The sequence below is a fragment of the Lithobates pipiens genome, unplaced genomic scaffold (genome assembly GCF_037356315.1).
Source record: "Lithobates pipiens isolate NorthernLeopardFrog02 unplaced genomic scaffold, aLitPip1_a1.2 Scaffold_25, whole genome shotgun sequence".
Classification (NCBI taxonomy): domain Eukaryota; kingdom Metazoa; phylum Chordata; class Amphibia; order Anura; family Ranidae; genus Lithobates; species Lithobates pipiens.
In genome coordinates, this window is record NW_027507787.1 from 184,993,565 (window position 1) to 185,065,653 (window position 72,089).

At 45.3% G+C, this 72,089-nt stretch overlaps 1 protein-coding gene across 1 annotated transcript; it reads left to right on the forward strand.

Moving 5' to 3' along the window:
- The first annotated feature begins 23,845 nt into the window (after positions 1 to 23,845).
- Positions 23,846 to 53,668, forward strand: CALHM2 (calcium homeostasis modulator family member 2). The gene is made up of 3 exons (XM_077455273.1): positions 23,846 to 23,965; positions 44,007 to 44,602; positions 48,317 to 53,668. The coding sequence occupies exons 2-3, from the start codon at positions 44,060 to 44,062 to the stop codon at positions 48,731 to 48,733; spliced, it is 960 nt and encodes a 319-aa protein (XP_077311399.1). The 5' UTR covers positions 23,846 to 23,965; positions 44,007 to 44,059; the 3' UTR covers positions 48,734 to 53,668.
- The last annotated feature ends 18,421 nt before the right edge of the window (positions 53,669 to 72,089 follow it).

Sequence of the window (72,089 nt, forward strand, 5' to 3'; positions counted from 1 at the left end):
GGAGCTCTAGATGCCGGCGGCCATCTTGGGAAACCCCGCGCATGCGCTGGGCTAAAACATTATAAATACATTTATCTAAATATGACAGTGAAATAAATAAAAAAATAATTGAAAAAGTACCAAAGAAATGTCAAAGATTTTGAAGAAAATAAAGTATATAAGTGGCAGGAAACTCTATTAACCGCCTCTTCTCCTGAAACATCTGTAGAGCAGGAAGGGGGAATTTCTGGGAATAAGGCACAGACAGCTAAAATAGTAAAAAAAATTCTAACACCCCCCAAAAAATTAACCCTAAAATACCTAGTACCCAAAAAAATTATTATCCCCAAGGGAACACCTACACCTATCCAATGCCATATCCAGTACCTACTTACAATAGGTTTGGACCTTTAGACAACAGGCCCCAGATTATTCATATTATCATCAACATCGTAACCAGTATCCACCAAGGCCACCTCCGGGAAGGTTTAGAGGTAATTTTAGAGGGAGACCAGTAATGCATCAGAACCCCTACCAAGGGGGGAATGGAGAGGCTGGAAAGAGCCATACCGTATCCCACAGAATTCTCCTCAATACCCCAAAGACCGTATAGAAAAAGAGGAAAGAGAAGAAGAGGGAGAAAGGAAAAGAAAGAGAGACAAGTAAACCAGGGTATCTACAACTTGGCAGGTGTTAAATTTTCAGACAATGAATTGAATGTTCTCAATTAAGGTCTAAAGTTCGCACCTGACAAAGATATGGATAAATTTGAATTATTCATGGACATTGAAAAATATATAAGAAAATTAAATATCAAAAAACACTTTGCTATTGAAGAGGCACGGTTGAGTCTGTGCCAACTAAGAAAGAAACTAAATTTGTACATAGTGAGTTAAAAAAAAATCAGTGTTCAACCCTAAAAAAGGAGCCAATCACAGTGTGGAAGTGTTTAGATCTATGGTACAGGATGAAGTCAGAGATTTAAAAATAAAAAATGTCATTCCAGTAAAAATATCCAGGAAGGAATAAAAGCAATTGAAGAAAATAAATAAATAGTTGTGAGACCAGCAGATAAAGGGGGAGGGTTGGTGATTCTCACCAGAGAATATTATTATTAGGAAATGCAGAGACTATTGGGAGACCAAGATACATATAAAAAATTGAAAGGAGACCCTACAGGAAAATTAAAGATAGAACTGTCATGTTCGATAACAGAAGGAGTACAGAAGCGAATTCTTAACCAGAAGGAAGCAGATTATTTGATGATTAATGCCCCAAAAATTCCAGTACTCTATCTAGTGCCAAAAGTACATAAAAATAGTGAAAAACCGCCCGCCCGACCTATAATCAGTGGGATAGATTCCCTGTTTTCCCGGGTTGGAGAATTCCTTGATGGGTTCTTCAAACCATTAGTAACAATGGGTCCATCTTATCTCAAAGACAGTAGGGATTTGATAGTATTGTTACAAAAACTAAGAGCCACAAAAAACACACTCATGTTTACAGTAGATATAGAATCTCTTTATACCAATATTCAACACAAAGATGCTCTGGATGCTCTCCAGTGGGCATTTGAAATGAAGTACAAACTCAAAAAAGCCCAGATCAGGTACCTATTAAAGGGACTTGAATTAGCAATGGGGAACAACTATTTTTGGGCACAAAATGAGTACTATAACCAGATAGGAGGCATGGCCATGGGGGCACGCTATGCCCCCAGTGTAGCAAACATAGTGCTCATTGAAAAAAGTACTTTGACAGGGATCTGTTCAAATAATATACAATACTGGTACCAGCATCCCAAAAGGAAATATAAACACAAAAAGTTTGGCGGTAAGGGACTTTTGCGGCACCAAATATTGAAAGAAAGATAAGAAAAGGTGTTCTAAAAAAATATACAAATTTATTTGATATACATTACGCAAAATATTAAAAATAGTCAAACATTTAATACAATTCCCTATGGTCTATAATTGACACCTATTGCCTAAACGCAGGTGACATTTTCTTTAAAGACCAAAAGAGGTTCCATCCCAGTACGTTCAACATGTTTCGCCATGATCGGCTTCTTCAGGAACAAGGGAGTAGAGATATTCATATCACAGAACAGCAAATATGTTACTCTTTAAACTATACATAAAAAGAAAAAAGAAAAATCAATGCACAAGAAAAAACACATCAAAGTTACAAATTATTAATAAATAACAAAACAACAACCATGAAAAACAATGATATAGTGTCAAAAAGTGCAAATGCATGAAGTGGGGGAGAGAGAAAAAAAATCAATAAAAAAATCAATAAAATATATATATAAAAAAAAAAAAAACCCATCCCTCCCAAGGCCCAGATATTAAAACCTCCCCTTACCTCCAAAAAAGGGGAAAAAAGAAACATCTACACCAAATGAGATTGATCTTCCTCACACAATGTTTTCCATTGATCCACATCGCAGACAATGAAGGTCTGCCCTCATATATGGCCAGGGAGACCCGCAGAGAGGGTAATAATTATTACAACTGTCTCTGAAAGATATACATAAAATGGTACTTGAGTAAACTGTGAAATAAAGCTACTTTCCAGATCATTAAGACATAAGGATGCAAGCAGGTGAAGGTCCCACCCAGGTCATCATTAAAGGGAACACACCTACCCACCTTATGGATCAGTTACATAGAGTGGCTGTATATCAGGGAGCTCGGGAAAAGGGCAAAAGATCCTCAAAGGGTTAATATCCACCGGATCTAATAGGAAACAAATAGCAAACAAATATATAATCCAAAACGTGACATGTGACATCACATCGTCATGGTGCCAAGCGGACACAGTCGGGGGGACTTCCTGGGTCATCAAACTACCGCGGGAACCAGAAATGAACAGCACTTCCAGTGCAGCTAGGTGTCAGCAGGAAGGGAGAAAGACTACCTCTGCTGACACTTCCTGGACACAGTTAGAAATGGCCAAGAGAGCTCCGGAGAGAGATGACCCTTAAAGGGAAATCCACAGCGGGTCTTAAAAGGGCTCATGCGCCCCCACAAAAAAGAAGAGAAGGGGAGCACATTCCCCCATAAATCAGGGCCCTTGGGTGTCCATACGGGCCCCCAGTGGCCAAAAAGTAGAAGGTATCACGAACCAAGATCTGCAATAGAAGATCAATGAAGAGAAAAAAAAAATATAATTATAAAGTAAATTCCCTTTCTCTCAATAGTTATGCAAGTATATATGTGACCCGACATTCGACAACCAAGGAGTGGCCCTAACAACAAGGCCAAACCCTAAAAGCAAATAACAGATGACATAAATACACCTACAGTAATCATACATTAAGCTAAAGGCACCAAACGTTCGAGTTTTACCCTCTAAGTGGACCCACCCCTACAGAGCGATGATCTCTAAACGAGATGGAAGATGAAAATGAATAGAATATACCTAAATAAAACCAAAGCCACCTCTTTACAAGAATGGCTTATAACTAATGCCCTCATTGAGGCCAGGGAAGCGAGTCACCTGCAAGGAATAAATGCATCTTATTTCAAGTTGTAATAATTTTTTATCAAGATCGCCCACCCGACCCTGTGAAGGGAGGTGCTCCAGGCTAAAGAAGCCAATAGACTTGAGATCGAAATTATGATACAGCCCCACATGGCGACTTATAGGGGTTTCCATTTTTCGTTTCGATATTAGAGAGACATGGTCCCTTATGCGGCAAAACAGAGGGTGCTTCGTTTTACCCACATAGAAAGCTCCACATAGGCATTTCATGAGGTAAACTGATCCAACTGACTGATAATTAGTCCTTTGTTTAGGTGTCCAAATGTTGCCATTTGGGAGCACTACACTTTTCCCCTCTAGAATGAAAGGACAAAAGTCACACTTACTGCACCGATAGGTGCCAGGTATGGTGACCTTTGTGGTTCCCTCCACCCTGTAATGGCTTGTAACCAAACTGTCTCTCAATGATCGTGACCTTTTGTAGGTAATTTCCGGGTAGGGTTGCACAAATTTTGAAATCCTCTCATCTGCTGTGAGAAGGTGCCAACATTTTTCATAGATTTTACGAATCTGCTTGTGTTGCTTGTTAAATTTAGTAATGACCCGTGTTGACGTTGACACTTTCTTTTGTCTAGGTTGATACAGCAAGGATTGCTGATCCAACTGATTAACCCTATTGTAAGCTCTCCTCAAACCAGTTCTACTGTAACCGCCTGTCTCTTAAGGATAAATCATAAATTTTCTATAAAAGGTACATTGATGACGTGATTTTGTTGTGGCAAGGGTCTAGCTTTGAGAAGTTTTTGTTTCAGATGAATATCAACCAGTATGGCCTAACATTCACGGCTTAATTTAGTTATGAAACTGTGAACTATTTGGACCTCACAATTACTAAAAAGCAAAGGAAATATGAAACAAAAACTTTTTTCCAAAAAACTGACAGATATGGCTATGTGCCCACACCCAGTTGCCATCATCCTCAATGGATAGGGGCAGTCCCAAAAGGACAGTATATGAGACTCAGACAAAATTGCCCAAATACTGATGAGTTCAAAAAACAGGCTGAAATACTTACCGATAGGTTGGTAGATAAAGGATATCCATTGGACACACTTGCCAAGACATTGGGGGCAAGTGTCTTCAATGGATAGACAATCCCTTCTGGAAAAAAAAAACTAAATCAGAATTTAAAGGAGGTATGGCCTTTATTAATGGGTTTAATAGACAATAAAAACAAATTGAAGCCATTTTTAAAAAATATTGGCCAATTTTATTAAAAGACAAAGATCTAGCAGTTTCCCTCCCCCTAGACCTAAATTCCTATATAGAAGGGATCCAGGGTTGAGAAATAGAATAGCCCGGGAACGTACCTGATCCGCCAGAGAAAAAGTTAACTTTCTTGGACGGCTCAGGATTTTATTATTGCACACGATGCAAAGCATGCAAAGTGACTAGAAGATCAGGAGGACACAAAAAAATGACAGAATTTCAATCAGTGACTACTGGACAAAATTCACCCCCTTATAACATGCCACTCGGAGTATGTGACCTACGTGCTGGAGTGCCCTTGTTCACTCCAATATGTGGGTCGCACGATGAGAGGATTGAGGGTGAGAATAAATGAACACTTAATGAATATAAAAAAAGGGTTTCCAAACCATAGTGTGTCCAGACACTTCAAAATGTACCACAATAGTGACCCCTCATTATGCAAATTTTATGGTATAGATAGAATTTCAAAACATTGGAGGGGCACACACATGAAAAGGGAAATTTCTAAAAATGAAACCAAATGGCTATATAAATTAAGAACAATGCAACACTACGGTATGAAAATTAAAATGGGGTGAATAAAAACTAAAAAGAGGAGTATTTCCTAACCATTTCAGCCCCGGACCATTTTGCTGGTCAAAGACCAGACCACTTTTTTTTTTTAACTGACAATTGCGCGGACGGGCTACGTGGCTCCCAAACCAAATTGACGTCCTTTTTCTCCCAAAAATAGAGCTTTCTTTTGGTGGTATTTGATCACCCCTGCGGTTTTTATTTTTTGCGCTATAAACAAAAATAGGGCGACAATTTTTTAAAATTTTTTTTACTTTTTGTTATAATAAATATCCCCCAAAAATATATAAAAAAAAATCAGTTTAGGCCGATACGTATTCTTCTACATATTTTTGGTAAAAAAAGTGTTTACAAAATAGGGGATAGTTTTATGGCATTTTTATAAAAAAATTTTTTTTACTAGTAATGGCGGCGATCAGCGATTTTAATTGTGACTGCGACATTATCGGACGCATCGGACATTTTTGACACATTTTTGGGACCATTGTCATATATACAGCAATCACTGCTATATAAATGCAGTGATTCCTGTGTAAATGACACTGGCAGTGAAGGGGTTAACCAGTGGGTGGCAGTGTAGGGGTTAAGTGTTCCTAGGGGTGTGTTACTAACTGTTGGGGGCTGGGCTTTAATTTAGTGAACACTGATCTCTGCTCCAATCACATGGAGCAGAGATTAGCGTCACTAGTTGCTAGGCAGAACAGGGAATGCTGTTTACAACGGCATTTCCTCATTCAGCCGTCCCGTGAGACGATCGCGGGTATGCCCGCGGTGATCGAGTCCGCGGGACCCGTGACCGGACTCACAGGGGTCCCGACCAGCACGTGAGTTCTCCACTGGCGATGACAGGGTGGCAAATTTAAAGGGACGTACAGGTACTCCCATTTGCCTGCCTGTGCCATTCTGCTGACGTACATCGGCGTGCGCTGGTCGGGAACTGGTTAATAAATAATTAACACTTAAAAGTAGCAAAACTACATAAAAGGTCGCTCAACCTTGTATATGGTGAAAGGTTTATTTGTACGAAAATCTCTGCTAAAGAGCTTAGCCATGTGAATGGGAGGGCTACAATCCGTTCACATGAGCGTTAGAGAGCGTCAAAGCATCTAGTCACCAAACAGGGTCGAACTAAGTTAACCACCAAGGACCGCCGTATTGCCAATGTACGTCATTACAATGGCACAGGCAGGCACAAGCACGTACATGTACGTGCCTGCCTTCCAGCGGGTGGGGGGTCCGATCGGACCCCCTCCCGCTGGATACAGCGGTCCGTTTCCCTCCAGCAGCGATCCGTGATGAGGGGATGGCCGTTGGTTTCTGGCCACCCCCTCTCGATCGCTCCTGGCCAATGACAAACTTCCTCCCACTGTGTATTGTTTACACAGGAAGGAGGAAGTGGTGTCATTCTCCTCGGGGCGGTCTTTTTGACCGGACTACGAGGAGAAGACTAAAAGTAAGTGCACCAAAACACTACACTGACACATAGGTACACATAGGTACACAAACCCCCCCCCCGATCCCCCCCCGATCGCCCCCCCCCCCCCCCCAGTCACAGTGTCACTGATTGCATTGAACATTTCTTTACCGATCAATGCATTCAGTGTCAGTTGTAAAAGTAAAAACTGTCAGGGCAGTTAGTGTTAGGTCCAGGGTAGTCCCCTATCACCCCCCAATAAAGATTTAACCCCCTGATTGCCCCTAGAGTTAACCCTTTCACCCCCTTTTGCCAGTGTCACTAAGCAATAATTTTTCTGATCGCTGCATCAGTGTCGCTAGTGTCGCTAGGTAGCTAGTTATTTTTTTAGGTTCACCGCCAGGTTTTTATATCGCTAGGTACCCCGATATACTACCCAATAATGGTTTTAACATCCTGATTGCCCCTAGTTAACCCTTTCACCCCCTTTTGCCACTGTCACTAAGCGATCATTTTTCTGATCGCTGCATCAGTGTCGCTACTGTCGCTAGGTAGCTAGTTCTTTTTTTAGGTTCACTGCCAGGTTTTTATAGCGCTAGGTACCCCGATATACTACCCAATAATGGTTTTAACATCCTGATTGCCCCTAGTTAACCCTTTCACCCCCTTTTGCCACTGTCACTAAGCGATAATTTTTCTGATCGCTGCATTAGTGTCGCTACTGTCGCTAGGTAGCTATTTATTTTTTTAGGTTCACCGCCAGGTTTTTATATCGCTAGGTACCCCGATATACTACCCAATAATGGTTTTAACATCCTGATTGCCCCTAGTTAACCCTTTCACCCCCTTTTGCCAGTGTCACTAAGCGATCATTTTTCTGATCGCTGCATCAGTGTCGCTACTGTCGCTAGGTAGCTAGTTATTTTTTTAGGTTCACCGCCAGGTTTTTATAACGCTAGGTACCCCAATATACTACCCAATAATGGTTTTAACATCCTGATTGCCCCTAGTTAACCCTTTCACCCCCTTTTGCCAGTGTCACTAAGCGATCATTTTTCTGATCGCTGCATCAGTGTCGCTACTGTCGCTAGGTAGCTAGTTATTTTTTTAGGTTCACCGCCAGGTTTTTATATCGCTAGGTACCCCGATATACTACCCAATAATGGTTTTAACATCCTGATTGCCCCTAGTTAACCCTTTCACCCCGTTTTGCCAGTGTCACTAAGCGATAATTTTTCTGATCGCTGCATCAGTGTCGCTACTGTAGCTAGGTACCTAGTTATTTTTTTAGGTTCACCGCCAGGTTTTTATAGCGCTAGGTACCCCGATATACTACCCAATAATGGTTTTAACCCCCTGATTGCATCTAGTTAACCCTTTCACCAGCGATCACAGTATAAGTGTCACTGGTGACGCTGGTTAGCCAGTTAGTTATTTAGGTTCCCCGTCAGGTTTTTATATAGCGCCAGGGACCCCCATATACTACCTAATAAAAATTTGAACCCCCTGATTGCCCCTAGTTAACCCTTTCACCACTGATCACCGTATAAGTGTTACAGGTGACTCTGGTTAGTTTGCTTTTTATAGCATCAGGGCACCCACCATTTATTACCCAATAAAGGTTTAACCCCCTGATCACCCGGCGGGTGATATCAATTAGGTTTTAGGGTCAGGGTCTGCGTCGCCCCAGGCAGCGCTAGGTTAGTGCCAGTACCGCTAACACCCACGTGCAAAGCATACACCTCCCGTAGTGGTATAGAATCTGAACAGATCAATATCTGATCTGATCAGATCTATACTAGCGTCCCCAGCAGTTCAGGGTTCCAAAAAAACGCATTGTTAGCGGGATCAGCCCAGATACCTGCTAGCACCTGCGTTTTGCCCCTCTGCCCAGCCCACCCAAGTGCAGTATCGATCGATCACTGTCACTTACAAAACACTAAACACATAACTGCAGCGATCGCAGAGTCAGGCCTGATCCCTGCGATCGCTAACAGTTTTTTGGTAGCATTTTATATTTAAATCTGGAAGGCAGTGCTTGGTTTTCGGGGTCCCGTACGTGCCTAGGCTCCCAAAAAGTCCCCCACATGTGGTATCCCCGTACTCGGGAGAAGCAGCAGAATTTATTTTGGGGTGTAATTTGACTTCTGCCCATAGCATGTGTGAGCAATATATCATTTAGTGACAACTTTGTGCAAAAAAAAAAAGTTTGTAATATTCATGCAACTTTTGGCAAAATATAAAATATTCCATGGACTCAACATGCCTCTCAGTAAATAGCTTGGGGTGTCTACTTTCCAAAATAGGGTCATTTTGGGGGATTTTGTGCTATTTTGGCATTTTATGGCCTTCAAAACTGTGATAGGTAGTGAGGAGTTAAATCAAAAATTTGCACCCTTAGAAATCCTGAAGGTGGTGATTGGTTTCGGGGTGCCGTGCGCGACTAGACTCCCAAAAAGTCCCACACATGTGGTATCCCCATACTCGGGAGAAGTAGCGGAATATATTTTGGGGTGCAATTCCACATATAACCATGGCATGTGTGAGCAATATATCATTTAGTGACAACTTTTTGTAAAAAAAAAAAAAAAAAAATATTTTTTGTCATTATTCAATCCCTTGGGACAAAAAAAAAATATTCAATGGTCTCAACATGGCCCTCAGCAAATAGCTTGGGGTGTCTACTTTCCAAAATGGGGTCATTTGGGGGGGTTTTGTGCCATCTTGGCATTTTATGGCCTTCAAAACTGTGATAGGTAGTGATAGGTAGTGAGGAGTAAAATAAAAAATGTATGCCCTTAGAAATCCTGAAGGCGGTGCTTGGATTTCGGGGTCCCGTACGCGGCTAGGCTCCCAAAAAGTCCCACACATGTGGTATCCCCGTACTCAGGAGAAGCAGCAGAATGTATTTTGGGGTGTCATTTCACATATGCCCATAGCATGTGTGAGCAATATATCATTTAGTGACAACTTTGTGCAAAAAAAAAAAAAGTTTGTAATATTCCCGCAACTTGTGGCAAAATATAAAATATTCCATGGACTCAACATGCCTCTCAGTAAATAGCTTGGGGTGTCTTCTTTCCAAAATGGGGTCATTTTGGGGGGTTTTGTGCTATTTTGGCATTTTATGGCCTTCGAAACTGTGATAGGTAGTGAGGAGTTAAATCAAAAATTTGCACCCTTAGAAATCCTGAAGGTGGTGATTGGTTTTCGGGGTGCCGTGCGCGACTAGACTCCCAAAAAGTCCCACACATGTGGTATCCCCATACTCGGGAGAAGTAGCGGAATATATTTTGGGGTGCAATTCCACATATAACCATGGCATGTGTGAGCAATATATCATTTAGTGACAACTTTTTGTAAAAAAAAAATTTTTTTTATTTTTTGTCATTATTCAATCCCTTGGGACAAAAAAAAATATTCAATGGTCTCAACATGGCCCTCAGCAAATAACTTGGGGTGTCTACTTTCCAAAATGGGGTCATTTGGGGGGGTTTTGTGCCATCTTGGCATTTTATGGCCTTCAAAACTGTGATAGGTAGTAATAGGTAGTGAGGAGTAAAATAAAAAATGTATGCCCTAAGAAATCCTGAAGGCGGTGCTTGGATTTCGGGGTCCCATACGCGGCTAGGCTCCCAAAAAGTCCCACACATGTGGTATCCCCGTACTCAGGAGAAGCAGCAGAATGTATTTTGGGGTGTCATTTCACATATGCCCATAGCATGTGTGAGCAATATATCATTTAGTGACAACTTTGTGCAAAAAAAAAAAAGTTTGTAATATTCCCGCAACTTGTGGCAAAATATAAAATATTCCATGGACTCAACATGCCTCTCAGTAAATAGCTTGGGGTGTCTTCTTTCCAAAATGGGGTCATTTTGGGGGGTTTTGTGCTATTTTGGCATTTTATGGCCTTCGAAACTGTGATAGGTAGTGAGGAGTTAAATCAAAAATATGCACCCTTAAAAAACCTAAAGGTGGTGATTGGTTTTCGGGGTGCCGTGCGCGACTAGACTCCCAAAAAGTCCCACACATGTGGTATCCCCATACTCGGGAGAAGTAGCGGAATATATTTTGGGGTGCAATTCCACATATAACCATGGCATGTGTGAGCAATCTATCATTTAGTGACAACTTTTTGTAAAAAAAAAAAAATTTTTTTATTTTTTGTCATTATTCAATCCCTTGGGACAAAAAAAAAATATTCAATGGTCTCAACATGGCCCTCAGCAAATAGCTTGGGGTGTCTACTTTCCAAAATGGGGTCATTTGGGGGGTTTTGTGCCATCTTGGCATTTTATGGCCTTCAAAACTGTGATAGGTAGTGATAGGTAGTGAGGAGTAAAATAAAAAATGTATGCCCTTAGAAATCCTGAAGGCGGTGCTTGGATTTCGGGGTCCCGTACGCGGCTAGGCTCCCAAAAAGTCCCACACATGTGGTATCCCCGTACTCAGGAGAAGCAGCAGAATGTATTTTGGGGTGTCATTTCACATATGCCCATAGCATGTGTGAGCAATATATCATTTAGTAACAACTTTGTGCAAAAAAAAAAAAGTTTGTAATATTCCCGCAACTTGTGGCAAAATATAAAATATTCCATGGACTCAACATGCCTCTCAGTAAATAGCTTGGGGTGTCTTCTTTCCAAAATGGGGTCATTTTGGGGGGTTTTGTGCTATTTTGGCATTTTATGGCCTTCGAAACTGTGATAGGTAGTGAGGAGTTAAATCAAAAATTTGCAGCCTTATGCCCCGTACACACGAGAGGACTTATGTCCGACAGACCTCCAAAGGAGTTCCGCCGGAGTTCCGACGGAGTTCCGACGGAGTTCTGGCGGACTTTTCGACCGAACGGACTTGGACACACACCATCACACCAAACTCCGACGGAGTCGAACGTGATGACGTACGACTGGATTTGAATAAGGAAGTTCATAGCCAGTAGCCAATAGCTGCCCTAGCGTCGGTTTTAGTCCGTCGGAGTAGCATACACACGAGCGGATTTTTCGAAGGGGACCGGGTCCGGCGGAGTTCCGTCGGGAAAATTTGAAGCATGCTTCATTTCTAAAGTCTGTCAGACTTTAGCAAAGCTAAAGTCCGTTGCAGCCCACACACGATCGAATAGTCTGACGGACTCAGTCCGTCGGACTTTGGATGTCGAAAAGTCCGCTCGTGTGTACGCGGCCTTAGAAATCCTGAAGGTGGTGATTGGTTTTCGGGGTGCCGTGCGCGACTAGACTCCCAAAAAGTCCCACACATGTGGTATCCCCATACTCGGGAGAAGTAGCGGAATATATTTTGGGGTGCAATTCCACATATAACCATGGCATGTGTGAGCAATATATCATTTAGTGACAACTTTTTGTAAAAAAGAAAATTTTTTTTATTTTTTGTCATTATTCAATCCCTTGGGACAAAAAAAAATATTCAATGGTCTCAACATGGCCCTCAGCAAATAGCTTGGGGTGTCTACTTTCCAAAATGGGGTCATTTGGGGGGGTTTTGTGCCATCTTGGCATTTTATGGCCTTCAAAACTGTGATAGGTAGTGATAGGTAGTGAGGAGTAAAATAAAAAATGTATGCCCTCAGAAATCCTGAAGGCGGTGCTTGGATTTCGGGGTCCCATACGCGGCTAGGCTCCCAAAAAGTCCCACACATGTGGTATCCCCGTACTCAGGAGAAGCAGCAGAATGTATTTTGGGGTGTCATTTCACATATGCCCATAGCATGTGTGAGCAATATATCATTTAGTGACAACTTTGTGCAAAAAAAAAAAAGTTTGTAATATTCCCGCAACTTGTGGCAAAATATAAAATATTCCATGGACTCAACATGCCTCTCAGTAAATAGCTTGGGGTGTCTTCTTTCCAAAATGGGGTCATTTTGGGGGGTTTTGTGCTATTTTGGCATTTTATGGCCTTCGAAACTGTGATAGGTAGTGAGGAGTTAAATCAAAAATATGCACCCTTAGAAATCCTGAAGGTGGTGATTGGTTTTCGGGGTGCCGTGCGCGACTAGACTCCCAAAAAGTCCCACACATGTGGTATCCCCATACTCGGGAGAAGTAGCGGAATATATTTTGGGGTGCAATTCCACATATAACCATGGCATGTGTGAGCAATCTATCATTTAGTGACAACTTTTTGTAAAAAAAAAATATTTTTTTTATTTTTTGTCATTATTCAATCCCTTGGGACAAAAAAAAAATATTCAATGGTCTCAACATGGCCCTCAGCAAATAGCTTGGGGTGTCTACTTTCCAAAATGGGGTCATTTGGGGGGTTTTGCGCCATCTTGGCATTTTATGGCCTTCAAAACTGTGATAGGTAGTGATAGGTAGTGAGGAGTAAAATAAAAAATGTATGCCCTTAGAAATCCTGAAGGCGGTGCTTGGATTTCAGGGTCCCGTACGCGGCTAGGCTCCCAAAAAGTCCCACACATGTGGTATCCCCGTACTCAGGAGAAGCAGCAGAATGTATTTTGGGGTGTCATTTCACATATGCCCATAGCATGTGTGAGCAATATATCATTTAGTGACAACTTTGTGCAAAAAAAAAAAGTTTGTAATATTCCCGCAACTTGTGGCAAAATATAAAATATTCCATGGACTCAACATGCCTCTCAGTAAATAGCTTGGGGTGTCTTCTTTCCAAAATGGGGTCATTTTGTGGGGTTTTGTGCTATTTTGGCATTTTATGGCCTTCGAAACTGTGATAGGTAGTGAGGAGTTAAATCAAAAATTTGCACCCTTAGAAATCCTGAAGGTGGTGATTGGTTTTCGGGGTGCCGTGCGCGACTAGACTCCCAAAAAGTCCCACACATGTGGTATCCCCATACTCGGGAGAAGTAGCGGAATATATTTTGGGGTGCAATTCCACATATAACCATGGCATGTGTGAGCAATATATCATTTAGTGACAACTTTTTTTTTTTTTTTTGTCATTATTCAATCCCTTAGGACAAAAAAAATAAATATTCAATGGGCTCAACATACCCATCAGCAATTTCCTTGGGGTGTCTACTTTCCAAAATGGGGTCATTTGGGGGGGTTTGTACTGCCCTGCCATTTTAGCACCCCAAGAAATGAGATAGGCAGTCATAAATTAAAAGCTGTGTAAATTCCAGAAAATGTACTCTAGTTTGTAGACGCTATAACTTTTGCGCAAACCAAAAAATATACGCTTATTGACATTTTTTTTACTAAAGACATGTGGCTGAATAAATTTTGCCCTCAATGTATGACTAAAATTTAGTTTATTCGATTTTTTTTATAACAAAAAGAAGAAAATATCTTTTTTTGTCAAAATTTTCGCTCTTTTTCCATTTATATCGCAAAAAAAAAAATCGCAGAGGCAATCAAATACCATCAAAAGAAAGCTCTATTTGTGGGAAGAAAAGGACGCAAATTTCGTTTGGGTGCAATATTGCATGACCGCGCAATTACCAGTTAAAGCAGCGCAGTGCGAAATTCGAAAAAGACCTCTGATCCTTAAGGTGTTTATTGGTCCGGGGCTGAAGTGGTTAAAGATGTTCTCATTGCCATTTAGGCTGCTTTCACACTGGGGCGGTATTCAGGCGTTACAGCGCTAAAAATAGCGCCTGTGTAACGCCTGAAAAAAACCGGCCCCTTTAACTCCAGTGTGAAAGCCGGAGGGCTTTCACACTGGAGCGATGCGCTGGCAGGACGGTGAAAAAAGTCCTGCTAGCCGCATCTTTGCAGCGGTGAAGGAGCGGTGTATTCACCGCTCCTATACCGCTCCTACCCATTGAAATCAATGGGACACCGTGGCAATACCGCCGGCAAAGCGCCGCTACAGCGGCGCTTTGCGGGCGGGTTTAACCCCTTTTCGGCCGTTAGCGGGGGTTAAAACCACCCTGCTAGCGCCCGCACACCGCCGCTAAAACGGCGGTAAAGCGCCGCTAAAAATAGCGGCGCTTTACCGCCGACGCTGCTCCCGCCCCAGTGTGAAAGCAGCCTTAGTGATTAATGGGGTAGAATTTTTCAATGGGTGCACACAAGTATTGTAAAATGTATGAATTAGAAGTAGGAATGAGATAGAAGCGCGTTCGTAAGAGTTTTACAAATGTAACTGCTGTTTGTTAGGAAAAAAGTAGAATGCAGCAAAAAACTATCTGAACTTTAAGGCCGCGTACACACGCGCGGACTGTTCGCCCAACCTTGTTCGTCAAACAGTTTCGGCAAACAGTCCGCTCAAAATTAGCATGGACGGACATGGCCACACACGAACGAACAGTTTGCTGAAACCGTGCGCGATGACGTGAACGGCACGTACGACGGGACGAAAAATACGACGTCCTATACACTGCATTATAACTTTCGGCGTGTAAATCCTTTCTGAGCATGCGCGGAACTTAGTTTGACGAACAAGCCTACACACGGGCGGACTGTTCGCTGAAACAAGGTTTCAGCGGACAGTTTTTCGGAAATTCCGGAAATTCCGTAAAACCTTGTTCGCCAAACTGTCCGCTGAAACTGTCCGCTGAAAGCCCACACACGAGCGGACTGTCCGCCCAAACACTGTTCAGCGGACAAAGTTGGGCGAACAGTCCGCCCGTGTGTACGCGGCCTAAGAAATCGTGTAACCTATTTTTATTTATTTTTTACGAGAATGTGTATAATGTATTATTTTGTTTGTTGTAAAATGATAAAGTAGGAACGTAGCACTAAGTGTCATTCGAACGGCACTGAGGCTGTGCAAAAAAATGAGAGGCGGATCTATCCAAGTATAAAACGTAGTACGAAGAGTGACCAGCCACGCCACCCTGAAGACGTTATTTTAACGAAACGTACGTCGGAGGCAGTGCAAGGTCACGCAGGACTTCCGGTCGTTCTGGCTAACAACACAAGTGTGTGGAATGCACGCCATCTATAGCGGATAGCGTGGATACCTTCGGTATCGCTAGAGATTAATGCCAGCAGCACCAGTGCTGGGAGAAAAGCACTTTTCCAAGTAAGGTGCCATTTGGCTGTACATATATATATTATATTTTTAATAAAACTGTATTACGCTATGGAGGCTTCCATCTGTTTTTTATATACCGCACCTACCGTACTTGTCTGTGAGGAGGAAGGCTGAATCTCTCTACAGGTCAGGGGCATGTGAGCAGGCACAATCCTGCAGAAGCGAACGTTGACTTACTTTTTCAGTAAAGTGGTCAATAAAATCTGGTAAGCTGAACCATATACTATCACTTAATTGATGTGGATGATCAAGGCTGTGGTGAAGGATCACATACAAAGTTGAGACCACATTTTTCTATACGAGAGATTTAACATATATACATTATTTTTTTTTGTGTAGACTATCACATCATGTGTATGGAAGAACTTTTTTTGATATAGTTCAAATTGAAGGACTTTCTCATTGTAGTTATTGCAGCAAATGCTGTGACCTCAGGTGTTATCACACAAATGTGATTTTTTATTGTGTTGTATTCATGATGGTGAATGCACTTTAACTAGTTGCACATATTTAATGTATTATCAATTGGCCAAATTATTGATTATCAATGAGAAAGTATTGTTCACATTGGTGATTTATAATTTTGTGTTAATTTAGTGCCCCCTACATGCTATTGATTTTTATTTCTAGGTCCATCAGACTTTTTTTTTTTTTAAAGTCAGCTGACACCCACACACGATCGGAATATCCGATGAAATGATTTTGTCAGACCTTTTCTGCGGTAATGTGTACGCGGCATCAGAATCTCAACTCTCAACCATCCTTGGGGCCTTTATTAGTCTGGTGATGTGGAGGGTCCACAAATACTATGCTAGATGATTGCAGATTAAAAACTCATGCATGGGTGTTGGCAAGCCCCTATTGTGAAAAACAAATTTACTGTTGGGGAACTACAAACCCCAGAATCAGTTTACAATAAAAATAATAAGACTAAAAAAAAATGTAAACCATAAAAACTCTGTCTAGAACTAAAAGGCTGTATAAATCGAAGAGGGACAATGTTAGTGGCAGCCCATCCATAGGTGGTGCACAGGCGCCCCCTACCTCCTCCCCCACCTAGCAGTCACACAAAAAAAAAATAGGCCCCTTTAAAAGAAAAAAAAATATTTAAAGTGCACTGTGTTCGGCGCCACATCACGAGATTGCAGACCCTTTTCTTCATTTGCAGGCTTTTGACCTGCTTTGTGGCATATTCCAAAGTGCCGAACAGCTTCCACCCGTAGTCAGGGCCGTCTTTAATATTGATTGGACCCCGGGCAAACATTTTCTTGGGGCCCCCCTCCATGCAATTTCACTCTCCACCTGCTCTGAGACATACAATAAATAGCAACTAGACTCAAAATCAGTTACTGAATCAGATCAGGCAGTGATTACGATTGGTTACCAGAGGTTATAGCATATCATTAGCACTTACTGACTGGTTACAACACATGATTTCTGCTTATTGATTGGTTGCTAGAGATTACTGTACATCAATACTGCTCAATGATTGGTTGCTAGAGGTTGCTGCACATTATCTCCTCACTGCCTGCACACCATAGACTGGGGAGGTGAACAGACCCATCAATAGACAAAAAAAACTCCTAGGAATCCTAGAACTCCTGGGATCAGTGGCAGTGCTGGGGGAGGGGAGGGTGTGATCAATGGCAATGCTGATTTTTTTTTTGCCAACTACCAATATAGATAGGAGTTTCACACTGACCCCCGATGTAATGGGTATTTACACTGACCACTAATGTAATAGGAGCATTCACAGTAACCAACAATGTAAAGAGGTATTTACACTGACCACTAATGTAAGGGGAACATTCACACTGGCCACTAGTGTGAATGAAAGGATAGTATACCAAGCCCCGATGTAATCAGAAGATTTACACTGACCACCATTGTAACTGAGACATTTAGCCTGCGTTCACATTTTCGTGTGTCGAGAACACATGCAAAATTGCTTTCCTGACACCACAGAAACCTGCTGTCCTTTAGCAGATACACAGCAGTGTCATAAATTTTAAATGGCACCTTCACGAATCTGCTGACATGTGCTGTGCAACCGTGTGATTTTTGAAAAAGGGTTAGGGACTTTCTTACGTATTTGTAGTGCATAGATTAGCCCATTGAAATGAATGGGCTACTCTACAGGCGACGTACATCTTTATCTACCTTGTCCCTACACCATTGCATCCTAAAACCCATGCTACCCTCTGCACCCCAAACCTCCCCTATCCTCTCCACTCCAACCCCCCCTTTTAACTCTATCTGCCTCCTCTGCTCATCTTTGCACCCACCTTCCTTACTTTCATACACCCCCTTCCTTGCACAACTGTGCACCCAAACTGTAATTCCTTCTCTGCCTGATATACATATGAATGCCACCTCTATTTACATATCAATGCAGCCGGTCTGCCACTATTTACATATGAATGCAGCTGCTATTTACATATGAAGCCCAGTTATTTACATGTAAACACAGGGTCTGCAGGGGAGTCATCTGTACCCAATAGGGCAGAGTTGAGCAGCATTAGTAGCAGCACTTCACACTGAGATATCGGGGCACGGTACGGGACTAAAACCTCAAGGGACAAGGAAATTTAAACCAGGGTAGTTGGCAAATAAAAGGCAGCAGCTTTGGGTCCCACAACAATGACAGGGCCCAGGGCAGCTGCCCCTTTTGCCCTGCCTTAAAGACAGCCCTGCCCGTAGTATTACTATGGGTGGGAGCTTTGTTCTTTTAGTTAACACAGGCAGCTCCGTGGAATACATGGCCCGAGCGGGCTGCCTGTAAGGTAAGTAAGTAAGGCTGCATTTGATGGGGCACAGTGAGGCTGCATTTGATGGGGCACAGTGAGGTTGCATTTGATGGGGAACAGTGAGGCTGCATTTGATGGGGAACAGTGAGGCTGCATTTGATGGGGCACAGTGAGGCTGCATTTGATGGGGCACAGTGAGGCTGCATATGATGGGCACAGTGACTGCATTCGATGCTGCACAGTGGCTGCATAAGATGGGGTACAGTGGCTGCATAAGATGGGCACAGTAGCTGTATTTGGTGGGGCACAAAGGCAGAATTTGATGGCATAATGGGAGCATTTGATATAACACAGTGACTGAGTTTGATGGGCACAGTGGGTGTGTTTGATGGCACAGTGGTGGTACTGTGAGGCTGCAATTGATGGGTTTTTTTTCAGAATTTTTCAGTTTGTGGCAGTTGGTGCTCAGTTTGAGCACCAGCCACCACTGGACAATGTACAATGGAAGAAGATAGCTTAGAATTATGATAGTTATATAACTACGTGTGTGCACCCTCATCCCGGTAGTTTGAATCAAGGAGGTATGTAGATATCTCCTATCTCCCAATGGAGACATCAACAAGGAAAAATGAGCATAGGGACTGTTACGGGGCACATAGAATATTTGTTATTCAAAAGAATTTGGTACCAAAACAATAAATCATATTTAAAAGAAGGGATTTATTTGGAAAAGACATATAAAAATAAATACATAAAATATCACAAAATTCCGTTGGTAGAGACGAATGAGGTAATTATTCGACTAGTTTCGCTGTCATAGCTTTATCAGGATATTACCTGAGTCTGAAAATATACAATTATTAATGTAACAATTGTCATGTTTATATTGTAACTATTGACATTAATGAATTGTTACACTAATAATTGTATATTTTCAGACTCAGGTAATATCCTGATGAAGCTATGACAGCGAAACTAGTCGGACAATGTACAATGTTTCCTTGTTGTTCCCTTGTACTGTAAGGGCTCATGCACAGTGCAGCTCAAAAAAAGAACACATTTTACAGGTATTTGTTTCAAGACAAAAAAAATGAGAGCTCAAATAAGCTCAAAAGCCTGTAAGAGCAGCTTCTTTGAGATGCAGTATGCATGAGCCCTAACAACTGGCTGCTTACAGGACCGTCTTTTCGCATTGGGCGCGCTGGCCATTTGCCCGGGGGCCCCATTTGCCCAGCGACCCCAGCCAAGCAGTATGTAGTTCCGCCAATTTAGGGGGAGCCCGCCACCCGCCACCCACCCGTTCGCCTGTGTGAGGGTCCCGCCGCCAGCGTGAGGGACCCACCTGATCAGTTGTCTGCCATGTCACTGTGTGAGTGTGTGTCCAGCTTTCGCCCACTGAGAGGAGTGGGAGAAAGCAGAGGCAGCACTGAGACTGTGGACCGCCCCGCCCCCACCTATCTAGAGACACAGTGAATGTAGGGAGGCAGGGCGGACACAAAAAGATTAAGTCAGCAGACCTGCTGACACCAAATGAAAGAAGGCGGGGGAGGACCTCTCCCCTCTGCGGCTGTGTGGAGCACCTGTACCAGTGTCTACCCATGAGGCAAGGCATCCTGGTGGGAGAAGGCATGGTGGGAGAAGGCAATTGATTAACGTTATGTAGCGCCGACTCCTGAAGTGCACGAGCTATGTGTTTTTGTCATTCAACTTTATCCTTAAACCGCAGTTTGGTTTTGGGTTTAATTGTTCTAAATTTTGACCTCAGCACCAGTCTGACTGGACTGTAGGGTGTTCTGCCTATCCATAGGTGGGGATGTCACTTTTGGCAGGTATTGAAACATAGTCTAGTTGGGTGCATTAAGTTTATTCTCTCTTGGAACCAGCCCAGTGGGAGTGTCACTCTTGCTGTGCTTCCTGGGAGAGGGTACTTAAAGTGCGGATGTCACGTGGGTCGGGGTTCCGGTCCAGAAGTGGTTTCTGGCTGATGGTCCTGGTCCTCCTGACCAGCCCTCAGGACTTCCATGGCCTGGGTGCGGATCCACCCGATTTTATGTCTCGGGGCTGGCTAGCCGAAGGAGGAAGGATTCGGAGGTGGTCCGGTGCCGTCTCGATTAATGGAGAGGCCCAGCAACTGTGAAGGTATCCAGGGGAGGACTCTTTGGGAGAAGGCCACGCAAAGGTTGGCTTCTCAACAAGAGCCTGGACAAGTTGAAAGACCCAAGTGAATCCAATCTCCCGTGGTATCGCCGGATCGGCTGCAAGATACTGGTACCATAGGAAGGGCTCTACAAATTTTCAGTTTACCAAGGTGACCTGCATAAAGGCTTTGGCAGAGACTTGTTCTTGATCTGAGCACCCTGTTGGTTGCTAGGCCTGGTGAGAGAAGGACTATCCATAGGGGTGAAAATCCAACTGTGAATGGCTATTCTCTGGATTTGCTGATACCAGAGACTTTTTTACACTAACACTAATGCCCCGTACACACGATCGGACTATCCGGCGGACCAGAGTCCACCGGAAAATCCGCCCGTGTGTGGACTCCGTCTGACTTTTTTCCCCAAAAGTCCGTCAGACTTAGAAAGAAGTTTTGATCCAAAATTGTCCGCCAGACTCGGCAGTCCGGCGAACAATCTGCCCATCTGTGTGCTAGTCCGCCGGACTTTTGAAATGAATGGACTTGCCCCCACACGGAGAAAAGTCCGTTCATTTTGAACACGGCTCCAGGTAGACGGGTCTAGTGAAGGAATTCAATGTCTCCACCTCCATTGGCGAAATTGACACGTCGCTAGCCCCATCACCTGGCATGGACTTAAAGGGGAAGCCCTATGCCGAAAAAACAGCATGGGGGTCCCCCCAAAGTCCATATCAGACCCTTATCTGAGCACGCAGCCGGGCCGGTCAGGAAAGGGGGTGGGGACGAGTGAGCGCCCCCCCTTCTGAGCCATACCTGGCCGCGTGCCCTCAACATGGGGGGTGCTTTAGGGAAGGGGGGCCCCACAGCCCCCCCACCCCAAAGCACCTTGTCCCCATGTTGATGAGGACAAGGGCCTCTTCCCGACAACCCTGGCCTTGGCTGTCGGAGTCTGCGGGTGGGGGGCTTATCGGAATCCGGGAGGAATAAGGGGACCCCCAGATTCCGGCCCCCCACCTTATGTGAATGAGTATGGGATACGATGTACCCTTACCCATTCACCTGGTGTAAATAAAAAAACACAACACAAGTTTTTAAATTAATTTATTGGACAGCTCCGGTGGTCTTCTCTTCTTCCGTCTTGGGGGGTCTTCTCACCGGACTCCTCCGCTATCTTCTGCTAGCTCTTTTACTAGTGGAGGAGCCCGGCTTTCTTCTTTGTGGGTGGCTGCCGTCCGAGGGTCTTCTTCCGACTTCGGGGTCTTGTCCCGCTCTTCGGGGGCCTTGTCCCCCTCTTCGGTTGTTCGGCCGGGCCTCCGCTATCTTCTGGCTAGCTCTTTTACTAGCGTTGACCCGGTCTTCTGTCGCTGTCGCTGTCGCTGCCACCTTCCTTGCGATGTTGACACAATGCTCTCTCTGGCCGTAATGGCAGGGAAGTGTTGTGCGGCGACTTATATAGGGACAAGGGGCAGGGTCACCGGCTGATGTCACATGGTGACCCCATCCCCCTTATGATGTCACAGTCCTGGAGGATGCACACCGTACAACGCGTCCCTGCCATTGTGGCCAGAGAGAGCGCCGTGTCAACATCGCAAGGGAGAAGAAGAGAAGAAGGCAAGAAGGCAACAGAAGACCAGGCCAACGCTAGTAAAAGAGCTATAAGAAGATAGCGGAGGCCTGGCAGAAGAACTGAAGAGGGGGACAAGACCCCCGAAGAGCGGGACAAGACCCCGAAGTCGGAAGAAGACCCCTGAATGGCGGCGGAAATGAAGAAGAAAGCCGGGCTCTTCCGCTAGTAAAAGAGCTAGTAAGAGGCACAAGTGGTGGAAGAGGATGGCACTACCACTACCAACCCCCTTGTATCACCGCTAACACCTCCAAGTACCACCAATTGCCACCTCCCCAAGTACCACCGCTGCTACCCCTCCCCCCAACTACCACCGCTGCCACCCCCAAGTACCACTGGTCTTAAGATGGCACTGGCTGCTTATCAATACACATTGCTTCATTAAGGCCAGAGATCATCATCAGAGAGAAGCGAATGGGGAATGGGACAGTTATAGATGGTACCTTCAACACTAGGGTTGCCACCTGTCCGGGATTCACCTGGACAGTTCGGGTTTGGATTCATGTGTTTGGGTTTCAGACCGCCTGCAACCCGGACACATTATTCAGACCAGACTATGGCTTCCCAGCAGGGTTGCTGGCTGCAGTTGTGTAAGCCAAGAGTGTCTGTTACACTCTCTTTTTCATATTGTCCAAAGCCAGCACTAACAATTACCCCTCCCCCACCCAGACAGGAGGGGAGAGAGGGCTTGATTTGCTCTTCTTCCTCCTACCCCTAACCCTATATGTCTGTCCACACTTCAATCCCCGGTGCTGTGCCTCACGAAAGGAAATTAGGGGCCAGAAATTTGAAGTCCAGCAGCCTCAGATACATCTGGATGAGAGGTGCTGACTGCCAAGGGGTGAGTGAGCTCACCATCCATCCCTGTCTGTGACTGAAGTCTCCCCCTTCTCTCTCCTGCCTCTGAGTAAGTACACTAAGGTAAATCAGGTTTCTCAGAGCTCCCCTTACATCAGATTTGCCTGTTACACCAGAGGCCACAGTGTTCCCCCCTTACATCAGAGTCCTTTCCGTACATCAGAGTGTTCCCCCTTAAATAGGGGGGTTCCCAGAGCATCCCTTATATCAGAGTCCCCAGAGTTCTCCCTTACATCAGAGACTGCAGAGTCCCCCCTTACAGTGAAAGGGAACTCTGCAAGTTCAGATGTAAAAGGGGAACTCTGTGGACTCTGATATAAAGGGGGACTCTTGTTATTAACTTCATATGATTAGAAATGTTGTTAAATTGAAAAATATGAATAGTTTATACAATAAACTAAAACTTTGCTGTGCGCCGCTAAATTGTTTGGGTTTGACTTGAAGAAAAGGTGGCGACCCTATTCAACACTGTCTCCAAAGGCAGGTGATAGAACAACAGCTGTCTATGGGATTCAGTAACAATGGGCATGCTTGGATTTGTAGTCCCACTGCAGCTGGGAGGATATACTTCTTCAGAGGGCTCAGATTGTAGCAGATCTGAATGGCATATCGTCCTATTCATAGAAGAAACTGCTATATGTCACACAGCGGTTAATCACATTAGAGTATCAGGATTACATTGTTTCTAGTAAGCAGCTCATAGAAGTCAGCTGGGAACCCCCTTCCTATTAGCAGCAAAGCTCGCATGTCATTTCCTATAGGTCCGCCCCACGCAGAATCCCTGCCAGGCATACAGTCTTGCGGAGTCTCCCCACCCTGGCTGCATTGCTGTGCTTTCTGTAGGGAATGGGACACTGTGCACTCATCTAGGAGGACTCTGCACACTGACAGTAAGTTGTTTCATGTACTTATCATTGCATTCAGGTTGTTTTTTTTAACAATTCCTGCAATTGGCTTCATAAAACAACTTCAATCCACTTTTTCCCCCCTGGTTCCGATGGATGATTCATGCATCAAATTTTCCCCTTTCCTTTCCAAAACTTTTTTTTTTTTTTTTTTAAGACTGTTTGGTCTTACATAAAATCTTGTGCAGAGTGGTGGATTGCTGTATGAAAGCTCAGCAATCAGATCTTGGCTTTTCTTGGTGCGCTCAGCTGCTGAAAGGTGATACTTTGATGCTTGATCTACAGCAATCTTTTGCTCTTGTAGAAACTGGAAGATGCAGTCCAAAGGAATGATCGGTGGTAAGAAGCTGAAGCTCACCCTTAGCTCATACACACAGGCACAATTAAAATGGCAATCTATATGATGGCTCTTGCTAGCAGAAAGTGTGTGTGTGCGTGTGTGTGTAAATGCATAGTAGGTGTATCCTCAGGAATAATATGATTTTTAAATGGGAGGGGTGTTTTCCCCCCCCAAACATGCAATGCCACATAAACTACTTTTATGCACATTTTGATGCATATAGGTCCATACAGCATTTGCAAGATTATTATTATTATTATTATTATTATTATTCCTCATCCAGCTTTGCTAGGATTATGCATTTCCAAACACTTGTAGGTATAAATTATGCTAACATCTATCTATGTAAAATGCTCATCTGGAAAGTGTGTGTGTGTGTGTGTGTGTGTGTGTGTGTCTGGGTCTGGTCCCTCCCCCATCGCGGTGTGCTACTCTACATTAGGAATGAGCTTCGGGTTTGAGTCGAACATTGCCTGTTCAGCGAACAGTTCGAAAAGCTGCGGAACACCCTGTACAAGTCTATGGGAGAAATCTAAAGTGCTAATTTTAAAGGGTTATATGAAAGTTATTGTCATAAAAAGTGTTTGGGGGACCTGGGTCCTGCCCCAGTGGACATGTATCAATGCAAAAAAAAGTTTTAAAAACGGCCGTTTTTTTTTTTTTTTTTTGGGAGCAGTGATTTTAACAATGCTTAACCACTTGCTTACTGGGCACTTAAACCCCCCTCAGTCCCAGACCAATTTTCAGCTTTCAGCGCTGATGCACTTTGAATGACAATTGCGCGGGCATACAACACTGTACCCAAATGAAATTTTTATCATTTTTTTCCCACAAATAGAGCTTTCTTTTGGTGGTATTTAGTTACAGCTCGGAGTTTTATTTTTTGCTAAACAAACAAAAAAAGAAAAAAAATCATGTTTTAATAGTTTGTTATAAAATTTTGCAAACGGGTCATTTTTCTCCTTCATTGAAGTGCGCTGATTAGGCGGCACTGATAGGCTGCATTGGTGGGCACTGATGGGCTGCATTGGTGGGCACTGATAGGCATAGTTAAGGCGGCACTAATAGGCACAGATAAGGCGGCACCGATGGGCACAGATAAGGCGGCACTGATGGGCAAAGATGGGCACAGATAAGATGGCACGGATGGGTGGCACGGATAAGTGGCACGGATGGGTGGCACGGATGGGCACTGATAGGTACCACAGATAGATGGGACTGATAGGTGGCACTGATAGGTGGCTCTGATAGGTGGCACTGCTGGGCACTGATGGGCGGCACTGCTGGGCACTGATGGGCGGCACTGGGGTGCAGCACCTTTGAGGCAGATTTTGGGTGGCACTGTGGGTGGCACTGCTGGGTGGCACTGTGGGTGGCACTGTGGGCACTGCTGGGTGGCACTGTGGGCACTGCTGGGTGGCACTGTGGGCACTATGGGCACTGCTGGGTGGCACTGACAGGGGGGCACTTACTTTATTTCAGGATGGCACTGCGGGTGGCAGGTGGGCACTGGCAGGGGGCAGGTGTCCGTTTAAATTGCTGGCCGTGATCGGGACTGATGTCCCGAACACGGCCGCCGGCGATCGGCTTTTTTTTTTTCTCCTCGCGCTGTCAGCGCGAGGAGGAATACTAGCCGATTACCGGCTCCGTTTTATCACATGATCAGCTGTCATTGGCTGACAGCTGATCACGTGATAAGGGGTCGGGATCGACCCCTTACACGGATCGGTGATCAGGCGAGTCTCACGGACTCGCCGATCACAGAGCGCGCCGCGCGCGCCCCTCAGGGGGCGCGCAGGCCGCTCGTAACCGGGACTACGTCAATAGACGTAGTCCCGAAAATGTGGGTCCGCGCTATTGCCGTCATTTTGCAATAGCGCGGTACCCAAGTGGTTAAAGTGAAACAGTAAAAGTGTAAATATTCCTTTAAATTTCATACCATGGGGGTGTGTATAGTATGCCTGTAAAGGGGGGGGAACATGTTTCTAGTGCTTAGAACTGTCCCTGCACAAACTGTCATTTAAAAGCACTCGCGTCTATAGAGAAAAGTAATTGAAGGTGATTGATTTAAAAAAAATAAAAATAAAATGCGTCCCCCCCCCCCAATATCCATACCAAACCCTTTATCCAAGCACGCAACCTGGCAGACAACAGGAAAAGAGGGTGGGCGAGAGAGCGCCCCCCCCCCTGAACTGTACCAGGCCACATGCCCGCAACATTGGGAGGATGCGTTTGGGGGTCTGTGACCCCCTTTAAAGCACCATGTCCCCATGTTGATGGGGACAAGGGCTTCATCCCCACAACCCTAGCCGGTGGTTGCGGGGGGGCTTATCAGAATCTGGAAGCCCCCTTTGAAAAGGGGACCCCCAGATCCCAGCCCCTCCCCCTGTTTGAAATGGTAAATGGGTACAAACGTAGTTAAAGTAAGTGTAAAAAATAAATAAAAATAAAATTGTTAAAAAAAAAACCACACAGACACCATTGGGAAAAGTCCTTTATTAAAAAAAAAAAAAAAAAAAAAAAAATTAATTTAATATTCCAGCAGTGGAAAGCCACTCTTGCTATCCAGCGATGGCTGGCTGATCTCTTCTCCGTGGTCCAGCAATGGGTGATCTCTCCCACCGGAGACACTTCGGGAATCCCGGCAGTCTGACAGGTCTTAGCTGAGGAGGACGGGGCTATCCGTCACTTGACCCCACCCCCCTCTGAAGCAAGGGGAAACCTGGGCTTCCCCATTGACAGAAACCTGCGTTGCATCAGAGGGGGGCGGGGGCGCGCATCTCTGTGATCGTTGTTGCGGTGTATCAGTCTGACACACCGCAACTACGATCTCAGTAAAGAGTCTCTGATGGAGACTCTTTACCATGTGATGAGCCGTGTCCAATCACAGCTGATCACAGTGTAAATAGGAAGAGCCGGTGGTCTTAAAATAGGAAGAGCTCTTCTCCCCTCCCAGGATGCCCACACTGGTCCACCAGGGATGCCCAGCACCAGGTATGCCCCCCCTAGACCACCAGGGATGCCAATCAGTGCCCACAATGGGCATCACTGCCATACATTATTGTTTGGCACTGATTGGCATCCATCCCTACAATACTGTACACTACAGTGCCGCCCATCAGTGCCACCTATCAGTATCTATCTGTCGCATATCAGTGCCACTTCATTGGTGCCACATTGGTACCCATCAGTGCTGCCTTATCAGTGCCTGTCACTGCAGCCCCGTTAGTGCCAATAAGTGAAGGAGAAAACTTACTTATCGGTGTATAACACGCACGGGTGTATAACACGCACATTCATTTTAAGAGGGAAGTTTCAGGGAAAAACATACATTTTTTGTATTGGCGTGTAACACGCACACGCTATTTTCACCCGATTTTCATGGTGAAAAAGTGAGTGTTATATGCCAATAAATACAGTATTTACAAAGTTTTGTAACTGAAACAAAAAAAACGTTGTTTTTCAAAATTTTTGGGTGTTTTTTGTTTGTTTAGCAGAAAATGAAAATCCCAGAGGCTCTCAAATACCACCAAAAGAAAGCTCTATTTGTGGGAACAAAATGATAAAAATGTAGTTTGGGTATAGTGTAGCATGAACGCGCAATTGTCATTCAAAGTGCGACAGCGCTGAAAGCTAAAAATTCGTCTGGGCAGGAAGGTGTATAAGTATTGAAGTGGTTAAGCATTATTAAAATCACTGCTCCTGAAAAAATGGCCGTGTGGTTTCTTTTTTTTTTTTTTTTTCCATTGATACATGTCCCCTGGGGCAGGACCCAGGTCCACAAACACTTTTTAGGACAATAACTTGCATATTAGCCTTTAAAATTAGCCCTTTTGATTTTTGAACGTTCGAGTCCCATAGGGTTCTAAAGTTCACGTGAAGTTTCGGTCTGTTCGTAGGTTCTAGTCCGAACCGGGCGGTGTTCGGCTCATCCCTAAAATATGAGGTTAAACCTTAACAGTTTCAATTTGTATGCAGTCAGGCAATTCCTTGACCTACATGGCTTTTGTAAATCTGAAGACAAAAATCTGCAGAAAATCTGATCGTCTGTAATGGGGTCTTGCGTGATCCAAAATTGGAAATAAAAGTGTTGCCTATAACTCTATCTACTTTAGAGCTTGGCAAGTAAAGATCTTTTCAGGGTGTGTTTTGTTTCCATTAAAAAGAATACAACTATTTTTATTGGTATGCTTATAATCCTTTATTGTATAGATCAATTCATGTGGAGAAGCTATAGTTTCTTCAGACCACAAAACTGAGAAATGGATCAGGATAATGGACACTCGGGGCTTAATCAATTGAATTTCCATACATCCAGCTAATGGATACTATTTGGCCTTTCCAGGGAGTAATGTTTGCATTTTTTATGCTGATTCTTGTTGAATCTTGAGTTAAGTCATAAAGTCAAATGAAAACCGTGGAAGCATTTTCTATATCAACTAGTAAAATGTGTCTTCCCTAACAAATTAAAGCCGGAAGCAGTTGGCAGTCTGGGCTCATTGTGGCATTTGTTATAAACTGGACACTCTGGGTGGCATTCACACCTGCGTGGGTTTTATATTTAGTTATTTTTTTTGTGTGTGTGACCGCATAAGGCATCTAATTCACGTGAATGGGATGCCTTATGTGCCAAAGTATTTATGGCACATTTTGATGGGACAAACTGCTCATTTGCTAGCCACATTTGGCATGCCATTAATTTTCCAGTTGTGAGAAGACCCCGTTCTAATATATATATATAAATATAGGTTCTACTGTAGGCAGATTTCCTTGGCTCAAGGTGAAGCCTAAGCTGTGACTCTGGGTCAGGGTTCAGTGGTCATTCGACCCACTGGTTGAACATATGTGTGCCCAACTTAACTTTAGATTGCACCATACAGCAGGTCCTGCACACAATGAATAGTCTACATATGGACTCTTCTACTATACCCCAATTGCGCTCTAACATGAGCAACTAATTTGCTAATACAACTGTATGTCACCTGAATATAGTAGCACATTTTGCCTAATGAGTACATTAACATCTTGGCAATAAATCTGTTCAGGACTGTTTCTGTTATCCGATTTTGCTCTAGGTCCTAATCTGAAGATGACTTGCATAATGAGGTTTCTCCCATTGCATGCTGAATGTAACTTTGATGTTTTCAACATTCTTGTTCTCACCTTTTATAAAAAAGGTCCCGCTGTGCATGGTAGTCAGTCGGCTTTTAACTTCAGACATGGAAACATGGAAGTTTAATTGGTTTCCAGATTTTTCTAGCAAATCAACCCCCATGTGACTCTTCTTGTACATGTTTTTTTGTCAGGTCAGGCTCTTGGCAATTGCAGCCCCTGTATTATCCCCTAATATTTGTTTTTAGTCACACAAGACCCCCCTGCTTGGGGCAATGGAGAGGGATCTATGTACAGAAAATCCCAACACTGGGGGGAAAAGTGTGCATAGGCATGGTTCTCTAAACTGCTCAATTGCTTTCTTCCCCAGGTAAATTGATTTGGAGCTGATGTCTAGCACCTTTTTAGATGCTGGATCATTGCCTAGATCAGGAGATCTAATTCCTAAGAGGTGTTTTTTTTTTTTTTTTCTTTTTTTTTAATCTTGAACATATTATTAGGCAGTTGGCTTTTTTTGTGTATTTGTATTATGCCCTTCAAACTGCCCCTCCCCCCCCCCCCCCCCCCCCCTCCTCCACCCATTCATTGTTGGGTTTTTTTTTTTTTCTTCAGTTTACTGGAATGTGTTTCCATTGAACTTTACTTTCTAGGAGACATCTGGTTAGACAGGTCTCTACTAGCTTGAAGATCATGAAAATGCAAAGGAAATTCTTATCTTGGGGTGGTGTTCTGTCAATGTTACTTTTTAGGTGGTTTAATGTTACATCTGTCATTGTCCTTGAAAAGAAAAACAAGTTTCAGTAATACAATGTCATGAATTATAAACCCTAAGCTTTCACATGAAAGAGAAACTTATTGTTTCCTCCCCAGGCTTTAGTATCGTTTTATACAAAACATTTTTGCATGTAAAATTAGAATCAGATATAAAACATCCTATTTCTAATTAATTTTTATTTTTTTATTTAAATATTAAAATAACCTGTTATACTTGCGTGCTCTGTGAAGTGGTTTTGCACAGAGCAGCCCAGTTCCTCCTCTTCTCAGGTCCCATGACAGTGCTTCGGGCCCCCCCCCCCCCCTCCTGCTGGGTCCCCACACAGCAAACACCTTGCTCTGGGGGCACCCAAGCTGTGGCTGTGTGTCCATTCATGCATGGAGCTGCAGCCCACCCTTCTCCTGATTGGCTCACTGGCTGTAATTGACACTGGCCAAAAGCCAGTCAGAAGTGCAAATCCCCAGAGAAGCAAGGGTCTCATGGGCATTGCTGGATCAAGGAGGCGCTCAGGTAAGTATGGGAGGGCTGCTGCAGACAGGTTTTTACCTTCATACATAGAATGCATGAAGGTTAAACCCCCAAAAAAAAATACCTTGTTCCTTTATAACCACTTTAACTCTGCCCATTTCTCCTCTCTGAACTACAGGTCACACCTATGTCACAGTTTAGGAGAAGGTGTTCTGTATTCCAGGGACAACAGCAGGACAGCCAGCTGATATAAAGGGGGTGAGGGCAAAATTAAATTGAGCCACTACATTTAAGGACAGATTAGCTATAATATGTTAAATATTTGATTGTGGGTTTACATGTGCTCTGATCAGTTCAGGTGGAGAACTCAGAATGTCCAATCAGCTTCAGCTTAGACAGGTCAGACTACTTCAACACTGATCTATTTCTAGGTTTATTGAATAAACAGCATGGGATTTAATACAATCCTTTGAGCTGTTTTCATAAAACATAGTTTTCCCATATAGCAGTAACCAACATTGGTGGCCTCTGCTTCATAGCATAATTTGCTGTCCAATACCACAATTCATTTCAAATGACATTAAGAATACTTTCCTGGCTTTCCCTTATGTCAGCACACAATGGGTTAACATGTCCTCTGGAGCCCACAGCACTGCCTCTTCCTAGCTAAATACAAGACAGCCCCTCCCCTCCAATGTTTGGGGGGGGGGTTGTCATGATCCAGGCCACCTGTTTATAGCAGTTGGCAAGTCCCTGCCACACCACCCCTCCAGGTTCAGCCTTTTCTGGAGTTGGAAGAAAACCTTCTTGAAATTGGGCATCCTGTGTTCTGGGCCATGCAACACACAGAGCATTTTGAAGAAAAAAAATTACATTCTGCTAGTAAACTCATAAAAAGTCTTAAATTTAGGCAAATCTGTATTCTGCTACATATTTTTGGTTTAAAAAATAAAAATCCCAATAGGCTTTTGATTCATTTGTGCAAGAGTTATAGCATCTACAAAGAGAGTATGTGTTTCATAGTTAGTTAGGTTGAATAAAGACACCAGTCCATCCAGTTCCACCTGAGTGAGTGTCTACAATTGTTCCTATCCCTGTACATTGCACACACATGTTGGTCCCTACCCTCAAGGAGCCCACAATCCAAGGTCCCCATTCATATCCTAGGGCCAATTTTGAACAGAAGCCAATTTACCTACCTGCATGTCTTTGGATTGTGGGAGGAAACCGGAGTACCCGGAGGAAACCCACACAGGCACAGGGAGAACATGCAAACTCCAGGCAGGTAGTGTCATGGTTGGGATTTGAACCAGCGACCCTTCTTACTGCTAGGTGAGAGTCCTAACCACTACACCACTGTGCTGCCCAATGTGTATATAATCTATTATTGCGGTAGACAATCTGACTCTTTTTGGGGACCAGTGACAGGAATACAGTGATCGGTGCTAAAAAAAAAAAAATAATGCCCTGTTGCTGTACTAATGGCACTGGCTGGGAAGGGGTTAACATTGGGATGATCAAAGGGCTAACTGTGGCCCTAGCCAGTGTTTTACTATACTGTGTGAGGTGTTTTTACTCAGTATCATTGTTCTGTCTCTTTTGCCTGACGAAAGGAGGACATCGGGTACCATGCACCCATTGATCAGCTTCTGCTGTGTGTAATCGCAGCGAAAGTGAGCCTCCGGCTACACGCATGCTCCCTAACCAGAAGTGTCTGATCACTAGCGTGGATCTTAAGACCCCTTTCACGCTGATTCACTTTCAAGCTAAAAAAAAAGCACCTGAAAAGCTCACGAAAACCTTTCCATTAAAATCCAATGAATGCTTTCACACTGGGGCGGTGCACTGGCAGGGCGGTGAAAAAACGCCCCTCTCCATTGAAATTAATGGAAAGCTCTTCAAAGGTGCCTAAAAAAGCTCTTCAAAAGCCCTCAGTGTTTTACTGGCATTTTAGAAGCACCTCAGTGTGAAAGGGGACTAAGTGGTTAAACGTCACGGATATTCTACAGGTGTGATATAAGGCCCCTTTCACACTGGGGCGGTGCGAGCGTCGGCGGTAAAGCACCGCTATTTTTAGCGGCGGTCTGCGGCTGCTAGCCAGGTGGTTTTAACCCCCGCTAGCAGCCGAAAAAGGGTTAAAACCGCCGGCAGTATAGCTGCGCTGTCCCATTGATTTCAATGGGTAGGAGCGGTGAATACACCGCTCCTTTCACCGCTCCAAAGATGTGGCTAGCAGGACTTTTTTCACCATCCTGCTAGCGCACTGCACTTGGAGGCGAGCATGGGAGGAGGTAAAATTGACAAGGGACACCAACTATGGGATAATGGTGCTGTGGTAACTTGCCCAAAAAAAGCATAATATTTTCTTGATATCAGCCCTATGATAAAAGCCTTTTAAAATTAGTTTGCAATAATTCCATCAGTATCACCAGCAAAGCAGCCTCCTTATTATCCCATTAAAGAAGAAGAGAATGTGCGCTGCATTTTGAGATTTCATAATTTGCCACGTCACGAATGTTAATTCTCCATTACGATCGCTAGTTTACAAGACGGACCACTTCTGGCTCTTCCTTCTGAGCATGCGTGTTTTTGTACTTTGTACTTTGGACTTTTATCCCACAGACTTGTGTACACACGCTCGGAAAATCCGACAACAGACATTTTGTCCGTGGGAAAATCCGACAACAGTTGTCCGATGGAGCGTACTAACGGTCGGATTTTTCACTAACAGCCTGTCGCCACACATTTCCCATAGGAAAATCCAATTGTGTGTACAAGGCTTAAGTGGATAAAAGCAGATAGGTCTTAAAGGGACAGTGTAGCGGGGTTTGTTTGTTTTTTGTTTTTTTAAGAGCTCTTACACCCCTTTCACACAGGGAGTTTTGCAGGCGCTATAGCATTAGAAATAGCGCCTGAAATCCGCCCTAAAGAAGCTGCACCATAGTGTGTAGTGTGAAAGCCCCAAGAGCTTTTACACTACAGCGGTGCGCTGGCAGGACGTCAGAAAAAAGTCCTGCCAGAAGCTTCTTTGGAGCGGAGAAGGAGCGGTGTGTTTACCACTCCTCCACCGCTGCAATACCGCCGGCAAAACGCCGCTATTGCGGCGTATTGCCTGCGGTTTTAACCCTTTCGCGGCCGCTAGCGTGGGGTAAAATCGCCCCGCTAGCGGTCGAAATGCGCCGCAAATCCGGCGGTAAAACGCCGCTAAAAATGGCGTTTTACCGCTGACGCAATGGGTGGTGTGGTGTGAAAGGGGTCTTAAGGAATGCAACGTATGGTGTTTTGCATTATTTTAGGAGCAGAAACCCTAAAAGCAAACACTCCAGAAAACATAGGACATGCCTATCTGCTTTCCCCAGATTTCTGCACAGGGTGGCTTTCATGCTCCTTAATCAGCTCATGTGGCAATGGCTCACATCCATTTATATCAGCGCAATAGAAAATGCCTTGCCCAGCTCAGGCTGAATGTTGGACATTCATTCATTCATGTATTGCCTCGAGTGACCATGGATAAGATGGTGGATGCATAAATTTCAAAGCCTATATTTAGGAGGCTGTAGCAGAAAGTATGTGGCAAATATCCATGCCACAGGCAAGACACAAAAGCATGGTTTTTGATTTCAATCTCATTGGTCCGTTTAGTACCCAGACCCAACCACTGCAAAATGCATGCAGATTTTTCCAAATGTAAAAAGGGGCCTTCTTTTCCCAGAATGACTAAGTTAAAAGCTCATTGATGAAGAATGCGAGCGACTTGATGAGGCCAATCTGCAGTACAGGTGCGCTAAGCTTTATTCAATGAAGCTGGCTGATGCATGCTTAAGCCACGCACTTCCAGGAGTGGATGGGGCCCTCCAGCATCTGGGGCACAAGTGTCTTTACCTTTCAATACATTTGGGAATCCTATGAATTGAAAAGTGGACCTAAGGCTGGTTCACACCAGACCAATGTGTTTTTATTTTGCGCCATAAATGCATGAACCGTGTTTACAATGGATTCCAATGGCCTACTTCACACCAGTGCATTGCAATCCAATGCAGTCAACTAAAGTAGAACACGTTGCTTTTTGGGGCAGCTTTGCCAGGATTTTGGTGGAAGATGCATGTGAGATGGCTAGCTTAAGTTCTTGTGCACCCTTCATTTTGGCTTTACAAGCTAGACATGCGCTCAGCAAGTTCTGCACATTTGGGATGAAACCTAAATTCTGTCTTTAGCAGCCTTTCTTTAAAGAGGAAGTAAACCCTGATGAGTTTACTTCCTCTTTCATTCCCTGCAAAGGCAAAGCATAATGGACTACTATGCATCGCATAGTAGCCCATTATGTGTCACTTACCTGACACAGGAGCCAGCGAAGTCACCGCTGTCCCCTGTAGTCTGCCGCATCCATCTTGTTGGTGGGGTCTCGCAGCTCCGCCGCTGTCATTCGGCGAAGCCGCGATGACGTCACTCCCGCGCATGCGCACGGGAGTCGACACGCGCGGCAGCTCCATTATTGGAAATGCCGCGCTCAGTGTGCCTGCGCGCCGCTATCTACGGCGCATGCGCCGTAGACAGTGGTGCCCGTTTTCGGGCAAATATCTCCTAAACCATATAGGTTTAGGAGATATTTCTTGGACCTACAGGTAAGCCTTAATCTAGGCTTACCTGTAGGTCAAAGTGGTTTGTAAGGGTTTACAACCACTTTAATTGTCAGTGTTTCTTTTCTTTTTCTCTCCTGCCTGTTTTATTCGGCTAGTTATAACATTGTGTGCTGATGTGAGGTAGGGCCAGGAACATGGGAAAGTGTTAGGAGATACTCTTTCACACTGAGGCGCAATGGCACCTGTAAAGCGCCTCTTCTGTCACTCCAGTGTGAAAGCCTGAGAGCTAAACTCCTAAAACACCAGTGCATTTAACCCTTTTTTAGGCTGCTAGCGGGGGGAAAAAAAGCGCCCCGCTAGCAGCTGAAAAATGCTGCTTTTTCTACACTGGGCTGGGCATCGGCGATAAAAGTGCCCTTACTGTAATTTTCCTTTCCTGGCCTATCCTCCTGTCCGCACAGGACTCCTTCCCCAGTGGATTTTTGCTGGCTAGGTTGTTGAAGACTTCATCTGGGGAGGGGCTGTTTATCTCCTTCCCGCACATATGCGGCCTCGGATTTAAGGGGTTATACCGGGCTGCATGCATCATCCCTGTACACTTTTCTTTGCGGTTGGCTCTTCAGGGATAACAACCGATGTGGCTAAAAGCTGTTATCCTGGAGGGGCGGGAGAGGATGTCTTGGTTCCAGTTTTCTTTTTGTGAACACGGAAGCGACATCACTTCCTGTTTTACTCAGCTGCCAATAGGGCAGTTTTTTAAATCTGAATATTTTGAAGTGCAAAAGGAGGGATTTGGGATCTTTTAGAACACCCCCCCAATCCTTCCATAAAGAGTACCTGTCACCACCTACTACTGTCGCAAGGAATGTTTACATTCCTTGTGACGGCAATAAAAAAAAAGTGTGTGGTTGGGGTGTTTTTATTTATTTATTTATTTTTTATGTGAGCTTGCGCAGTAAAGAAAACTCACGTGTAAGTCGTGCCCGCATATGTAAACGGTGTTCAAATTATACATGTGGGGTATCAATCGTAAGAGCAATAATTCTAGCACTAGACCTCCTTTGTAACTCTAACCTGTATGTTTGGGGGTTCTAAGTAATTTTATATAACAAAAATACATATTTTAACTTGCAACCAACAAATGTCAGAAATGGGCTTAGTCATGAAAGGGTTATTTAGCTAGGAAGAGGTGGTCCTGGGGGTTCCAGAGGTGGTGTTATCCCATTTGTGTGCTGATGTGATAGACCCGGAAAGGAAAATTTATAGTAAGTGCCTGTCTCTCTCCTCCCTCCTGTAACTGCATCAGAAATTTCTTTATATGTAACCAGAAAAATTGTTATGAAGGGACTTTACTAATTCTTCAACTTTACAAGCCTGTATATACAGGTAACACATTTTTATAAGCAAACATGCAAATAGGCCTTTCAAGCACCTGTTACAACAAAGCACAAGCAGGTGGGTTTCACATAGTCTCACTGGGTTTGTATTTACTGAGGCCTGATTCACACCTATGCAGGTTGCAGTTTACATATTGCAGGTGCATTTTGAATATACGCTTTTGATTTGTTGAAGTCTATATGGAACCAGAAAAAAAAAAGTCCATAAAATGCACACGTGTGAATAACATACATAGGAAACCATGTTAAATGGACTGTAGCGTGTCTCTGTAAACTGAAAACGCACTACAAAATGCATGGTGGTAAACCGGGCTTAAAACTGGAGAGTGAAAAATTGCTTTTGGTGATACTTGATTACCTCCTGCAGTTTTAAATTGTTTGTTTTTTTTGTTTTAGTTTTTTTGTTTTTTCCCCTATTAACAAAAAAACACAATTTTGAAAACCCAATATTTTTTTACTTTCTGCTATAAAACGTACCCAATAAAACATTTTAAAAATCGAATTTCTTTATCTATGTAGGCCAGTATGTAGTCTGCTACATATTTCTGGTTTATATAAAAAAAAAAAAAAGCGTAATATTGATTGGTTTGCGCAAAAGTTATAGCGTCTACAAAATAGGGGATTTATTGCAGATTTTTTATTTTGGGGAACCAGTGACATTACAGTGATCAGTGAAAAAAATGCACTGGCATTATTCTAGCAGGGAAGGGGTTAAATGTGTTCCCTGGATGTGTTTACTAACTGTATGGTAAGGTGACCAGATGTCCCTGGTTTGAGGGGACAGTCCCCGGATTGAGGACACTGTCCCTGGTTTTGTCCCCTGGATTTGACTTCAACAGGAGCTGGGGCACTTTTCAAAGACAGTCAGTGCAGAATAAAAAAACAAATCTGAATTGCACACCCCCGCGCCTACTAGCTTGGGGGGGGTGTATTTTTTTTCCATTATCTGTGTCTCTTTCTGATGTGCTGGTCGGAGCGGATGGACTATTTCTTCAGTTTCCGGCACACGCCCATTCAGCTCCGCTCCCCATGTTCTTCTGCCTTGGCTCAAATCCCAGCCAGCCTGATTATCTCCTTGCCTTCCCCGGCAGAGTTATTTTCCTCAGCTCTCCACCCAGTAGTAGCCGGGGCCCGGAGAGTGAGACCTGAGAGGCTGTAAGGCTGGTGGCGGAGGAGGCGATGGGCAGAGAGGCAACTGAGCTAGCTGATGATGTCCAGCAGCAGGAATAGAGGGGAAGTAGATCCAATAGAGGGGCTGCCAGTGCATTCAAGGCTTCAACACAGGTGTGCTTTGGGGGTGTCTGTGAATAGGCTACATTGCACTGTCTGTCTCAAGCATAATGGATGATATCAGAACTTGCAGGCAGCAGCACTTATTGGTTAATAAAATCAGCACCCAGCAGTCATATTATGTGACAGACTGTGACAGAGCCAGCCTGAGCCATGATAGACCGCCCGCTGCCTGTAAGTTATCATAATGCTGATGATCTTAACCAATTGCCGATCGCCTGATAGCAGATTTACTGCTATGGGGTGGTCGCACTGCGCAGGATCAATTGTATAGGTGATCCTGCATTTCTGGGTATCGGAGCCAATCAGTGGATCCGGCGGACTTGCCTAGTGGTCTGCCTATGTAAACAAGACAGTTCGCCATTCTGTCGGTGTGGAAGACATTGATCTTGTGTTCCTGCAAAGCAAGTACAGGGATCTATGTCTTCCCTTAGTAAAATCGCCTGCCCCACAGTGAGAAAACACTTGTTAGGCACACATTTAACCCATTGATTGCCCTAGATGTTATCCCCTTCTTAGCCAGTGTCATTAGTACAGTGACAGTACATATATTTAGCACTGATCTTTGTATTGGTGTCGCTGGTTTCCACAAAGTGTCAAGTGTCACTAATGCCACATACACATGAGTGGAATGTCCAACAGAAAAAGTCAGACGGAATCTTTTCATCGGATATGTGTGTGTGTGTGTGTGTGTGTGTGTGTGTGTGTGTGTGTGCGCCTCATCTGACTTTTTTTTCCCCGGAAATTCTGAGGGACCTAGAAATAGAACATGTTCTAAATATTTCCAACTGAATGGGGGAAAACCGGAAAACCGCTTGTCTGCATACTGACGGACCAAAAACGACGCATGTGCTGTAGCAAGTATGAGACGGAAGCTATTGCCATCATACGTGTTGTACGTCGCCGTGTTCTAGACCGTCGGACTCTGGTGTGATTGTGTGTAGGCAAGACAACTCTGTCGGGAAAAACCTTCAGAGTTTATTCCGATGGAAAAAACGGTCGTGTGTACCTGGCATTAGTGTCCAATTCACCACCGCAATATCGCAGTCCCGCTATGAATCACTGATTTCTGCCATTACTAGTAAAAAAATATGTCCCCGGATTTAATTTTAAAAATCTGGTCACTTTACTGTATGGGGGATGGGCTGTCTGGGACAACACAAAGATTCATCTTCCTGAAAGACAGGATCTGTGTGTCATCTCCTGAAGGAATTGAGATCTGCCTTGTTTACTTTGGTAGATCCCCCGTTCTGTCTCTGAAGGGGAACAATCCATGGGCAGCCGGCAGACATCAAGTTTGCCAGACCCGCTGATTGGCACGTGCCCACAGATCGCTGTGTACAGGCCCGACGTACATCTACAGCGATTCCGAGCCAACCTGCCACTGCGAAGACTGGTCGGTTAATTGAACATGCTGAGGTTAGATGCTGATTTGCTACCATGCACCAAATTCTGGCATTCCACAGTTTTAGTAAATCAACCCCATTGTGTTTTTGCAGAGCATTTGTCCACTTCTTCAGGAGATGGATAGTTTGGATGCAATCTTCTACAATAACCGGATGGCACAGTTTATGCACAACTTTTCTGAAATGTTTATTTGCCGAGAACTAACATGGAATCTGGTCCAGGTTTTACCAGCCACCTTGGCAAGTTTGGTTCCGGAACAGATTTTGCGGTCCGCTTGTGTCCACCAACAGGTGGTATAAGTTGAACAGGACTAAAGCAAAGGACTGCTCTTGGCCTGGGACTCGGGAAGCAAAAACATGAGAGCTGCTTATGTGAAGCTTGCTTTGGAAGAGAAGTTTTACATTCTTTGTTTTGTGAGTGACTGGGAGAAGCCCTCCACCTGTTGAGTTAGTGCCTGGATGGCAAGAATTTTATTTCCTGTTTTTCTGTTTGTTATTTTTATGCAACCTTTTGAAAGATGGAAGACATGCTAAAAGCCCTGCTGTAGGCCACTGCAACCCAGTAGGAAATCAACCGCTATTTTGCAGTGGCATGGTGGAATTAAAGACGGGGTCCACAGGTCCTTTTGCCAGTGGAACAGAAAATGGTGCATTCTAGCTATTTCTTGCAAACGCTGACACCTGTAGATGGTTACGTAGTAGGTGAGGTTGAAAAAAGACACAAGTCCAACCTATTTGTGTGATTATGTCAGTATTACACTGTATGTTGCGGTTGTTCGGGTGCTTATCTAATAGTTTTTTTGAAACTATCGATGCTCCCCGCTGAGACTGCTGCCTGTGGAAAGGAATTCCACATCCTTACAGTAAAGAACCCTCTACGTAGTTTAAGGTTAAACCTCTTTTCTTCTAATGTTAATGAGTGGCCACGTGTCTTGTTAAACGCGTCCTTTCCGCAAATTTAGTTTTATGCCTATTGTGGGGTCACCAGTATGGTATTTGTAAATTGAAATCCTATCCCCTCTCAAGCGTCTCTTCTCCAGAGAGGATAAGTTCAGTGCTCGCAACCTTTCCTCATAACTAATATCCTCCAGACCCTTAATTAGCTTTGTTGCCCTGCTTTGTACTCCATTTCCAGTACATCCTTCCCTAGGACCGGTGCCCAGAACTGGACAGTATACTCCAGGTGCTGCCAGACCAGAGTCTTGTAGAGTGGGGGAATTGTTTGTTTTATCTTTGGAGTTGATCCCCTTTTTAATGCATGAAAATATTCTGTTTGCTTTGTTAGGCTCAGCAATGGCATGATGCAATGTCAAGCTGCTATCTACTAGGACCCTTTTCCATCCTAAATTCCCCCAGAGGTTCTCATTTGCCATGTAGTTGCCCACCCCATTAATTCAGATATTTTTGCAAGGTTTACAATCCTATGAAGTTATTTCCCTGCTTAGCTTAGTATCGTCTGCAAATACAGAGATTGAACTGTTTAGCCCATCCTCCCAGGTCGTTTATGAACAAATTTAAATAGGATTGGTCCCAGCACAGAACCCTGGGGGACCTCACTACCCACCCCGACCATTCCGAGTACTCCCCATTTATCACCACCGTTCAAACTTGCCCTCGTAGCCAGTTTTCAATCCATGTACTCGCCCTATGGTCCATGGCAATGGACCTTGTTTTGTAAAGTAAACGTTTATGGGGAAATGTGTCAATTGCTTTTGCAAAGTCCAGGTACACCACATCTATGGGCCTTCCTTTATCTAGATGGCAACTCACCTCCACATAGCAGGTTAATAAATTGGTTTGGTAAGAACGATTCTTCATGAATCCAAGCTGATTACTGCTATTGATACTGTTCTCATGACTAAACTCGTGTGTGTGTGTGTGTGTGTGTGTGTGTGTGTGTGTGTATGTCCCTTATCCCCTCCAAGAACTTGCATACTAGTGATAGGCTAAGTAGTCTTTAATTCCCAGGTAAGTATTTTGGGCTTTTTTAAATATTGGTGCTATATTGGCTTTTCTCCAATCAACTGGTACTCCTTCTAGCCAGTAAAACTTGGCAGCAATGGTCAGACAATTACTTGATTGAGTTTCCCGAGTACCCTCGGGTGCAAGCCATCTGGTCCCGGTAATTTTATTAATGTTAAGTTTCCCAAGTCTAATTTTAATTTTGTCCTCTGTTGACCATGGAGGTACTTCCTGTGATGTGTCATGAGGGTAAACACTGCAGTTTTGGTGAAGCCCCCCCCCCCCCCCCCATTCCCTCATGAAGACTGAGGAGGAATAAATTCAATACCTTCACCATCTTCCCCATCCTTTGTAATCAGATGACCTTCCTCATTCTTTATGGGGCCAATATGGTCTGTCCTCCTTTTACATGCTTAAAGAAAGAGAGAATTCCTTGGGATTTTATTTTATTTTCAAAAAATGGCCAAAAAGTTAGAGGGGTTTTTAAACTAGGGGATGGTTTAACTCCCTGTGGAACCTAACTCCCTGCTTGGTCAATATGTCATGGGGTAATGGGGAAGATTATGGCCTGTATGTTGTCTATCGGTCTCTCGGCCGTCATCTCCCCTATTACCCAGTTGACCAAGCAGGGAGTTAAACCGTCCCTAGTTTAAAAACCCCTCTAACATTTTGGCCATCTTTACTCCCAGCTGATCTGCACCCTCCTCATTTAGGTGCAGTCTGTCCCTTCTATAGTACTGGTGACCGACTGAGAAGTCAGCCCAGTCCTCAGGAACCCAAACCTCTCCTTACTACAGCAGCTCTTCATCCACTTGTTTACTTCCCTAATCTCACTCTGCCTTTCTGGTGTGGCTCGATGTAGTATTCCTGAGAATACTACCTTGTAGGTCCCATATTTATTTTTTTTTATTTTTTTTGTTCCCCTCAAGCTCCCAAGTCCCTAAAATTGTTCTTTGGTACACTCCATCTGCCTCTGACTTTGTCATTCATGTCAATGTGCATAACAGCCTGGGTCTTCCCCAGCCCCTCCCCAGTAATCCGTCCACCAGATTTATAATGTACCGAACCCGAGCGCCCGGTAGACAACATACAGTTTGGCACTTCAGGTCTCTGTCACAGATTGCCCTATTTATCCTTCTAAGAATTAAGTCCCCTACCACCAGAACCTATCTTTCCTTTCCCTGAGCTTCTCGCCACCCCAACTCTCACTAGAGGAGTTCTTCCCCTGGCAGCTAGGAGTCCCTCAGCTCCAGCAGTTCTGGTCCCTGACTGAATTCACCAATGTCACTCAATGGAGAGTACTTATTGGGATGCTTCAGCCCTGGATTGGACTCCCTGGCACTTTCCCCTCTATCCTTCCTGACAGTCGCTAATCTACTCTTTTCTAGTGCCTGCACTTTTGTCTCCACCCGCCTCTGTGCTGGCACCTACCGGGTACGTTCCAGGCTCTCCTTTTAGTATGGAGGGTCTTCTCGGCGCTGATAGTTGCTTCCCCAGATTCAGAGCCTGGGCTTCCAGGGAAACAATGTGCTTACATTTTTGCACAGCAGTATTTGCTCTCGATCGGATGATCAAGGAATGCATACATATCGCAAGATATAGACCGAGTCGCATCTCCACACCTGCCAGGCATCATACCTACTAATTTAATGAGGATTGGGACTTGTAGTCTGTCCAAACTACCTAACTTCCTAATACTCAACCACACAGATGTGTAAGCTTATCTGGCAACTTTTGAAAGAGTTGCTGTTTGGGGAGAAGGGGCGCTAGTAGTCCTACCCATTCTGACCAGAGAACAGCAAAGGCATCTAGTTCCAGGTCAAAATAGTCCTGCACGGTTTAGGAGATTTTCCCCCGTATCTGCATGTGCTGAAGTTATCGTACATGCCGTTTGCCTCAGTGAGTGTGCCGTTACCCTCGGCTCCTGCACGCATGCGCAGGAGTGACATCATCACAGCGCTGGAGCCACGATAAACAGAAGTAACTCCGGGGAGAAATGGCGCCGGACAGTGCTGTGTACGGCACTGCAGCGGGGGCTTTTGATCTCGGGTGAGTATTACATAATGAGCTAGTATGCTATGCATATTTTTTTTTTCCAATGTGGGTTTACAACCATTTGCATGCTGGGTAGGGTGATAGGTGGGCCACAACTTTAAGCGGCCCCTGCGGGGGTACTGCAACAGTTGTGAAGCTGTAGGCATGGTAGCTAGAAACCCTCATACCAATAAATGCACTGCTACTTTTTACACGGAATTCCAGACAAAAGGTACAGTTTATTCAGGGTATTGCATTAACTCCTCTCCTCGCTCCCTTTTTACTATATGTATACTGTAATGAATTGCATATATACTGTACAGTATAATTGCTAAACATCCATCTGCGAGGGCATCTGTTAAAGAAACTCTGACTATAAAGTCTTGAAACTAAAACTGTCTCAGATCATTTAAAGTGTGTGTGTGTGTGTGTGTGTGTGTGTGTGTGTGTGTGTGTGTGTGTGTGTGTGTGTGTGTGTGTGTGTTTTTTGTGGGTGTTTTTATTTATTTATTTATTTTTTTTCGTAGAATTCAGACAAACTGCACTAGGAAGTCGGAGGACATCAAAATACTATATATAAACTGAGACGACAGGAAATGAGCATTAAAAAAAGGCATGTGATGCTTTTTGCTTGCTAAATTTAAATTTTGTTTTTTTTACAGAATAAAACTCCTCTATATTTAAGAAGACAAAGCTTAAACCACAAGGACACCCAATGGCTGCTTTTATAACTGAAAACTTTAAATTTTTAGCTCTGTTCTTCAAGAGCAAAGATGTGATGATATTCAATGGGCTGGTTGCCCTTGGGACTGTGGGAAGCCAGGAATTATTTTCTGTGGTGGCATTTCACTGCCCCTGTGCTCCAGAGAGGAATTATATGTATGGACTGGCTGCCATTGGAGTACCTGCTTTGGTTTTGTTCCTCATTGGGATTATGTTGAATGGGCACACATGGAATATGGTGGCAGAATGTAGAAAAAGAGCCATGAAGAACTGTTCTACCCCGGCCACTTTCCTTTTATTTGGATCCATCGCAGGGAGGGCTGCTGTGGCACCAGTGACATGGTCTGTGATTTCATTACTGCGTGGAGAGGCCTATGTATGTGCCCGTAGTGAATTTATAAACCCGAACACATTGCTAGGATTGGTCACTGACATTGGACCAGAAACCATGGCCAGAATCCCTTGTAAAGACGCACCGAGCAGTATTTTGGCATATAAAGACGAAGTGATCCGGAGGCTACAATATGAATCTCAGGTAATATTCTGAACTTGCTTTGTATGGGGTAATGGAGCTTCTTTGTAGGCCGATCCAATTTGCAACAATACAGATTTTTACGAAGGAAAGTGGATCTCTACGATTAGGGCCCAGTTTGGGTGAAATGCGTTGGAAGGGTTTTTACCATGTTAGGCCTGATTCATACCTATGCAGTTTTAGTGTTTTTTGCATTTTGCAGATTTGCGCTACAGAATGTGTTCCATAAGAAACCATGTTAGATGCACTGTAGTGCAAAAAGCACTAAAACTGCATAGGTGTGGATCCAGCCTTAATTCCAGCAAATGAAAGCCTTGTATGGAGTGACCACATCGGTGTGTGGCATTTGTTGGACATTCACAGTAGTGTACAGAGAGGGGATGGGCTCTTTATCTGATGCCTATCGTACATGTAAGAGCAGTGGCGTGTGGAACAGTGCACCCTATTTTGGACCTTTTTAGCTGGATCTAAGATTTTGGTATATTTGCCTATGCTTCATCCTTGTCCGCTGTTCTGCCAGGTTTCCAGGTTTGGCATCCTTGGCTAGTTCGGGACGATTTAAAGCGGTTCACCCTGAAGTGGAAGTTCCGCTCATCTCATTCCCCCCCCTCCGGTGCCACAATTGGCACCTTTCAGGGGGGATGGGGGTGCCGTTACCTGGATAATCCAGGTATCTGCACCCACTTCCGGGACAAGACCCCTGGACACACAGTTCCCAGGACACAGCGGGGACCAGCAGAGATGCGCAGCACGACTCACGCATGTGCAGTAGGGAACCGGGCAGTGAAGCCACAGCGCTTCACTTCCCGATTCCCTGACAGAGGATGGCGGCGGGGGCAGCAGAGAGACGAGCGATCGCTCGTCATCTGCCGCCGACATCGCTGGACCCTGGGACAGGTAAGTGTGAATTTATTAAAAGTCAGCAGCTGCAATATTTGTAGCTGCTGGCTTTTAATATTTTTTTTTTTTTTTTTTAAAGGTGCAGAACCACTTTAACTCCTGCACATAGACACTGGAGTTATTTCATCCCAGCAGCTATGCAGCTTGATGTATGTTGAAGCCTTTATTGCAGAAGAGACCTATTATCTATCTATGCAATAACTCTTCCTCCTTGCAGTGGGTATAGAAGAGTCTCTCTTCTCTCTTTCTCCCTCCCCGCCCCCCCAAAATAAAGTTTGGTGAGTTGCAGAAATGTGTGTGTGTATGTATATATGTGTGTATATATATATATATATATATATTATAAATTTTGTTTTGTCCAGCTGTATTTACCCAATGTAAAAGAGCACCAACATGTCGTAAATTCAAAACCAGAATTGGAGTTGGAAAAAAAGGATTCCCTCCTTGTGTCAGTATTTTGTTTTAACCACCTTTTTGCTTTAATTACAGCCTATAGTCTGTTGGGATATGGCTCTACTAACTTTGCACCTCTAGACTTTGCAATATTGGCCTATTCTTTTTTGCAGAACTGCTCAAGTTCAGTTAAATTGATAGTGACCGTTTGTGGACTGAAGCCTTCAAGTCATTCCACAGATTTTCAATGGAGTTTAACCACTTAAAGCGGAGTTCCACCCAAAAGTGGAACTCTCGTTGTATGCTTCCTCCCCCCTCCGGTGCCACATGTGCCACCTTTCAGCTAGGGTGCTGACATCGCAGGCTCCCTGGACAAGTAAGTGGCCTAATATTAAAAGTCTGCAGCTACAGTATTTGTAGCTGCTGACTTTTTATTTATTCTTTTTCAACCAGGCTGGACCTTCTCTTTAAGGACTGGAAGGATTTGCCCCATTTTTATGACCAGGCCTCTTTTTTATTCAAATAAATAAAAAACAAATAAATAAAAAGTGTGTGTGTGTATAATTAAAAAAAAAAAAAAAAAAAAAAAAAAAATATATATATATATATATATATATATATATATATATATATATATATATATATATATATATATATATATATATATATATATATATATATATATATATATATATATATATATATATATATATATATTAAATGTACTGATCTTATTCAGCCACATGGCAGTTATGGTGTTTTCTCCAAACCTGAGGGTGGGGGTCTGTGCAGTACTTTACAATATGTTTTGAGTTGCATTAGGCCTCATTCACACTGGGTTTAAACGTGTGTGGGGTGTTATTTTTTTTCTGCATTGAGAGAATAAAATTGAATGCAGGTAACCAGCCACTGCATTTTCAGCTCTTTTACACACATTCAGATCCGTAAAAGCATTTCTCCTGAAATCTGTGGAGAAACAAGCGGCCAATGTGCAAGAAGCCCTAAAGTAGGTGTACATCCTTGCCTATATCCAGTGAAGTGACTGGCCTCAGGTGGTACAGAAATGGAACAAATCCTCCTACATAAGTTTTACCTGTCTGTCCCCAGTCTTCTCTTTTCAACAACACTAACAAGACTCTTTTAATAGTCCCTGTGGAGCCTACAGTGGTGGAAAAGAGGTTAGATGCTCTTCTTTTCTTCTTCTTTTTTTTTTTTTCTTTTTTTTTAAACGTTTGTAAAGTATTAAACCCTCAGCATTTGTTAGCTTAACACATTGAGCACAATAAATGTTCCGTCTCTCAAATTAGTTTAAATTGGAGAAGAAAGGAGGGATGAAGTGTGTGTGTGTGTGTGTGTGTGTGTGTGTGTGTGTGTGTGTGTGTGTGTGTGTCTCGCCATCGTAAACTACAGGTCTATGGGGGGGGGGGTTTCTTCTTCTTCTTCTTCCTTCCTGTCTATGCACACAGTGTAGGGAGATGCAGCTATTGTCTTTGCATGCAAAAGTGGCTCCATAGGATTCTGCAAAAGCGAGCAGCCATCCTGAGACGGGGAAACCTGGGGTGCTGGACATGGCACCAGTTTAACCTGGTACCAAGGCTAAAAATAGACTTCATAATTTAAATCCCACAAAAAGTTTAATATCGCCTTTTTAAAGCCCACCTAAGGTCTGAGAAATAGACAGGCAGTGTAAGGACGTAGTGCTAACCACCTCCAATTTCAAAATTCTGCCTTGCTTTTCTGTTACAGCACTTGTGTAGAGAATCTCAAATGCTGGCCACGCACTGGTGGAATTTCAGTTCATGAATCGTAATTAATTTATTTTGCAATGTTGTCAAGGCGATCAAACTAAATATTTCAGAATTTCATGTGAAATTTGTATGGTCACTGATTGCATTGTTGAATGCTTTGATGAATAATCTTGTATGACTGTTTGCACAAAAATATAACAATGTATGGCCAGCTCTATAAAGGTGTAAGATGAACCTTTTTGCTGCCAAAGTCTGTTTTTTGCATACACATTAAAGCCATATTTTAAGGCTTCAAGACTATCTTTCACACATTAGGGCAACGGTTTTATCAAACCCATATTTTAATTAAAAAAAATAATAATAATAAAAAAAAATTTCATTTTAGTGGACGCTATCACAATATATTACCCAAATTGTTTTGGTAAAAGATGAGGTTACGTTGACTAAATGGATACCAAACATGTCGAGCTTTAAAACGCTCCCTTTTTAAATGGTGACAAACTTCAGTACCCAAAGGTGCTGCCTTTTACAGGTTCTCAGTTTAGAGTTAATTGTGAATAACGCCCTTGAATTATTGCTGCTTCTGCTATATGCAGTGATAATATCACAGATGTGTAAAGTGTTTGTTGCCATTAGTTTCAGTTTCTCTTAATCTATTTATTTTCTTTTATTCTAGTTTATTGGTTGGATTCTAATTGCGGTAGTTGCCTCAGCCATTTTTTTACTCAAGTGCCTGCACCACTGCTGCTCTCCTTTGAGCTACCTACAAGAACAGTACTGGGGTCAGTATCGCTCCAGCGAGAAGGAACTCTTCAACCGTACCGCTGAAGTCCATGCAAAAGTCCTTGCTGCCAGTAATGTCAAGCAGTTCTTTGGTTTTGTGGCTTTAAATAAAGAAGAGCAGGAAATGGTACATGAATACCCAGTGGAAGAGGTACAGCCAAGTCCTCAATGGAATGAAATAACTGGACTATATCTGTATAGGGAAAACAAGGGTTTCCCCTTATACAGTCGTCTTCATAAATGGGCCAAAAAGGTCATTGGGAATGGTACAGATGCAGACACCAAAGAGATGGCATTACTTGCAGTTTGAGACAATGGACATTTGACTGACAGCAGAAGAACACTCAGCCATGCTAGTATCCTCAGGAATTATGAACTGTCCACTAGATTGGCATTGCTCAGGACATGGTACAACCTATGCCATATTATAATTTTTATTTTTTCCTAGCAATTCTTGATTGACCTAATGTAAATGGCTCACGTTAAGTAGCATTATATCCAAATGGATAAACCTCATATTAACAAAAGTTATGCTAAGGGAAATCTGAGATCATGGCATGTAGGAGGGGATCTAAGCGGCCAATAGTGCTAGATACCAGAGTAGAGATCATTTCAATAACTTGGCCTACTGCCCTTTACATAAACTGTTTCTGTAAGCTCAGGCTATTGCATTTCAACAAACCAATTTTATTTCAGAGACTTTTAGAATTGCTGTTACCAGCCCACACACTGTTCCGGACAAAAATATCTGCTTATTTACCACCTGATCACAACCTGTGCAACAGTCTACAGCTAAAAAATAGATTCCTCCTTTCCATAAAGGTCGGAACACACTACTTTGTGGTTACTTCCTTGTTATTTAAATTTGATAGCACCCCGACCCCCCCCCCCCCCCCCAATAATCACTGTCCAAAAAAAATGTAAAACATTTTTTTTATCCAAATGTGCAAAGGAGGAGGGTTTCTTTTTTAGGTGACCATGTCACCACTTGAGTGATGTGGACACTTCTACTGGCTGCCCAGTGAAGTGCCCTCCCCAGGGTCCAGAAGACATACTGAACTGGTGATGCTGTTGCTAGGGGACTGGTGAGGACGGGCCAGCATGGGCACATCTGCAGTGCTGGATTACAAGTCCTTGGCACCAATGAGGGACACAGACGGCAGACTTGTGTGAATATAAAACCCTAAATAGAAAAATAAATCCAGAGAGGCTTTGAGTGAAATGCTGCCACTGTAGCAAATGAGCATTTCTGTCAGACCCTTTTATACATAAGGGCTTTGGTGCTGGGAATGGTATGTAGTAATCCATGGCAGCTCATCAAAACTTGAGTTTAATTGGCCCTATCTTTATTGCAAAAGGCTGAGTTGGGTTATAGCACACAATCGCTCTACACATTTTTATTCTTGTATTCTATGCATGTGCTTTTTTTTTTTTTTTTTCCTTAAATGAGCATGAAGATGTGCCTTTCAACTTCTCTTGTATTTTAATTTATCTTTTATCTGTGTATGATCATTTATTGAGCAGGGTTGGAATCTAAGTGTTTGACATATGTAACATTTCAAAAGGTCATTTCTATTTTAGCCATTTGGCATGTCTGGGAATGCATTTCAACTGGGCTGTTGTGCCATGTCATTTTAAAAACGGAAAGTGGTTTCTGTAAAAAAAAAAAAAAAAAACATTTACATTTCATTCAAGATTACATATTTTTTACACCTCAGGAGATGTGTATGTAAACAAATGTATGGATGCATCTAACATTTTCCTTTTTAAATATTTTGTACTTTCAGACAAAGGCCTGCTTTCAGTTTATTTTTTATTTTTTTTTTAGAACCACTTTTAATATATAAGAAATACCTGTAATCAAAAGGAACTGGTGTTTATAGACATTGTAGGCCTTTACTCAACTGGTGGCCTAAAACGGAGCATCTGCTATTAAATGTTTGCAAGCCTGGAAATGACTGACTTTAACCTAAATATTACATGAAGATATCTTCACAAAGACCTTGAATTGCATAAAAATCCTATTGCAAGATTTAGGAATAAGCCCCCCCCCCACCGTTCACACCAATGTGACACCATGTGCTTTGACAGTTCAAAGTCGCACCCTATTGTCTGCTACTGAGTTGTTAAAATTGGTGCGACTCTGACTGTGCAGAGAGGAGGGAAGTCTCCTCTGCTACTTTTTGTGATTTCAGGGGTGAGTTGCATGGAGATCTGAGCATGAAGTCACACATGAAGTTGCACTGACCTGTGGCTTTGAAAACATGCCACGTCAAGTGAGGTAGCACGATTTCAAAGTTGCATTCAGTGTGAACGGGGGGGTTTAATACTCTCTTGCAGCTGAACTGTTTGTTCCAAAGTGCCACAGCCATAATGGCAGGAAAAAGTTCTAAGTTAACAATTTTCTTAGCGACACTGACAATATAAATACAATAATCTGGCCAAAACTTTGTACACAATTTGCCAGACTGGAAATTACCAAATCCAATCGATTGTGTTACCAGCTTGAAAATACTAATTTAAAAAAAAAAAAATTCCTGCCATATAGAGCTAACATTTCAAATATAAATAAATTTGTGCCAAAACCAGAAGATCCTCTTTTACCTCCTTACAAAGTCAACATGCAAATGCAAGGGAATTTAAGGCTTGAGGAGAAGCATGAAGCCCGGTAGCGAAATTCTGCTCATAGGCATAACATGGGATACAAACCCCAAAAGCCACAGGTGGCCCCATGCGGCCCTCTGTACACCTGGATAGGAGAGGTGGCATATAGAGAAACCAATTGCTTCCCTTTTTCTCCTGCAGCCTTTCAGTGGCTGTGGAAGGAAAAGGGAGAGGATCAGTCCCACTACTCAAAAAAAAAGACCACAGTAATGGGCGCTCAAGAGGCTGGATGAAAAGGGAATTTAAATTGGATTTTACATAAGAAAGCAGTAAAGTCCATAAATGGTAGATGGTCTCTTAGGAAGTAACTGGTATTATTTCAGTTATTTGGATCCTCCAGCAAGGTGATGATAACCTAAATCAACAAAAGGAGGCACCATTAAAAAAAAAAGGGGGGGGGGGATCCTTCCCTTTGTATATTTCCTTTTGAAAATGATAAAAACATAACTTCAGGCCACTCATTCGCAGATTTTAGCTGACAACCCATGAAGACCCAAATTCCTGAAAAAGAAGTAAATTAAACCCTCAGAAAAGCTGAAAATTATAAATTGACTGATGAGCCTGTTAGGCACACATTTAACCAGGACATCATTTTTCCCGTAATCGCTGAACGCTGAATGTGGTTTTAAGAACAAAATTCCTACCAGACAACCGTGTTTTGCAGAGCAGATTTCTGAAACGATGGATCACAAGGTGTGGGCCCCTGGAAGATAGGAAAGCAGTGGCAGCTGATGTTTTCTTCATTTGGGGGGGGGGGGGGGCGGCAAACACTTTAAAAACCCGCACTTACTCCATCTAGGACGCGGGCAGGCAGCGTGGCTGGTGAGCGTCGGCTTTCTTTCTTTGTCCTGTGGATCATGGCGGCCTCCGCAGTGCATCTCCCTCCTCCTCGACCTAGGCGTCCAATAGGGTCGCCTGCCCTTTAAGCCAATTTGGAAACTGTATTAGACCCGCGCTTTCTGATTGGTGGAGAGGTGATTCAGTGTTAGAATAGCAAATATTAATTCACTATCCTAACACACCTGGGTTGGCTCAGAGCGCAATGATCTGCGACCGGAGCCCATCCTATTTTAAAGCCTATTGGAGTGTCTGGCTCTACTCATGTGCTTGTATCCTGAAAGGGGCTGGACACATGAATAGGGGGTGGCAGCGATGATGGAAAGGAGAGGCCTTGCCCATGTGCCCTTAATGGACGTGCCGCCCCTGTACTAAAGCATATAAATGAAAGTGTTTTGGCACTTGTAATATTCAATGAAAATTGATATCCTTGCTGTTGGACATGAAATGTAATAAGCCTTCTCGGTAGGAGTACACTGCAAAAGGACATTTGCACATCTGGCCAACATCCAAAAGGGCTAGCTAAATGCATGAGTTTAACACTTGACTAATAGGACCCCTGTCCCTAAACCTGGACCGTATGAGTTATCGAAGGAGGAGGGATAGAATGGACATTCTGAATACCAGGAATTTGCTGCCCAGATCTGGTTAAAATGACAGCTTACCCCCTGTGCTGGGAGATCATGTGGACAGCTGATGTGGTGATCAAGAAGTCAACTGTAAACCTATACAATACACTTTTTTTATATGTCCTTTTTTTTTAACATATCTGCACCAGGGCTCAAGTCCTGCGGGAGCGCATGGGAACAGAGTTCCTGTACTTTTTCCACAACAGGAACTCTGTTCCTGTTAGAAGCTGCGTCCTGCATATGCCTGAGTAACTGGTTGCTAGGCTGAGCAGCGCCTCTGAGAGAGAGCAGCCAGCCACAGACACCACACCAGACAGAGCCACACTTACTGCTGGTAAGAATCCAGCCTGTGCCCACTGCCCAGTCATTGCCAGACAGTCCTGGGCCGCCACCGACTACTCCCGCAGCCACTGTAGCACATTGCCAGCAGTGCAGCCCAACTCTGAGCTACCAGACTTCTCCAGTTCAACTTCTTCTCTCCTGAGCTGAGCCTCCAAGTCCTCCCACCCACGAGGTCCGCAGCGAGTTTGCTGCCCGCCAGAGTCATTGAGAAACTTCCAGGTTAGTGTGTTACACACACTTTGTTAGTTACAGTGAGCATACTCCCCCTCCGTTCTGCTGCTGTCTCCCCCACTCCCCCTCCATTCTGCTGCTGTCTCCCCCACCCCCCCTCCGTTCTGCTGCTGTCTCCCCCACTCCCCCTCCGTTCTGCTGCTGACTCCCCCTTCGTTCTGCTGCTGTCTTCCCCGCTACCCCTCCGTTCTGCTGCTGTCTCCCTCACTCACCCTCCGTTCTGCTGCTGACTCCCCCTCTGTTCTACTGCTGTCTCCCCCACTCCCCCCTCCGTTCTTCTGCTGTGTCCCCCACTCCCCCCTCCATTCTGCTGCTGTGTCCCCCTATCTCCCCCACTCCCCCTCCGTTCTGCTGCTGTGTCCCCCACTCCCCCTCCGTTCTGATGCTGTCCCCCTCCAGTTTTCCTCCATGTCCCCCTCCATTCTGCTGTCCCCCTCCGTTCTTGTGTTGATTATTCTGTTAGTTTGACTAGTTAAATTATTTTGTTTTTGTAAACTGGCACTTTTACAATAAATTTTGCACTGTATTTTCTGTAAAATATATATGCATATGAGCGTATCATTATTTTTATTTTTTTTGGTGGGGGAGTGGATCTTAGGTGGGAGTTCCCACACTTTTTTTTTCCCCAGGACTTGACCCCTGATCTACACTGACTGCAATTACCAACCCCCCCCCCCCCCCCCCCCAACTGGAGGATGTTTAAACTCTGGACAAAAGGGCCCTTGCTATGAGAGATTTAGTGAGGATGTGTGTATGATAGAAGACAGACACCCCCCTCCTTTTTCCCTGTTCCATCTCCCTCTCCATTGGTTTACCCTGTTTCCTCATCTGCAACTAGATAATGTATTTATTTCCCTATTGTAAATAAATCCTTATTTTAAGAGTTGAAGCCAGATACCCCAAACGGAGCACATTTTACACCCGTGATATACTAAAGGAAAAGCCGAGCCATGTACTAAAATGATTGGAGGAGCCACAAAGGGGATCATGTAGATATGCCAAAAGCCTTCCAATGCTTCACCACTACTTCCACTTTAAGAACTTGTTAGTTTGTAACTACTTACAAATGGAGGGCGATAACAGGAAGTGAGAGGAAATCTACCCCCCCCCCCCCCAAGTAAGGGAAATTCACTCCTGTAAGAGTTATCATGGGGAAAAAGGTGTCTTCACTGAAGCTTTATCACCAAGGCTTGCTTCCACAACAGCCCAAAATTTTTAAAATACAATAGTCCTTGGGACAGAAAGTGAGGTGAAATCTTCAGAACAGGGGCACAGGCAGCAAAACAAACGTTACAGGGGTGTTAAAGCAGTTGTATGTCTTCTTCCCAGCAGGGTTCAGCAGCATCTGCCAGACCTTCAGCCAGGCCTTCACAGTGCATGCGCCGCTGACGTCAGCGGCTGCAGGCAAAGTAAATATCTCCTAAACCGTAAAAGTAAAAACAAGGTGTATAAAACCACTTTAACCCTATGCTATCCAAAAAGCTTAATTTTGTTTTTTTTTGGTTTTTTATCCAAAGAAAAGTTTATTGAGTTCAACATGAACAAACATAACCAGGCTTCAACATTTCACAGTTTACATTGCATGTTCAGCACATGTGCATTACAGAATTACTACCAAACCTTCATAGATGAGACACCCCCCACTCTTCTCCAACTTTGTATTTCCCGTCTCCATTTCTCTAGAGGGTCAATATTCCGTATGAGTTCACTTAACCAGCATTTACTCTTAGTAATCTGCCCATCACCAGATCCACCGGGACCAGCCCATGTACATCCAGCCATGGTCCCCAAAGCTTTTCAAACCTCCGGGAGAATCCCCTGTGTTGATATACCATTTTCTGCATTCTAATCATATTCCCAACTGCGGAAATCCACTCCTCAACTGTGGGCGGATCCTCCGATATCCAATGGAGCATTATCGTCTTTTGTGCTAACTGTAAGTTCTAATAACTGCTATTCTGACCCCCCTCCTCCCATTCAAAGACTACCAATATATTTAACAAACATTGTTTGGGGTCGGTGGGCATAGAGATCCGAAACACCCTATTTATGGTGTCCACCACACCACCCCAATAGGAGTGAAGCTTCGGGCACCTCCACAGTAGGTGGATCAGGTCTCCGTGATCCCTCTTGCACCTGGTACACAACGGGGTAGGCCTAAGACCCATTTTATGCAATCTATATGGGGTATAGTAAACCCTTAGAAGATACAACTGTGATAACCGCTTTGACACATTCAGGGAACTAATGGGCACTGCCTGCAAGATTTCTTCCCACTGTTCCTCATCTATGGGTCCTACATCCCTGTCCCACCCACTCTTCATTTTCAGGGGATGTTTATTTAGGAGACTCTGCAGGAGCATATTGTAGCATTGAGAGATAAAACCTTTAGTGGTGGCTGCCCTCAGTATTAAGTTAAACACTGGCGCTGGCGAAGTAGCCCACTCAGAGGCTCTACTCTGCGCCTGCACCGCGTGCCTCAATTGCATATAATAAAACCGCATACTGGGCGGCAAGCCAAATCTGTCCCGCAGAGCCTCAAAAGACAGTAGGACACCATTTTGGAAAATCTCCCGAACATATACCACTCCATATCTCTTCCACGATGCCCCATGTTGTATCTGTGCTATCTCAGGGTATCTTCCATTGGACCATATTGGGCTAAACTCTGTGTACCCTGTCACTCCATGCAGGTATCTACTTTTGTTCCAAATTTTCTGTAGGAGATTGTAGGTTGGGTATTTCTTATTTGGTTTCCAAAAAGCTAGAGTCTCGGTTCACTGTGTGCAACATCACAGCCTCTGAAGAACTACGGGTATGGCCTGGCCTATCTGCTTCCCCCTCTATAGTCTCTATGAGGTGTTGGAGTTGTGCCACCAGGTAATATAACCATGGGTTCGGCAGGGCGAGCCCGCCCTCGTCCTTAGGGCGCTGTAAGTTTTCGAGTTTAATCCTGGGGGGGGGGGGGGGGGTGATTTTTTCAGATTAGGAAACGGAAAAGGAAGTTCACAATTCCAAATGTTTTCAGAAGGACCACCACTGGAGAGTTGTGGAGTACATAAAGTAGCTGGGGCAAAAGTATCATCTTAATCAAATTCACCCTGCCCGCTACCGACAGGCAGAGTGAGTTCCACGTCTTAAATTTGGTCTCAAAATTTCTGCAGCAGTGGGGAAATATTCAACACCCCCCCGTAATCTCTCACCGTGGGTGACACCTGAACTCCCAGGTACCTAAAGGATGTAACCAAGGGTGTGGAGCTATCAACGGGTGGCTCACCATTTTTCTCAAGGAGCATCAGGGAGGATTTTGTCCAGTTAATCCGGAGCACAGAATACACCCTGAATTCCGCTATGGTCGACATGGCTACTCGAATGGAACCTGCAACGTCTCCTAGCAGAATCAGAGTGTCATCCACATAGAGCATCAGCTTCTCATGCGTGTGCCCATAATGGAAGCCGATAATACCCGGGTGGTCTCTAATTGCAATGGCCAAAGATTCAATAGCTAGAGCGAAGAGCAGGAGAGACAGTGGGCATCCCTGTCTCGTCCCCCGGCCCAACGCAAAGGAATGGGATACTCTCCCCGCCTCCCTAATTGCTGCCTGTGGGTGACAATAGAGCAAACGGACCCAGGAAATATACGTTTCCCCAAACCCGAACCTCTGAAGAACCCCCCATACATATTCCCATTCAATGCTATTGAAGGCCTTTCATAGCATCCAATTAGAGCAAGGCCCCCTGTCCCATATTATCTGCCAGAGACTGAATATTCAGATAGAGTCTCCTGAGGTTTACCGCCGTGGACTTATTCGGCATAAACCCAGCTTGGTCCGGGTGTATTATAGCTGTAATGACCTTAGTTAGTCTAAGTGCAAGGACTTTAGCCAGCAGTTTGACATCACTCTGCAACAAAGAGATGGGCCTGTACGATCCTGGATCGAGGGAATCCTTCCCTGGTTTTAAAATAAGAACAATATTTGCCGTGGACATCGAGGGGGGCAAGGTCCCATGTTCCCTAGCTGCCTCAAATACCTCCAGCAACTTAGGAAGTAGGATATCAGCGTATTGTTTGTAAATTTCTATGGGAAGTCCGTCCCACCCAGGGGCCTTACAGTTAGGGTACTCCGCTATCGCTGCCTGTAACTCCTCCACTGTAAGTGGGGCATCTGTCTGTGCTCATTCGTAATTTGTGGGAAGTTAATACCCTGTAGGTATCCCATAAGTTCTCCATGGTATACTCCCCGGTTGGTAGGTATAGTCTCTCATAAAACGCTGCCAGTTCCTGCAAAATATTGCTCCTATAACAGGGGACCTTTGCTGTGAGTTTGCTATCTTAGCTAACAGGCGACCCGTAGTTTCCCCCTCCTCAAAATATTTCACCTTTGAGAAGAATCTTTTCCTCTCTGCCGTAGAGGACAGCAGACACTCATAAGTAGCCTGAGCCGACTGCCATGCCTCCTTGGCAGCATCATTGGAGTCCGGAGCATACTGTTCCTCCAAGTCCTGCACCAGCCTCTCCAGGTCATCCCTCTGCCCCGCTGACTGTCTTTTAACCTTCGTAATTTCTGCAATTAATAGCCCGCTTACGTAAGCTTTAAAAACCTCCCATTGAGTCAAGGGGGAATCCACAAACTCCTGCCTCTCCAAGAATTCCTGCATGCTCCGCTCCAGCTCAGTAGGGGACAGAAATCATTTCAGCCAAAAGGCATTGAATTTCCAGGGTGCCCTGATCAACCCCGACAGCGTAGCCACAATCAAGCTAATCACCAAGTGGGAGTGGTCAGATACACTGCGTGGTTTGTATATCATCTCCGAAATGGAGGGGAGCAGTGTTACCTACTGCTAAATCAATCCTAGATAATGTTCCATGCGTTTTGGAGAAACAGGAAAACTGCCTCTCCAAAGGGTTTTTGTGCCTCCACATCTCCATCCACCCCACCTCATTAAACAACCTCAGCAAGGGCGACTCCCTCAATGAGGCAGGCCCCCCCAAACTTGGGTGCCTTTCCAACGAGGGACTCTGCCAGCAATTAAAATCCCCAATTCTCAACACCGGAAAGGTTCGGCCGCCCCGCCAAATAGGTCAGCAGAGTCCGGAGCACCCCTACAGTAAACGGGGGAGGAATATATATGCATGCCAAGATGCAGTGTAACGACCCAATACGACAGTGTAGGAAAATATACCGTCCCTCAGAATCTATACAAACTCCTGAAAATCAATGGCATTGTGCACTAACACACTCACCCCCCTAGAAAAGGAGGTGTGTGTGGAATGATATACCTTCCCCGCCCAAGAGTACTGCAGGCATCTCTGAGTTTCCGGAGTCAAGTGTGTTTCTTGGAAACACAAAATGGCTGGGTGAAACTTTTTCAAGCATGTGGATATCATCATGCGTTTAAGCGGGGAGCTGAGCCCCTTAACATTCCAAGACACCACATATATTTCAGCCATTTGCATTCATACAAAACAAGAAACTTCAGGGTGTATCTAAACAAATAAAAGACATTCAAGATGGTAATAAAGTAAGGCAAGAGCCAGTGAAAGGGGGAGCCGGACCAAGCCATCAGCGACCAGGCCCAGCCCCAGTCCACATTTATGGGGATGTGCCACAGTTCAGGGGTCTCAACTTCACCCTTGTTTACATAGCCTTGTTTACATAGCGACAGTTCCAAAGCCTAGTGTCCTCCAAACGAAGCCTGTGTGTAAAAAGAAGTTAAACACAAAAAACAGCAGTCCAGGCTGTCAACGTGACAGACGAGACTAAACTAACTAGAAACCAAAACTTTTTTTCCACTTCTCACGTAGAAAGAACACATTTTTCTTGCATCTTCACAAGATAGCTCAAGACTCACATGGTAGAATTATGTCTCCCAGCAGAACCGGTCCTAAGTATCCCCGCTTAGGCAAAACACTCCGTCGGAGTCAAAATGAACAAAATGTCTTCTAGCCAAACAAGGCAAAGACGGGTAAAATTGTATGGGAAAAATAGGGATAAAAGAAAAACCCAAATATGAGCACTCCAGATAAAGCTTGTCGGTACATCCAGCATGTTGATTCATCAGCGTGGTTTCCGGCAATGGCTGTCAACAAATCAATCCCCAACCTCCTCTCCGCCCCGTGACGTAAGGCCTGTTCGTTCCGATCCAGCCACAGTGCAGCATCTTGAGCTGATTCGAAAAAGTGGGTTTGGAGGTTAGCGGTAATCCTCAGCTTAGCGGGGTACAACATAGCATAGGGCAGTGATAGCGAACCTTGGCACCCCAGATGTTTTGGAACTACATTTCCCATTATACTCATGCACTCTGCTGTGTAGTGGAGCATCTTGGAAAATGTAGTTCCAAAACATCTGGGGTGCCAAGGTTCGCCATCACTGGCATAGGGTAACTGCAATGCCCTCAGTCTCCTTTTCACATCTGAGAACTTGGCCCGTCTCCTCTGCACATCCGCAGAAAAGTCCGGGTAGAAGGATACCCAGACCCCATTCATCTGCACATTAGCCTTTTCTCTGGCTTGTCTCAGTACCGCTTCCCTGTCCCTGTAATGCAAAAGTCTGGCAAGGATGGGCCTGGGAGGGGCACCTGGTTGTGGTGGGTGGCCCGGTGTACGGTTGGCCCTCTCCACAGTGAAGAACGGAGAGAATGCTTCTTTGCCAAATACCTCCTGTAGCCATCCCTCTATGAATGTGGTAGGGTCTCTTCCCTCAGTCTTCTCAGGAAGTCCTACAATACGTACATTGTTCCGTCTTAGACGATTTTCAATGTCATCTGCTCTGTTGTTAGTTTCTTTGGCTAGCTGATGTGCAATATGAGCCCCCCCGAGCGACTGGGGGGAGTCTCTCTTCAACTTCGCTCACCCTGCTTTCCACCGCAGTTGTACGTTCTCTAATTTTTTGCAGCTCTTGTCTCAGGAGGGAGACATCCTCTCTCAAACCCCCAAACTGCTCTTTAACCACTTCCCGACCAGCGCACGACGATGTACGTCGTCAGAATGGCACGGGCAGGCATATTGGCGTACAGGTACGTCCCGCTGGTCGGGACCCCCGTGAGTCCGGTCGCGGGACCCGCGGACTCGATCGCCGCGGGCATCCCCGCGATCGTCTCACGGAGCGGCCGAATGGAGGAAATGCTGTGTAAACAACATTTCTCCATTCTGCCTAGCAACTAGTGACGCTGATCTCTGCTCCATGTGATTGGAGCAGAGATCAGTGTTCACTAAATGAAAGCCCAACCCCCCCACAGTTAGTAACACACCCCTAGGAACACTTAACCCCTACACTGCCACCCACTGGTTAACCCTTGCACTGCCAGTGTCATTTACACAGGAATCACTGCATTTATATAGCAGTGATTACTGTATAAATGACAATGGTCCCAAAAATGTGTCAAAAATGTCCGATGGGGGGCGTGGCTTGGATGGCCTCCGGAGCGGACGTGCCTCTCTAAAGCTCCCGCAAGGCCTGCCTGCACATCGCGGATCGACACAGCTCCTGCCTCTCATTATGGGCAAACCCCGCAAGGACAAGTCGGCGGGATCCCGGGGACAGTCCACCAGGGTCTCCTCCGCTCCGCCGCCGCTCATAACGGAGTACTTTAACGCCGACCCGCCGGCAGGCTCCCACGCGGCCAACATGGCGCCGACGTCACCATCGCCATCACGGGGACCGCCCGGTGGACGTCTCCTCACCTCCACCGCGGGATGCATCGGGCCACAGGTACACCCCACAGGGGGATCCTACTGCGGGACATGCCTCGCTCTCCCCCCCCCGGCCCCCCGGATGGATTCTCTGCCACCGTTGATGGATGTGGGGTGGGGAGTTTGTCACAGCCGTTCCACCCCCCCTGATGGACTCTCTGTCACCCCTCCAGACGCCTGGGGGTAAGCTGTCCTCCCCCTCTCCCTCCGGGGACTCATCCATCCCTGATTGGGATCCCTCCTCTCTACCACAAAGGTCTCTGGCTGGGAGGGACAGGCCTCCCCCCCCCTACTTCCCCCTCCAGGAGAGCTTACTCACAGGCCCTGGTCCATCCCTTGGCTCCACAGCCCCCGGAGCCTCTGGAGACCTCTCTCTCACCCACAGGAGCTCAGGGCACCTCCAAGAGAGCCATGCATCCAGCTGGCACCCCCTCCCGTGCGCCCCAGGCTGGCCGCCCCCTCCCAACCATCCCCCCGGCTCCCATCCGGGATTCCAACCCTCAGGTTGTACTGGACTCTGATCCTGAACCCGAGGCGTGCTCATCTTGGCGAGATTATGTTCGCTGCATGCCGACGAAACAGGACTTCCGTATGCTTATCCAAGAAGTCCGCGAGACCTGCAGATCCGAGATTAGTATCCTCCGCACCGACCTCCACCACCTAGCCGCTAAAGTCACATCCTTGGAAGAGGAGGTGGATGACACCAAGACCGAAATCTCGCAAATACACGAACGCCTGACCGCACAGGCCGCCACCCTCAGGGACTTCCAATGCCACCTTGAAGACCTTGATAACCGGAGCAGGCGAAACAACATCAGGATCCGAGGCCTCCCGGAAGCCACCCAGGATGAGGACCTCCCCGTGACCCTGCAAGCTATCTTTAACAATATTCTGGGCCGCTCTGAACATTTTAAAGTTAAACTGGATCGTGCCCATCGTGCCCTTCGCCCTCGCGGCCCCGGGACCAGACCAAGGGATGTGATCTGCAGGGTTCACAACTACATTCTCAAGGAGGATATTATGAGGAAAGCCCGCAACATGCGCACCATTGACTTTGATGGAGCCCCTCTGCAACTTTTCCTGGACTTGTCCTGGCTAACCCTTCAGCAGCGACGATCCCTGCAACCGCTCCTTACCTCCCTGAGAGAACGCGATTTCAGGTACCACTGGGGCTTCCCCTTTAGCCTTACTGCAAAGCGGGACGGCCGATCTACCACATTGCGATACCCTGAAGACCTCCAGTCCTTCTGCAAAGCCCTGGACATCCCAGTTCCGCCTACTCCAGGCTGGGATCCCCTGCCGGCCCCCCCTCCTCGTCCGGAACCCTGGATCCAAGTGCCGGGGAGAAGACGCCCGAGGGGCCCCCCCCCAGCGGGCACTCTCCCTCCATTGACCCCCCAGAGATGACTTCCTGCCGTTCCAGGAACCCCCTCTGTATGAGTCACCTTGTTTATTTAGGGCCCAGTTCATGCACGTTGTTTCATGGCCCCTTTGCCAGTGTTGGCTGCCCTCCCTCCACCCTACAGCCTGGACTTTGCTGATGAGACTTTCCTGAGGAGACAACCCGCTATGGACTATATCTAGCATGGGACTAGTGGCAGGGGTGCCTCTTGGTCACCCCTCTGTTGCTGGCTGCTTTCTCCCCCTCCCCTGACTACCCTTCCCCACCCCTCTTCTCTCCCCCTCTCCCCTGCCCTACCTCTCCCCCTTTTTTTCTCGCCCCCCCCCCCCCCCCCCTTGGGTTAATGGTCTCACCGGCTGGTTTCAATGTATGCTGGATTTTACTTTTGTTGTTTTTCTCCCTACAGGTTCTTCAGTTTTTTTTTTTTTTACTCTTGCTCTTTCCGGGCCCAGCCCTGGCTCTGGATACAGACTCCCCATATGATATGTGCAGGTTTCTATCTCTTTCTTTGTGTTGTTTTTACAGATAGGCTTGTGATGCAGGCAGGCCTTGGAGCGGATCGCTTCCGCCCTGAGTCTACCTTCCTCCCCCGACGGTTCCCCGCTCTGGTCTCTTTCTTGGGGACTTTTTTGCCCCTCCTGTTGGGGGGGGCCCTCCGGAGATCCCCAACCCGCCGCCTTTTTTAGGTGGGTTATATTGTGCTGGTATTATAAGTATTGTGATGTTTTTAATGTTTTTCTTTTTGTGCCTCCTTTCTTTCTCTTCTCCCTCCTCTCCTCTTCTTACTCTTTTCATCCCCACCCAAGCGGACGCCTCCTGCCTCTGGGGCTCAGGTTCCAATTCCGACACCGCAGCTCTTCGACCTCTGCTTGTGCCGAGGGTGCATTCAACGGCCCCTGGGAGTGCTTGGACCTCCCTGAGTCTGTCAGGTAAGCTACCTCCTCCCCCTGCAACGCACCCACCATGATTGACATACTATCACTTAATGTGAAGGGCCTAAATTCCAATATTAAATGGAGCCTGGCACTGCGAGAGTTTAAGTGCTCTGCAGCTGATATAATTTTTCTCCAAGAGACGCATCTGGCCAAGACGGGCACTATGGCTTTTGCCCTCAAGTCTTACCCGCAAATATATCTGGCCTCCAATCCTCGCAAGCAAGCGGGGGTGGCCATTCTCTTTAAACAGGGCGCCCCCTTCCGGCTGCAATCCCTAATCTCGGACCCGCTCGAGCACTACCTTATCCTTAGAGGTGTTTGGAACGGCGCGGATATTACGCTCTGTAACATTTACGCTCCGAATGTTAACCAGATCCCTTTTCTGACTAAGGTGTATAAACGGCTGTTTGAAGCGCCCCACCAGTATCTGATTATTGGAGGGGACTTCAACGTGGCTTACTCCCCCGGTCTAGACAAACACTCCCTGGGAGGCGGAAATCCACCCCGGAATACTGCTAGAAACTCTACCCTTTTTCGCCAGCTGACCAGGAAACACGCCCTCTTTGACGCCTGGCGCACCAGGTACCCATCAGCGAAGCAATTCACCTTCTATTCCCATCCCTACAAGTCCCACTCGCGACTGGACTATTTCTTTGTTAATGCCCCAACCTTGAGGGCCTGTACGGACTCACACATTCAAGCCATATCATGGTCGGACCATGCTCCCATCAAACTCTCCCTTGCACTCTCCCCGGGCACTTTTCGTACATGTAACTGGCGCTTGAATGACTTCTTACTTAAATATGGCCCGACCAGAGTGGAATTGGAGCGAACGTTGGAATTATATTTTGCTGAGAATGGCTCCTCTGGGGTTTCCACTTCTCTCTGGGAGGCCCACAAGGCAGTCCTTCGGGGCCAGTGCATATCCCTCTCCTCTGCCTTGAAGAGAAACGCCAATGCCGCCCGTAGAGCGCTCCTGGATAGACTCTCGAGTCTGGAAGCGAGGCTGCTCACCTCCCCATCCCTGGCCACTCTTAGGGAGCTTATCAGTGTTTGGGCTGGGCTGAAGGACATAGACGTGGGTAAGGTAGAGAAGGCCCTCCTTCGGCTTCGGCAAACATATTATGACAAGGCCAACAAGCCGCACACACTCTTATCCCGACAACTTCGCGAACGGGCGGCGACTTCGTCGCCTGCCCTCCTTAAAGACGCCAAAGGCGTTCTCCAGTCCCATCCCGCTAGCATCGCCCAAATATTTCATGACTACTACTCCGTTCTCTACAACGACCCGAATGTCCCACATACCCCTCCCTCATCTGACTTGTCCCGCGATATCAACTCCTACCTGAGGGACTGTGACCTCCCTGTCCTCACCCCTGCGGCTCTTGAGACCCTTAACTCCCCAATCACGGCAGAGGAGATCGGGGACGTGGTGAAATCTCTACCCAATGACAAAGCTCCGGGCCCGGACGGCTTTCCGTACCGGTACTATAAGACTTTTCTCCCACATTTACTGCCCCATATGATGACCCTGTTCAACTTGTTCCTCTCATCCACACCTGTCCCAAGGGACATGCAGGCCTCCTATCTTACGCTCATTCCTAAGGTGGGCAAGGACCACACCCTCCTGTCTAATTACAGACCGATAGCACTCCTCAATACTGATCTAAAGATATTTACGAAAACGCTAGCGGGCAGATTAAATACTCTTCTGCCGTCCCTCATACACAGGGATCAAGTGGGCTTTGTTCCCCTCCGCCAAGCTGGGGATAACACAAGGAGGGTCATCGATCTAGTGGATGTTGCGAACAAGGCCAAGATGCAGGCTTTACTGCTCAGTTTAGATGCAGAAAAGGCCTTCGATAGGCTGAGTTGGCCTTTCTTGTTCGCAACACTCAGACGGGTGGGCATAGAGGGCCCCTTCCTCAGAGCCATTATGCACCTGTACTCATCCCCCTCGGCCAGTGTACGCACCCAATTTGCCACATCATCTGCCTTCCGGATCTCTAACGGGACCCGACAAGGCTGCCCGCTCTCCCCCCTCCTCTATGCTCTGTGTATTGAACCCCTAGCGGCCCACATCAGACAAAACCCGAACATCCATGGGATTCAGGACATAAACAATTTGACATTCCCCCTACCTTATAAATAGACCTGATCTGGCGGCCATTTTACATTCTGTCTTATGTCATTATAGGGAGAGGTTGCTGTGTGGAGCAGGGAGAGACTGCAGTGACACAAATCGCTAGCTATTAGGTCCACAAAAGTCCTTTTAAGGACTGGTATGGTATAGGTGTAGTACAGTATATAGGGTTCAGTGCAATGCTGTGCTGGTGATTGCAGCAGCCTGTCTTTTGTCAGTGCAGGGAGGGACAGGACGCTGTGTACAGCAGGGACAGTCAGTTTAATCACTAGCTATTACTATTAGGTCCACAAAGGTCCTTTTAAGGACTGGTATAGGTGTACAGTATATAGGGTTGTACACGTATAATATACTTTCTTCCAAATATAGAAAGAATATTATACTTGACTGCTGTCCTATTCTGCAGCAGTCCTTTATCAGTGTAGGGACTGAGGTACAGTCTGCAAATCACTAGCTACTAGGTCCACAAAGGTCCTAGTAAGGACTGGTATAGGTGTACAATATATAGGGTGCTAGTGCACTGCTGCAGATTACTGCCCTATTCTGCAGCAGTCCTTTATCAGTGTAGGGACTGAGGTACAGTCTGCAAATCACTAGCTACTAGGTCCACAAAGGTCCTTGTAAGGACTGGTATAGGTGTACAATATATAGGGTGCTGGTGCACTGCTGTAGATTACTGCCCTATTCTGCAGCAGTCCTTTATCAGTGTAGGGACTGAGATACAGGCTACTAGGTCCACACCTTTTTTCTACATTTGGCTCACTTCATTGTACAAAAAAAGCACACCGTACTATATGCCCGTACCCTCCTATTTGAAGAGGTTGAGCGGTGTCATATTTTTGGGGCCCAGCAGTGAGTTGCTGGTATCAGTGCTGCTGTCAGTGCTCTCTATCTCGGTGCTGGTGTTAGTGCTCTATATCACGGTGCTGGTGTCAGTGCACTCTATCTCAGTGCTGGTCTCAGTGCTCTCTATCACGGTGCTGGTGTGGTGTCAGTGCTCTCTATCACGGTGCTGGTGTGGTGTCAGTGCTCTCTATCTCGGTGCTGGTGTGGTGTCAGTGCTCTCTATCACGGTGTTGGTCTCAGTGCTCTCTATCACGGTGCTGGTGTGCTGTCAGTGCTCTCTATCACGGTGCTGGTGTGGTGTCAGTGCTCTCTATCTCGGTGCTGGTGTGGTGTCAGTGCTCTCTATCACGGTGCTGGTGTCAGTGCACTCTATCACGGTGCTGGTGTCAGTGCACTCTATTTCAGTGCTGGTCTCAGTGCTCTCTATCACGGTGTTGGTGTGGTGTCAGTGCTCTCTATCACGGTGCTGGTGTCAGTGCTCTATATCACGGTGCTGGTGTCAGTGCACTCTATCACCGTGCTGGTGTCAGTGCACTCTATCACGGTGCTGGTGTCAGTGCTCTATATCACGGTGCTGGTGTCAGTCTCCTGCACCCTCTTCATAGCTTACCCTGACGTTTCCTCTCCTCCATTGCCTTCATGCGCTCCTGAGTCCTGAATTGTCAAAATTTCACATATAAAAAAAAATGCTTGTAGTTGTCGATCCCAGATTCACTTCATACATGTGTTATGTCAGTGGCCATGTGGTGGGACTATGTGTGCACAGCTAGTAATTGTGGCTGTAAATATGACCTGTAGGTTTTTAAAGTTCGCCTGCCATTGAAGTCAATGGAGCCTGCCACAAACTTTGCGGTTCGTGAACTTTCGGCCGCGTTCGCGAAAGGTCCCGTCGGAACTTCGTCCATCTCTACTTGTCAAACAGAATAATCAACACAATGGGTGATGATCTTTCCCTCGCAGGAAATTTCTAACACAAATACACCCTGTTCCAAATTCTATGTTCCACAGCCCATTAGAAAATATCCCACAAACTGGAATAACGTTGCCCTTGCCGTGCAAGATTATCAACTTTCCGAGATTTATTATCATTTGCGCTACGATGTGTGGTCAGCCATTTTGTGACATATGGTAAAGGATCCCATAAATGCACAGGGGGGGCCAATGAGACTAATAAACAAAAGAGAAGACAGGCGTTCAATGCCAAGCCCACTCCTAATGAGTGACATCACCAAATTCATTGTACTGAAGCCCCTTTCACAATCACCGGATGTCACTGGAAGACTGTTAACTGCTGTCACCACTGGTTTCAGCTTTTCAGGAATCTCTTTACCACCATTATCAATGTAGTCTCTGAAACCTTCACAGATGGATGGATGATAGCTGAGACTGAATCTTTTGCACAGCTGCTCCAGCTTCACTTCACCTTCAAACCACGGACTGTCCACATTGATTGGCCAGCGTTGTGAATTCAGGATGTCCATTTCAGAAACAAGACTTTCAAATTCACCTGACTGTGATGAAGCTGCAGGTCTGTTGCTCGCAGTTAAAGCAAAGAGTCTGGAGTGCAAATTATCCACCAAACATTGGTAAAACTGAGGAAGATTTATCTTCAAATGGCCTTTTGAACTCTCTGTATTCATGGTCACACCTTTGAAATTCCCTTTCTCCAGCGATTCCATGACTTCTTTCAGATGTTTACCAGGCATGTCTTTAATTTTTTCAACTGCACGAATTGAACGATTAATCAGCTGATAGGCTCGTGGAAGTGTGATGTCATCTCTTTGTAGAGCTTCAGATAGCAGTCCCATTTCCTGAACAGCATCCGCAACCCCTGCAAGGTTTAACAAATAATCTTCTGATGTCAAGACCTTGTTAAGGCCACTAAATAGAGATTTCTGTTGACTGTTATGAGCTGAGCTCAAACTTTCTTTCAAGAAATGACTGTGTAGTGCAGGATACGACTCCCAAACTGCTCGTATAGCTCTCTGGCTTGAAGCAACCCATCTAACTGAAAAAACTTTTAAAATTTAAAGAATTTGTACTTCTAATTCTTTTGCACATTCAGAGAGCTCTGGCAGTTTTTTCGGTGACTGATGTACACAGCATACAACTTCTCAAAAATGATGTGAAATGATGAAGACCAGGAATAGAATGAATTGTATCTGAAATGCACAATTCAAGCCTATGACACAAGCAGTGCCATTTCACAAGCTGTGGATATTTTTGACTGAGTCGTTCCAAAACACCTGAATTTCTTCCAAGCATTACACTTGCACCATCACTGCAAGCCCCAATCCAGTTTTTGGCAAGAAAGTAATTACTGAATCCAAATTTAGAAAGGCAAGCTAGAAGAGTGGCTTCAATAGACTGTGCATCTGCTTTAGGCAAATCAAGCAAATCGAGAAAAAAAGTAACTCGGTCTTTTCCGTTAACAGAGGCACGAATATAAACGATTAACACTGAATGGGTAGAAACTGTTGTAGATTCATCAATATAAACAGAAATTTTTGAATCCTGCTCAACAACTGCTTTGCAAAGCTTTTTCCTCATTTCACTAGCAATGCAATCTATTATTTGTGCTGCTGTGTGTACTCACTATGGAGAATACTTCCTAAGTCAGCTCCATTTGCAACTTGTAAGCTGATAGGATCTGGGAAGTCTGTGAAAGGGCGATTTTTTTTTATTTTTTCACACAAAAGTAGGCAGTGTGAAAGACTTTAGTGGTGGACACAAACTTATGCTTCTGCTGTTCTGCAATATTGGATTGCAGTATCTCCTTTCTGGATACTGCTTGGATATTTCCTGCCTTTACATATGCTTCTGAAATCCTATGTATGTGGATTTTTTTACGCAGTGAGGTCAACATATCTTTTTTGGTTTTGCCATATGGAGTAATTGTACCAGTGCTCCATTCTTTGGAAATGGATACACCCTGTGAAACAGACACTCCAAGGTGTTTAATATCACGACACAATTTGCACCCTAAAAGACCATTTTCTACAAACAGCCAAGGGTTCTTTTTATTAAATTCTATTCACTGATTCTGGTCCCAACATTCTCGAAGAATAATGATATCACTGACATTGGCAGCGGTATCTTCAGCCACATCGGTAATAAAGTCAACAACCGATTCACTGACTGGTGTAGTTTCTGCAGCGGACACCGCCTGCTGAAGCAAAGGCTCAGCCTGATTGAGCAACTTGCAGAATCAGCATGAGATTTCTTACTGGATGCCTTCATGAAGAAATCTGTAATGATGCTTTTTCGTTTGCTAATTTCTGTAACAATAAAAACAATAAATAATGGTGTAAAATAAGCAGCCTGGCTGGTCTCAGGGTGCTGGCCTAGCTGGTATTGTGGTGCTGGCCTAGCTGGTCTTATGGTGCTGGCCTAGCTGGTCTCAGGGTGCTGGCTGGCTGGCCTAAGGGTACTCGGTAGTGGCCTGGCTGGTCTCAGGGCGCTGGCCTGGCTGGTCTCAGGGTGCTGGCTGGCTGATCTCATGGCTGGCTGGTCTCAGGGTGCTGGCTGGCTGGCCTAGCTGGTCTCAGGGTGCTGGTCTCAGGGTGCTGGCTGGCTGGCCTCAGGGTACTCGGTAGTGGCCTAGCTGATCTCAGGGCGCTAGCCTGGCTGGTCTCAGGGTTCTGGCTGGTCTCAGGGTGCTGGCTGGCTGGCCTAGCTGGTCTCATTGTGCTGGCCTAGCTGGTATCATGGTGCTGGCCTAGCTGGTCTTATGGTGCTGGCCTAGCTGGTCTCAGGGTGCTGGCTGGCTGGCCTAAGGGTACTCGGTAGTGGCCTAGCTGGTCTCAGGGCGCTGGCCTGGCTGGTCTCAGGGCGCTGGCCTGGTTGGTCTCAGGGTGCTGGCTGGTCTCAGGGTGCTGGCTGGCTGGCCTAGCTGGTCTCATGGTGCTGGCCTAGCTGGTCTCATGGTGCTGGCCTAGCTGGTCTCATGGTGCTGGCCTAGCTGGTCTCAGGGTGCTGGCTGGCTGGCCTCAGGGTACTCGGTAGTGGCCTAGCTGGTCTCAGGGCGCTGGCCTGGCTGGTCTCAGGGCGCTGGCCTGGCTGGTCTCAGGGTGCTGGCTGGCTGATCTCAGGGTGCTGGCTGGCTGGTCTCATGGCTGGCTGGCCTAGCTGGTCTCATGGTGCTGGCCTAGCTGGTCTCAGGGTGCTGGCTGGTGGAAACTGCAACATTTATAGGGCCAGTTTACGAGGACACCTCCAAAATTCACATGCCTTAAATAAATCTAGAACAGATGTAAAAAAATAATTTAAGCTGTATGCTATACTAATAAAAAAACACCACGAATGTTTAAAAACGGTTCCCTCGCAAGGGATTTTGAAAACAACAAGTTGCAATGACTGGGGGCCCCTTCTGCACTATGTCTCTATGCAGGCTACGATATGTGGGGCCCCTTATTCTGCAAGATGTCCACACATGTGTTGGTCTGTGCAGGGGAGGGAGGTTGGGCGTGCTGAGTGTGCCGGCCCGGAGCTCCTCTTCTCAGGTTGCCTGTATTGTTTGTGCAAAGTGGGGCTCAGGCCCCAGGCCACTCACTCATCTGTTCCCATCAATGCAGCCTGATCAGTGCCCATCAAATGGAGACTTGTCAGTGCCCCCATCAGAGAGCAGGGGTTCCCTTCAGTCAGCCCCCCCATCAGTGTCCCCATAACAGTGCCCACATCAGAGAAGCAGGTGTTTTCATGGAGGGGGGAAGTAGCAGAATGGAGGGGGACACAGAGGAAAACTGGAGGGGGACAGTAGCAGTACAGAGGGGGACACAGAGGAAAACTGGAGGGGGACAGTAGCAGTACGAAGGGGGACACAGAGGAAAACTGGAGGGGGACACGGAGGAAAACTGGTAAGGGGTGCAACGGATCAAAAAACTCACGGATCGGATCGTTCCTCGGATCAGAGTCACGGATCGGATCATTTTTCAGATCAGCAAATAATAATTGAATTTGCAAAAACCTGTAAAAATGCCACCACCATATAGTCCCCACTGTAATATACATCTCCCCCACTGTAATATCCACGTTATCTCCCCCAATGTAATATTGGCTGAGCATGGATGGGTATGGCTGGGTATTGGCAGGGTAAGTATTGGCAGGGTATTGCAGAATATTGGCAGGATAAGTATTGGCAGGGTATTGCAGAGCATTGGCAGGGTATTGCAGATTATTGCTGTGTATTGCAGATTATTGGCAGGGCATTGCTGGGTATTGCAGGGTAAGTATTGCAGAGTATTGTCAGGGTAAGTATTGTCAGGGTAAGTATTGTCAGGGTAAGTATTGTCAGGGTAAGTCTTGGCAGGGTAAGTCTTGGCAGGGTAAGTCTTGGCAGGGTAAGTCTTGCAGAGTAAGTATTGGCAGAGTAAGTATTGGCAGAGTAAGTATTGGCAGAGTAAGTATTGACAGGGTATTGGCAGGGTAAGTATTGCAGAGTATTGGCAGGGTAAGTACTGCAGAGTATTGGCAGGGTATGTATTGCAGAGTATTTGCAGGGTATGTATTGCAGAGTATTGGCAGGGTATGTATTGCAGAGTATTGGCAGGGTATTGCAGAGTATTGGCAGGGTAAGTATTGCAGAGTATTGGCAGGGTAAGTATTGCAGAGTATTGGCAGGGTAAGTATTGCAGAGTATTGGCAGGGTATGTATTGCAGAGTATTGGCAGGGTATGTATTGCAGAGTATGTACTGTAGAGTATTGGCAGGGTATGTATTGCAGAGTATTGGCAGGGTATGTATTGCAGAGCATTGGCAGGGTATGTATTGCAGAGCATTAGCAGGGTATGTATTGCAGAGTATTGGCAGGGTATGTATTGCAGAGTATTGGCAGGGTATGTATTGCAGAGTATTGGCAGGGTATGTATTGCAGAGCATTGGCAGGGTATGTTTTGCAGAGTATTGGCAGGGTATGTATTGCAGAGTATTGTCAGGGTAAGTATTG

Coding starts and splice junctions, on each gene's coding strand:
- CALHM2 (XM_077455273.1), top strand. CDS start 44,060: ATGGCTGCTTTTATAACTGAAAACTTTAAATTTTTAGCTCTGTTCTTC. Junction 44,603..48,316: donor GGCTACAATATGAATCTCAG/GTAATATTCTGA, acceptor CTTTTATTCTAG/TTTATTGGTTGGATTCTAAT.